The 60,948-nt window shown below is 47.6% G+C and overlaps 1 protein-coding gene across 2 annotated transcripts; it reads right to left on the reverse strand.

Annotated features, from left to right (window-relative positions):
- Positions 1–10,052: 10,052 nt before the first annotated feature.
- Btbd16 (BTB domain containing 16) lies at positions 10,053–59,954 on the reverse strand. 2 transcript variants are annotated; one of them, XM_059265686.1, is made up of 15 exons: positions 59,886–59,954; positions 57,054–57,202; positions 51,592–51,665; positions 49,891–50,034; positions 46,048–46,137; positions 44,528–44,642; positions 37,454–37,523; positions 35,243–35,373; positions 26,175–26,294; positions 19,308–19,399; positions 15,554–15,636; positions 14,188–14,265; positions 13,141–13,239; positions 11,335–11,523; positions 10,053–10,205 (listed from the first exon to the last, which is right to left on the reverse strand). In XM_059265686.1, exons 1-15 carry the CDS (start codon positions 59,901–59,903, stop codon positions 10,137–10,139), a joined length of 1,521 nt encoding a protein of 506 aa, XP_059121669.1. In that variant the 5' UTR covers positions 59,904–59,954; the 3' UTR covers positions 10,053–10,136. The 2 variants fall into 2 exon arrangements, with proteins under 2 accessions (XP_059121669.1, XP_059121661.1); XM_059265678.1 differs by having other exon boundaries at positions 57,054–57,205; positions 59,886–59,952.
- Between the last annotated feature and the right edge of the window lie 994 nt (positions 59,955–60,948).

The raw sequence follows: 60,948 nt of genomic DNA on the forward strand, positions 1-60,948 counted from the left end.
TGTGAGTTACAAGTTCAGTGAAATTCTGTCTCAAGTAAGAGAAGGTGCTGGTGCCTGAGGACCAGCATCTGAGGTTGCCCTTTGGCCTTGGAATCGGGGGAGGGGGGCAGAGAGTGAGAGCACTCAAGCTGTTTTTCATATAAGGCAACAGCTGTGGATTGCAGGAGTCGGGACACAGGTGTCTTTGAAGCCATTATTCTTCCTACAACCTCCCCCTGCCCCCATCCATCCTTCACTATCCTCACAGTGGCTCTGTGAGGAGCTGAGAGGTTAGGCAACTTGCCAAAAGTCACCCAGCCAGAAAGTGGTGAGGAAGCGAGGTGGGATGCAGAGTTGCATGGTGATTCTAACTTAACAAGAGTCTAACAGAGCCAGAGGAGGCCAAGGCCCGGCCACTCTGCAAAGACCCTCCCATTCACGCCTCCTCCAGCCCCAGAGCAGCCCTTTGTGCTCCTAAGGGTTAGGAGCGGAGTATTGTCTGAGCACAAAGAGAACACCTGCAGACTGTCCCAGTTCAAGACGTGACCCACATTAGAAGAATAGGACCAAGCAGGCCACAGCTGGCTCCAATGCCCCCGCCCCGCCCCCCACCTTTACGACACTCCAAAGGTTGCTGGCCCAGTGTCTCACATGTGGCTTGGTCAATGATTTTCTCAATTAGCCCAGAAGTGCATAACCTTTGTATTACCTAGGGAGATGCTCGGTGTCCTGGGGACCCTCAGTCTTGATCCAACAGCAAGAAAAAAAAAAAAAAAAAAAGAACAAAAAATGGTTTTGTCTCTTTGGCTCCGTGCCAGACCCCTCCCCCAAGGCTATTAAGTCAACATTGACTTGTTTTAAATAAGGCACTGTTAATTCAATATTTAAATGGCATTGGATGGGGCGGACAGGCATTATGCATTTTCTCAAGGACGTGTGGACAAGCAGTCAAACCTGCCAGGAATAAAGCACGCTCAAGCCACACTAAGATATCCAGTGACTCACAGAAGCTTGCTGGGCCAGCAGGCAGGCTGAGCTGTTCAGTAATTCGAGGATTAAAGAAAAGTTAATCACTGGGCAGGAGGCTCCCTCGTGACAAGCCTTGCCCCAGCTGCCATCCCATGCAGCCTCCCGACCTGGCTTCTTGTGGTAGTTTCCACTTTTCTCCTGCCCAAGTGTGCCCTGGAACGAACCAGACACTGTTGGTTGGGTGAGAAATAGGTCAGGGGAAAATGTGGGTCTGGGTGGAAAACCAGGAAATCTGTGAAGAGAAATAAAGCTGGAGGCCACGTTTGCTTTACTGAGGGTCAGTTCTGACAATGGCTGGATTGGCCTCTTTAAAAGCAACAGGTGAGGGGCCGACCCCAGGGGAGCAGGGCTTCTGGAGACAATGAACCAGGAAGGCTCCTCACTACAGGTGGGAAAAGGATGGTCACACTGGTTTTAGAGACTGATTTCACATGACAGAGTGAAAGGTTGCACACCTATGGACCTATCGTCTCATATTAAAATATTTAAGATATTCCTATTTTGGGAGTCACATTTACACACTTTAAAAGCTGTCCAATTCATAAATTCCAAAGGTATTACCATGGGAAGGTTGTTTTTGTTTTGTTTTGGTTTTTTGGTTTTTTTAGACAGGGTCTTACTGTGCATCCCTTGTTGTCCTTTAGCTCTGGCCTCAAACTCATAGAAATCCACCTACCTTCGCCTCCCAAGTGCTGGGGTTAAAGATATGTACCACTGTGCCCAGCCATAACAACTTGTGTGTGTGTGTGTGTGTGAGAGAGAGAGGGGGGGGGGGAGAGAGAGAAAGAGAGAGCGAGAGAGAGAGAGAGAGAGAGAGAGAGAGAGAGAGAGAGAGAGTCTCTGTGTAGTCCTGGCTGTCCTAGAACTCACTTTGTAGACCAGGCTGTCCTCAAACTCACATAGATCTGCCCACCTCTGCCTCCCGAGTGCTGGGATTAAAGGGGTGTGCCACTGTGCTCAGCCCCCATATACATTCTTACAGTGGATTTACTTAATGACAAGAGTGTGTCTCTGCTAGCTCTTGCTGGGCATACCTAGTAAAGCACCCTCCAAAACTTAGAGACTTACAACAGTGACTTTTTATGACTCTGAGCGGTCAGCCTGAGAGATCCTTCGCAGGGTCCCCCCCTGGCATCTTCACCAGACTGCATCCCCGGGAGGGTGCTGGCCTGGAAGGCTCTAGCAGGCAGTTTGTGCTGGTGGTTGGGCTGAAGCATGTGGTTCTCCTTCACATGGCTCTCAAGTGTCCAGCAGGCACTTTGTGAACACAGGGTTTCCAGAGGACATGAACAGGAGCTGCACGGCTCCTGTTCTCAATTTTTCAATTCATGTGCTGATGCTTTTGTTACATTCTGCTGGCCAAGTGGAGCCCCAGGTGCAGGCCAGACTCAAGAGGGCGTAGAAATGGAATCTCTCCATCGATGGGTGGAGCTAGAGAACCAAGGTGTAGATCCAAGGTTGTATGACTCACTGAGGCCATTATCACCATGATCTGTCACAGGACTGGACATCCTAAACCCTTTTCTTTCCTCTTTTTTTTCACCCCCTTTTCTTCTCAAACAAGGTCTCATGTAGCCCAAGCTGGCCTCAAACTCACTGTGTAGCCATGGATGACTTTGAATTTCTGACCCTCTTGTCTCTACCTCCCCAGTGTTGGGATTACTGGCATTCATGACAGCGTGGGTTTATATGACTCTGGAGATGGAATCTAGGGCTTCATGCCTGCTAGGCATGCACTCTACCAACTCAGCCCCAGGCCCTAATCCCTTTTCTAACATGTACTTAGGCCCAAAAAAGGCAGTCAGCCACTGTCTTTCCAGAATATTTAACTTTATATGAGCAAGGAAATCACTTCTGGAACAGTCTGCACAATGTGATGGGGGATGGGGAGGTGTCTGTCCCCTGAATGGCCACAGTGACCTGGCTAAGACCAAAGCAAGCTAAAGGGTTATACAGGGAAGTAGATAGATCCTACTCAGCTTTGGATAGAGCAAGTCCTGGGCCCCGGGACGTCATTCCTGCCCAAACTCTCCCCCTCTTCTAGGGTTGCCATAAAAACTCCTTGATGTTGCTTGACCTTCATGATCCCTCCAGGACTTTTACTGAATGGCCATCCAGAAAGACAGTTCACTGCCGCAGCATGTTAGAAAAGAGTACACACGTCATCAGGGTAGACACACACTTAAAAGAGAAATCAAAATTGAATGCAGGTAACTGCCCTCCAGAATCCTTAAAGTCCCAATATTCACATCTCCACCATCCTCCAGGATCCTTAAAGTTCATCATCCATATCTCTACCATCCTCCAGGATCCTTAAAGTCCCATCATCCATATCTTCATCATCCTCCAGGATCTTTAAATCCCATCATCCTCCAGGATCCTTAAATCCCATCATCCATTTCTCCATCATCCTCCAGGATCCTTAAAGTCCCATCATCCATATCTCTACCATTAGGATCATTACAGTCCCATCACCCATCCTGCTGCTGGCTCTGACAGCCCTGGCCACCCAGAAAGAGTCTGTGAGTTTGGAAGGTACCAGGTTTCCCTGCATGGGCTATCATCTGGACTAGACTCTTTTGAGCTCCCAATTTCCTTCTCTTGGTTCTCGCTTCAGCTTTATGTTTAGGATTTGGACATGACAGGACTCACCCACTCGAGTGCACAGATCAGTGGCGGTCAGCACGCTCATAGAGCTGGGCAACTGTCATCACGCTCGGTTGTAGAATACTTCCCTTACCTCCAACAGAAACCTGTATCTGTTGACTCTTCTTCCTAATCTCCCTCCCCTCCTCTCCTCAGCCCTAAGAAACTCTAACTGGCTTTCTGTCAAGAGAAGTTCCACCTCTTAACATTTTCTTTTTGTTTGATTGGTTTCTTGTTGGTGGACTTTTGAGATAGGGTCTTACCTAGCTCAAGCTGGCCTCAAACTTGTTATATTGCTAAGGCTGATCTTGAACTCACGATCTCCCTGCCTCTCAAGAACTGGGATTATGGGTGAGTACCACCATGCCCAGCTCTGGACATTTTCCCATGAAAGAACTCACACCAGATGTGGGCTTGGTGACTACTTCTTTTACTCAGTATGCTATTTTCAGAGTTCATCCGTGTACTGGGCACAGGTCTTCTATTCCTTTACTTGTGCTAGGGATTAAGCCAGAGAGAGCCCTGAACATACTAAGCACTTTCTCCACCCCTGAGTTATACACCCCGATCTGAATAATAGTTCATTATATGGCTTGCCCACATTTCATCTTTCTACTCACTTATGGATGGATATGTAGGCTTTTCCATCTTTGGGAACTTACAAATAATATTGCTACGGACATTCATGTGCAAGCTTCTCTGTGGACATGTGTTTTAGTTTCCCATGGGTGTGTATCTAGGTCCTTCTAGGAGAAACCATCGCTTTACATTTCATATCATATTTCTACTTTATATATTTCCACTGGCAGTACACAAGGATTTGAGTTCCCTACATCCTCCCATAAGCTTATTCTACTTCTCACTCCTATTTCTGACCTTGGGTTAAGCACCCCCTCCCTGGGGAGGGCCCTCCTTTGGACCCCCGCCCCCAGGCTCTAGGCCTGCTTTAAAGTTTCAAAGGGCTGCCCTCTCATTGGTACACACAGCCATATCCTCAATGCCATCACAACCTTCCTAACTGTCCTTTCCAGACACTGGGCTCCATAATGGCAGCAGCTGTGGAGTTTGTTTGTTTGCTGTTTTCTTTTTCTTTTCTTTTCTTTTTTTCTTTTTTTTTTTTTTTTTTTTTTTTTTTTTTTTTTTTGAGACAGGGTTTCTCTGTGTAGTTTTGGTGCCTGTCTCGCTCTGTAGAACCAGGCTGGCCTCGAACTCACAGAGATCCACCTGGCTCTGACTCCGGAGTGCTGAGATTAAAGGCATGCGCCACCACCACCACCACCACCACCACCACCACCACCACCATCACCACCGCCCGGCTGCGACTTCGACTTTTGTTCACCTTTGCAAGCCTAACTCTTAGCCTGGCTGCAACTCATATATCTGGAGTCAAGGATCAGGAGCACAAAGGTTACGTGAGTCAGAATCATGAGAAGCATCAATGTTGCCTTCTCTCCTGTTCCTGCCCTGCACCCAACGCGGCAGCCATTAGCTATGTGTGACTGGTTACTGAACATGACTGCTAAGCAACATTCCATCCTGTTTTATTTTGATGAATTTAAAATATACATACATGCAAATAGAAAGAGCAAGGTACCAGTGGTATTGCAATCCAGACAGAGCTCAGCTTCCTTGGCCTGGAGTATGGCTTCTCCTGGTTCCTGAGAGATGGCCTTCACCACACCACACAGTTCAGCTGAGGTTTTGAGGTGGCCCAAACTGAGCCTGAGACATGGCTGGTTCCACTTGTACAGGGAAGCAGAGGGTCTTGAGCCCTGAAGAGTGTGGCATCAGGGATGCTGGTCCATGTTCCAGAGTGAGCACAGTGCTGTCGCTCCATTGACTTCCACCAATGGCTGTCTAAACTTACAGCAGTAAATGGCAGAAAAGTCAAAACCCAGTTTCTTTGTTGCCCTAGTCATGCTCCAAGCACTCAGCGGCTGCATGTAATGCGTGGCTACCGCATTGGGCAGGACAGACATACGGTATTTTCATCTGCATAGGAAGCTCTGTTGGCTAGCCCTGCTTTGGGGGCTTCCTCGGGAGTTGGGGGGGGGTTGGGTTGTTCTCTTTTCCTAGAAGCTCCTCCACTGTCAGCTGGCAGGACTCAGGTCCAAGCACCAAAATCTCACATCCTATATCCATTCTGCGGGAGAAGTGGGGCCGGTCTGGCCCTCCTCACTGCCCTCCACAGTCCACTCATCCTCTGAGAGCTCATATGCCCGGCACTTCCCTCCCCAACCTAGGTTTACAAGGGCTTCCTCTCTCCTCCTGGTACTGCAAGACACAAGGGTCTGCAGGACACAAAACCTCTGAAAAGAGGAGAGAGAGTTAGGTGTGGTGGTGTAATCCTGTAGTGCCTGTAATCCTGAGGCAAGAGGGTTGTGAGTTCCAGGCTAGCCTGGGCTACATAGTAAGATGCTGTCTCCAAAAGGAGGTAGGCAAGCCTGGAGTGGTAGTGCACACCTTTAATTCTAGCACCTAGCACTCAGGAGGCAGAGGCAGGTGGAGCTAAGTTTGAGGCCTGCCAGAGAAATCGTGCTGCTGTCTCCTTCTCCTCCTCCCCTTCCTCCTCCTTCTTCCCCCCACCCCATGCATGTGTGTTCTCTACATTTATTTATTTATTTATTTAAGCATTTAGACAAGGTCTCAATATATATAGCTCTGGAATTCACTATGTAGACCAGGATGACCTCGATTTGAACTCACAGAGATCTGCCTATTTCTACCTCCCAAGTTCTGGGATTAAAGGTAATGTACCACCCAGTTCTACATTATTTTTCTGAGACAGCATCTTTCACTGATTGGCCAGTAAGCTTCAGGATTTCCCACCTTGGCCTCCCCAGCAGTGGTGGGGTGTCCACCACCACATCTGGCTTTGTTTGTGGTTCTGAGGATTCAAACCCAAGTCCCATTCTTGTGTGGCAAGCGCCTTATCCACTGAGGCATCTTCCTAAGCCACAGTTCATTCTTGTTCTGACAAGTCCATGGTAAAGTAAGCCAGTGTACACTTCCCCATCTCCACCACTCCTGCTTCACGGGCTCAGCCGCTCCTCTACTCTCTAAAATCACCACCTGTGACTGCCCCCTGAGAGACCCCAGGGAGCCACTGGTCCAACCATCTCCTTCTGCATCAGGCCCCAAGAAGGATGCACCCAAGCCTACATGGCATCCGGCTCAACCTTCAACAAGCACAAAATGACTGCAAGCAGCGTGTGAGCCACAGGAACCAAGTTTATCAAGTGTTCACATGTTCAGGGGCTTGATAAAGTCACTACACTTAGTTTAGTACCACCAGCACCAGCATCACCAGCGCCAGCATCAGATTCGATTCTGAGGCCAAGAGTTTAGCTGACTTGCCTAAGGCCACAAAGCTAGTTAGAGGCGGGGCTGGGACCCAAATCTAGGTCAGCTGGAACCTGAAAGTCACTATGCATCCAGTGAATCTGAAAGCAACTTCCGAGGACCAATCTTTCCCTCTGTAGGGCCTGGGATGAGGTGAATGCTGAGAGAAGCGAGCAGAGAGTTGGTTTCAAAAGCAGCACGTAGGATGCAACACTGCCCAGTGCCCGTGCCCACTGTTTTGGGCATTGTAACCATGGGTCAGAGAATCAGAGTCATGTATGAAGTTTCCCCTCATAAGATGAGCTTGTGAGAGTCTCTTGAGAATTTTTTTTGTCTCAAGACTTGTACTTTCCAAGTTCAGAGACTGTACGGTTGGACCCCTTGCCTCTCACCCCAGATGTGCTAGTTTTCATTTTCAACCATGAAGCAAGGAGGAGCCAGGGCTGCAAGGTGCGAGCTCTAGTTTAATTCTGCTGCTACCACCCAACGCAAGTGTGTAGAGGAAAGGGTGTATTTGACTTACCTGCTGGGCACGTCATTGAGGGAAGTCAGGGCAGGAACTCCAGGGAGACCTTGAAACCAAACCTGTAGAGGGATGCTGCCTGCTGGCTCATTCACGAGCTCATGCTTAGCTAACTTCTTAATACAACCCAGGACTGTCTGCCCAGGGAATGGTATGGCTCACAGTGAGTGGGCGGGCCCCTTCTACATCGACTAGCAAGAAGATGCAGCCCCACAGACACGCACATTGGCCAATCTGATCTGGGCAATCCTCAGTTGAGACTCCCTTCTCAGATGACTCTAGACTGTGTCAAGTTGACAGTTAATGTTAACTAGGACAATGAGTTTTTCTAGATTGCCAGTTTCAGCCACTGGAACTCTGGCTCCCAAGTTCGAGGTCAGCTGTGCCCTCTGGTGGACAGGAGTAGATTCTCAGAATTAGAGCAAATGGTTCTTCCATGGGGGATCTAATTTATGGAGACTGTATTGATATTGTATTAGATGACGATTTTTTTTCTTCTTTTCTCCCAGGGTGGTAAAACAGATTCCTACGCCTGTAGTTTTGTGGGGCCTGGGAGCGCTGGGAAGAAAGACCAATGTGTGTGTGTGGCACAATGAGGATCCTCACGGAGGAATAGAAGCTTCTAGATTGCAATCCTTTCTAGCATCACCCACAGACCTCATGTACCATGCATGCACAACCCATTTTGAATGAAAAAAAAAAAGGCAACCTCAAAGAGACCCAAAAACTACGCCAGAGGGTCTTCCTGTCAATCTCCTCTGTGATGGTGGTCACCTCCCTTCTGCGTTTTTTCTCTCATTATTCTTCAGCAACCTGTTTCTAAGCAACCCTGGTTTCCTAAGGAGTGAAACAACCATGCTTGTCTGGTAAACTGCGCCTCTAGGCAACTGTGGTCAGATCTCTAAGACGTGCTGTTGGATGAAAGTGTGCGGCCGCCAAGGAGGCCTGTGATGGTGACTATGGGTGCTCACCCTGACAGGATCTAGGATCAACTATGAGACAGGTCTCTGGGTGTCTTCCACGACTTTCTAAATTAGGTTAACTCAGGTGGGAAGACACACCCTAACTGTGGGTATCATCATCCATGGGCTGGGGTCCCAGACTGCAGAGGAAGGAGAAAGTGACTGAACACCGGCGTCCGTCTGTTTCCTGACTGCAGAGGTGAGGCCGGCTGCCTCAAGCTCCTGATGTCGTGACTCGCCTGCACGATGGCCTGCACCCTTGAACTGTGAGCCCACACAGCCCCTTCTCATTTCCTGTCAGGCATTTGAGTACAGCAACAAGAAAAGTAGCTAGTGCAATGGCCGAGGCATGTTTCTATTTGTAAACTAGTCAGACTCCATGGCCAAACTAGTTGGTGGTGTTGGAAGTCTGGGCCGTGTTTGCTGGGGTGAGGGAGCCTAGAAGAGGCAGGCTGGGGCATGCAAGACCTGACCATTATGGTTTTGTCTTATTTATTTATTTATTTATTTATTTATTTATTTATTTATTTAAGGCAGGCTGTCCCAGAACTTGCTTGTAGACCGGGCTGGCCTCGATCGAATTCACAGAGTTGGGATTAAAGGCGTGCACCACCACTGCCCTGCTCCATTGTTTTTTGATATGAGCACTGGTCATATTTGTGTCCACCTCACAATGGTTCATCCATCTATATCCTAGTGGATTCTTTTTCCATTGGTTTTGAGTTTTCAGAACAGTGCATTTGTCCAGGTTACTGAGCATTTATAGGGCTATGATACCCCATAGTCTTTGTGCCTGAGTGAGTGACTCACTGATCCTCACCTTAATCTGAATTATGAAGGCCATGTTTTCCAATATTCACCCCCACTGTGCCATAGATATTTCCAACACTATCAGACTCTTGCTGTGTAGCCTGGAGGTAATAGCTACCCCAGTTTCTCTCCTCTCTTGTCTCCCCAGCTCCCATTACTACTTCTCACGGACTGGACCTGAATGGGAACAACTGTAGAAGCGTGGGACACAGGAGGGAGGGGACAGACCTGGCAGGAGGCTCTCAAAGTCTGGCTCTTTATCTCTGATTCTTCCCCCAGCTCTACCTTCCACATTCCCACCACCCTTCCAGCCTCCTGAGAGTTTCTGTTGGGAAGAAAACTCCCTCAACTGTGTGTCATCCCTCAGCAGCCGTCAGAATGAATGTACCCCCTCGTTCTTTGCACAATACCCTCAACTCTCCACATTCTCAAAGATGATAGGAAGCACAGAGAGGTGGACACACCTGAAGGTGACTCTTTATACAATTCTCTCTCTCTTAGGAAAGGGTTTAACTTCTAACCCAGAGGGGACAGGATGTCTCCCAGGACTGCAGGACATTGTATGAGACTATTAGTAGCTACTGAGGCTCTTAGTCGTACAGCTGCAAGATTAGTCTGCCAACAGCCCGAGTGAACTTGGACATGACTTTTCCCCAATCCTATCTTTGGATGAAAAGAGAAACAGATTACCACTAACCTATGATGTGAGAGCTTGAACAGAGGACGCGGTGGAGCTAAGCAGCAGACAGCTGAGCCCTGGGTTCCCCTCATTAATGTCCTTTTATTTCCTCTTATGTAGACAGGTTGGTCAGGGCAGGAGATTCTACAGATTCCTCTGAAAACTGTCAAGATGCTGGGAAAACGAATGCAAAGCTGGCATAGATTGGGATGCCCATGGTTTGGATTTTCAAGGTCTGAGATAAGAAACAAAAGAAACAAATGAGACTTTCAGGATGAGGCTGAGGTACCAAAGACAGCTGCGTAGTTCCTGGTTCCCAGCGCTGGCTCCACAGAGAGTATAAATACACAACATTTTAGACATCGTTTAGACACAGCGAAGTATACAAATCTGTGAGAGCTGTCCCGAGGCCACACCTGTGCTGTCACCTGATCAAAGGGAAGCACACTGCCAGCCTAGCCTCTCCCCACCCCCCACAGAGACTGTGCTGACTCCAGCCCTCCCCAGGGTCTGGACTGAGAATGACTCTGGTGTGGGGAACAGCCCCATACCCAATAGAATACCAGCATGAGCCCCGACCGCAAACCCACAACCAAAGAACCCCCTTCTGGTTCTCTGGCTATTTGGGGACTGTGGCCACCAAAAGCCAGGTAGGTACTAAGTCTGCTTAGATGTTGGTGCCACCCTAGGGTTGACTGGGCTCTGCGCTCCTGGGTTAGCCTTCGGAAAGATATCAGAGGAACTGATGAGCTGTGACACCTCACATCTATACACAAATACCTAATGACATTTACAAGATGGGTCTACTGTGCCCCTGATTTGATTTGTTAGAGTCAACCAAAACTACTGGTTGTGCTTTTTTGTTTTAGAAGGTTTTCCCTTGGTATCATTAGGAACGTGATCATCCTTAGGAAACTTGTTGGAGCCCACTAGGTTTCCTAGTGGCTGTACCCAACAGGACTGCATAAGAGGTTGAATGGGCCACGGTCCTGGGTACCAGGTGTTTGTAAGGGTCTAACTAGCAAAGGGGGAGGTCTTTTGCTCTACCCCTTGGCCTTGTTATAAATAGCCCTTTGGAATACAGTTCTGGGCCCGTTTGGGTAAGGATCCAGGGTCACTCGAGTCTATCCTGTGTTTTCTCTGTTTCTTTACTCTCTATTATTAACTAACTCTCTTATCCCTCATTCCTCAAGAGTTCCTGGGGTAAATTAGCATGGGGGCTGGTCTCCCACAGAAACTGAAAACGATCCCCTGATAGGGCGCTGGTGGCTTGAAGATAGGGATGCCCATCCAGGGGCGAGGGAGGGAAGGAGCAAAAAGGAAACAGAAGGGAGAGAGAAAAGCCAGACAAGGGGGACGCTCACGTGGCTTTTGCAGCCTGGCTTGACAAACCCAAACTTCTGCGTGATCTGGTTTGTCCTGAACTCCTGCCATCTGCCATCCACCATCGTCTGGGCTCTGATCTCATACTTCACCAGGCGCTCTGTTCTCAGGCTGATGGCACTGTGCTCGCAGACGGGTGAGGGGCACTCCAAGTCGGTGTGTCTTATTCTCTGCAGAGAGAGTGGCCCAACCAATGTGACCAGGTGACCAGCCTAGTGACCAGGGTGACCAGAGCTAGCTAACAGTTCCTGACACCCAGCCTTCCTGTTTCATTCTATACAGATAGTATGAGGCCATTTCTCCAAACGGCCACCGCTGGAACACTGTGACGTCGGAGACCTCTCCATATGCAAACCACTTTCAGTGGACTAGGGCTTGGCCGTCAAGTCAAGCTTCCTTATTGCTGTGCTGGGATAAAGCTCCAACAGTGTATACGCAAAGGCCAATGATGCTGTTACATAATCCATCCCTTCCATTCAGTTAGGAAGGTGCCTGAGGGCCTGGTGACCAAGATTGGAGGGCCCAGGCAGAGAAGGGACTTGCTATGGGGACACATTAGAAGGTAGTGGCCAAACTGGGACTCAGATTTCATCATTTGGTCATTTATTCATTCATTCATCTATCCTCTTATTCACTCACTTAAAGTTTCTAGGTATGGAGACTGACAGCAAAAAATAGAAAGCCAAGTGAGAGCTTGACGTTTAGAGAAGAGAGATTTCTAAGCAAATCCTAAACGGAATACAGCAGTCCTTCACCACAGTACCCATCATTGTCACTACCCTGTCTGCTAAATATGTGCAGTACTGGACTAGGAGCACAGCTCAACAGTACAGCACATGCTTAGAATGCACACGTGTAATCGAAAGTTTCTCGGATCCCACGCCTGCCGCCGCCCCCCTCCCATCCCCCAGCCACTTCTAAAATAATCATTCAGAGGCTTAATACTAATTATCAACTGTGTGGCCTATGGCAGGCTTCTTGCTAGCTAGCTCTTATAACTTAACCCTTTTCTATTCATCTATAAGTTGCCATGTAGCCATGGCTTACCAGTACTTCCACATCTTGCTTCTCCTGGCGGTGGCTGGTGTCTCTCTCCAGACTCCACTTTTCTCTTTCCTGTCTCTCTCCTTAGATTTCCCACCTGCCTCTAAGCTGCCTTGCCATAGGCCAAAGCAGCTTATTGATTAACCAATGGGAACAACATATATTCACAATGTACAGAAAGACCTGCCCCAGTACACAAGGCCTTGAATTCCATCCCTAACTACCAATTTCAGATAAAACATATACAATGCTTTCTATGCCAATCTGTTGCAGGCCCTTTGCACAATTACACATTAATACTCTGAGGTCTGTCCTGCTCTTGTCTTCAGATGCCCTGCTGTGTCACTCTAGACAGACTCATTCCCTCTCCTACTTGTGGGCACTACCTGTCACTTCTTCAAAGTATGACCGTGGGCAAAAAGAAAACATCAGCTATTATGTACAAACTGACAATGATTTGACTCCCAGGACAGACAAGTTGAATCCTGACTTTGTCAAGAGGCCACATGACATGAAAGGGAAGTCACTCAGAGTTGACAGTCTCATGTACTGCCAGTACCGACCTCCCCAGCTGCTTGTGAAAATCACATGGCATCACATCCATGAGTGTGAACAGTGCTTTCGGACACGGCCTGTGTGAAGGATGAACTAACAATTCCTCAATTCTGTTTCATCCCGTATGAACGGGCTGGCCCTGAGTGGCTGCTTCAGAGGTGTGCCTTCCCTGTGCTCCTGCTTCTTACCTGCATAGAAAAACTGTAAGAGGTCGCATCATGTCTGATTCCCTTTATCTCAAAGAAGTATCCATATATAGAAATCCTTTCCGAGTAAGTGGTATATTCCTACATTGGGAAAGAGAAGCGACAAAGTGAGAGGGGAAAGTATTCAAACACAAGAGGATGCAGGAAAACCAGAGGGACACACTCAGAAACTGCCACTGCTCAGAAACAGCTACCAACTTCTTCCAATATTCCTAATCATTACTTTGCATGATTCTTTGGGGGAGAAATAACGAGTTCAGTATGGTCTGAAACGACCCGGGGGCTGCAGTGACTCTTGTTCCAATGTGATGGGCCTGTGAGACATGCCATACTATTCTGCAAAAAGATCTACTTTGGTGGGTCGCTGCAACCAGGTACTGAATCCATCTCTCAGATGATAGATTTAGATCCCAAGTCCCTGAAACATGAGTTCTTTTAAGATCTGTGCTAATTACCTTAAATAAGTCATACAGCAGCATTAAATATATATGTAGTAAATTAAAAATATAATAAATATATATAGCAACAAGCCCAAGACAGAGCACAGCCACCCACCCCAGATCCTGTCCTATGACTGAGCACTGAGATGCCTCACACTGGAGCTCCTTGGCCACCCGTGGTTTGATTGGAATCCACTGAAACAGCTCCGTGAATGAGGCAGGTCTTGAAATTTGGACTGGAGACTTGCTGAGCCCTTGTGTTTGAAAGTGTGTGGTGGTGGTGGTGGGGTTGTGATTAGCCCATGATTTCCCCAGATGTTTCCTGCTTTTAGGAAGAACACTCTCAACTCCCAGGAAATCTCTTCCATCCTGGGAAAAGCAGGGACCATTGGTCACCCTAGTGGGAAAATTTGGGCCACACACATCAGATTGCTGACTGGTTTGTTCCTGCCCTCTGTTTTATCGATTTCCTAGGAGTTTGATAGCTCTACTACCAGAGGTCAGAGTGGTCATGGGTGGCCCCATAGAGCTCCTTCGCTCAGCATAGAAGGGATATCTCTTCCCCTTGGTTGGGTCAAGTTTTCAGTACCTGCCTAAAGAGCAGCCCAAACCTCAGGGCTTGTGTAGAAAGATCTTTCAGGTGGATCATGTTGCCCCCGTTCTCCAGCTGAAAGGGAAATGCACACAGCTTACCTGATGCATGGTAATGTACCCCTTATCATTTCCCATCCACCCACTCCTGGATCTCCAGGCCCCATGGCTTTGTCTTCAGACATTTACTGAAAACCTACTATATCCAAGCACTGTTCCTAGTGTTTCCAGAGCATGTAGAGAGGAGAGGAAAATGGCTAAGCAGTGTGATCAGGGGAATAAAAGATGCCCATCAATAGCATCATCATGGGAATGATCATGGTCACAAATTCAAGAGTGAGCAGGACTCTTGTGTGACATTCTATAGAGAAGATTGGAACGTGGGGTGTGGATCTCAGGAGCCTGAGCTTACAGCCAAGGGTAAAAAGAAGGATTGGGCTGGGTCAGGGGGTGGGAAGATGGAGCTGGGAACTTTCTCAATGTCAGTCTCTCTGGCCACCTTTAGAGAAGAGTTTAAATTCTATCCTAGAGAAGCAAGAGCTCTCCGTGGAGCAGCCCTCTAATGCACAGGGAGAAGGGCACTTGGAGGGCTGGTTCCAACATCACAATAAGTACTTGTGGAGCTGGCTGAATTTTAACTCGTGACTCATGCATCTTCAGAACTCAAACACTGCCCCGCTTCATCTCTGAAAATGTTCCATTGGAAATGTACAAGAAGCCGGGCAGTTTGTATGGACAATCCACAAAGCAGACACGTGGAAAAATACTCGCGTTTGCCAGTCATAAAAGAAATGCATATTTAAAGATGAAACGCCATTGTTCCCTCCTCAATTAACAAAAGTGGTCTGAAATTTAAATGCTCTATGCTGCCAAGTATGTGGACAGCGGGGGTGAGTTCATTTGGTCCCAACATTTATTAATATGCACCAGGAACAAAACTGTACATATGCTATAGTGCTAGCATTTCTACTGTGGAAAATCTCCTACAAGCAAATAATTCAAAGTACAGAAAAATACTATTATGTGAAAATGTGATCCCTATATAAAGGCAGTAAAGACAATGAACTATTGACTGTGGCTATTGTCTTTGGGAGATGGTCTGAGGGGATTTCTTTTCTCTGTAGTTTGAACAGTTTTAATAATAAGCACATTTATATTTGTGTGTACTAGGGCCAGGGTTTGGAGGAAGGTGTGACCAAAACTCTTCAACCCTGGCTAAATTTCCAGATCACAGGCCATGTGGGACCTCGCCCTCTTCTCTTCCCCTGGAGGAGGCTCCAGATAGGCCTCAGAGACCCAGAGATTTCAAATGAGGAAGATATCTCCAGAAAAGGCAAAGCTGCTTCCTTGAGAAGCCGACTCACTGCGTGATAATGGTTGGCTGTAACCCGGACCAGCCAGGACTCAGGGAAGAAATTAATGTGCCTTAACTCCTCCAGATCCTTGCCTTAGAGAGACACAAAGGGAAGTGGTTACAGGCTTGTCCAGAACACAACTTCAAACATCTGACTTACAGAAGGAAAAGCGGAGCCATCAGGCAAGCAGAAAGGGCTAGTTTCCCTTGAATATTTGTTGATAAATGGGAGGCCAGTAGCTAAGAATCACTATGGCTGTATACGTACTCCAAATTTATTCCTTTTTGGGGGGAGGGGGTGCGAGACAGGGTTTCTCTGTGTAACAGTCCTGGCTGTTCTGGAACTCACTCTGTAGACCAGGCTGGCCTCAAACTCACTGAAATCTGCCTGCCTCTGCCTCTGGAGTGCTGGGATGGAAAGTGTGCGCCACTACCACTTCCCCATCCCAAATTTATTCTTAAAAGAAAAAAAAAAAAACCTTACAGTATCAAGGAGATAGCCCAGTGGGCAGAGTTCTTGCCACGCAAGTGTAAGGATTGGAGTTCTGGGTGGACACCTGTAGACCCAGAGCTGGAGGTAGACAGGAGATAGATCCCTGGAGCAAGCTGGCTAGCTACGCCAGCCCAATTAGTGAGAGACTCTGCCTCAATATATACGATGGAGAATGATGAGGAAGACACTTGATGTCAAATTCTACATGAACACACAAATGCACATGCTTGCATGCTTACACATATATGGACATGGACACACACACACACAGACTTATACAAAGAAACTTCAAAAGGAGTAAAATAATCACTCCAATTATTGACTCTGGCTGTTGTCTTTGGGTGATGGTCTGAGAGAGACAGACTGGAGAGCAATTTCAATTTAATAAGAAATGTCTTGTACTATATACTGTTTATTAAAGTTTCAGTTAGCCAGATGTGGTGGCTCATGCCCTTAAGGCCAGCACTTGAGAAGCAGAGGCAGGAGGATGTCTGTGGGTTTGAGGCTAACCTGGTATACACAGTGAGCTCCAGGCTGGCCAGGGCTACATAGTGAGACCCTGTATCAAACAGACAAACACAAAACCAAATAATTCCAGCATTTAAGTTATGTTATTTTTAAAGAAACAGTCTCAACAACCCTGCCAGAACACATCACTGCCCAACGAGCCTTCATCGGTTCTCAGGAAACTCGTGAACAGAGAAAGCGGACATCAAAGCCTCTGAGTCCGGCCAGGCAGGGCCTTTCCCTTTGAACAGTTCACCAAGGTTTTTCCACCCTCTTGACATTATTATCAACAAACATTACAGAGGAAAAGGGGAGCAGCGACTTGGGCTGTGCACTGATCCTATTCAAATCTGCTTCTGGCAGGGCTGGCGAGATGGCTCAGTGGTTCAGTGTTCCTACCGCTCTCGTAGAGGACCTGAGCTCAGTCCCAGCACCTACAACAGGTAGCTCATGACCACTGTAGCTCTAGCTCCAGGGGACTCCGTGTCCTCTTTTGGCTTCTGCGGGCAATTTCACCCTCTATCCCATACAATCAAAAATAATAAATCTTTTATTTATTTATTTTTTAATCTGCTTCTGACCAGACATGGTGGCGCACACCTGTAATCCCAGCACTTGTAAGGTGGAAACAAAAGAATCAGAAGTTTGAGGCCAGTCATAACAAGTTCAAAGCCATCCTGGGTGACACGAGACTCTGTCTCAGAAAACAAAAGAACAACCATCAGTGAGATGCCTCGGAGAAAAGGGTGCTTGCTGACGAGCCTGATGGCCTGAGTTCAAATCCTCGGGACTCGTAAGATAGAGAGCGAGCGTCGACTCCTGTGAGCTGTCCTCTGATCTGTTTCTGTTTTTATTTTCCCCGGAGTCCCTAACATGTCCATAAATTACAGAACACATCATCCCCCAGTTCAAGCATTCCAGCGTCCTGGCTGCAGTCCTGTCTGGCCAGGGGCTGGGGTTAAAATGATGTTGTCAGTGTCACAAGAGCATCTAGAAGCAGCTTGCCCTGAGCTCCCTGACTCCATCAGGCACTCCCAAGTTTTCAGCTATTACCGCATCCCACAGATCTGGGAAGGTCTTTGAAATAGTTCTCAAAAGTCCTTCCGGAGGCAGCTATGTCTCACAGAGTGGCCCTCCTGAGCTGCCCGGAACATACAGACAATAGTTTCCTCCTCTTTCCACATCATGTCACCTTTCCTCCACCCAGAGCATGAGGAACAGGCAACAAAAGAAGTCCCAGCTTAGAACGTAGACCTGGCACTTTAGGGTTCATTGGACAATGCCTCTCAAATGTATTCAGATGAAAAAAATGTGCCCCGGGTGCATGCCGTGAAGGAAACATCGAGTTGGTTTGTGGGAAACTGTCCCGGTGTGTGTCATAAGGGGGAATTGAAAGCATTACCCCAAGCCTGTTGTACCACATCAGGTCAGCCAATTAGAAAGCCAATAAACGGCAGTGAACTCTTCTGGTCTCATGCTCTGCTCCGTATTCACCGCAGGAGGGGACAGGAAATGAAGTTGAGGTTAATATGCTTAGCCTGAGCATGTTAGAAACCAGAGACGAAGTGGCTCACAGATGGCTGGAGAGGAGAGAGCCAGGCCGGGCTACGCTTTGCAACAAAGTTGGAGCAGAAGTGACCAAGGACTTCTAAAGAACTGCAGTCTAGCTGATAAAGAAGGGGGGCCACACTGCAGACTCCAGGAAGCCCGGCCGCATTTCCTTATCTAGAGAAGACCGTAAAGCATTTCACCTGCTGGGACAAATGGTTCCAGCAGGTGAAATGCTTAAGAGAGAGCCAGTTTCTCTCCCAAACTGCCAAACAAATGAAGTGACCTAGAAGCTGATCCCATGCAGCAGCAGGTGATTCAATTAGATGCCAAGAGAACAGCCTCGGGCTATGGGTGTATTATCCAGCTCAGGAGGTAGAGGGCTTGCTAGCATGAATAACTCGACAGGGTCAGATCCCCAGCACCACATAAATGGAGTGTAGGGAAACATATAATCCTAGTACTTGGGAGGTGGAGACAGGTGGATCACTAGTTCAAAGTCATCCTCGACGACATACTGAGTTTGAGGCTGGCCTGGGTATATGATACTCTGTCTCAAGAAAAAAGGAAAGAGACGGGGGGTGGGGGGCTTTGGGTGGTGACACAGGCCTGTAATCCCAGAACTCAGGAGGCTAAGGCAGGAATCATCACAAGTGTGAAGCCAGCCTTGGCTGTCAACCTGACACACTTGGGAAAAGGGACCCTCAGTTGAAGACTTGCCTCCATCAGATCGATATGTGGGCATGTCCGTGGGGCATTTTCTTGATTGCTAATTGATGTAGGAGGACCCGGCCCACTGTGGGCGGTGCCGTCGCTAGGCAGGTGGACCCAAGCCGCATAAGAAAGCTAGTAGAATGTGAACCTGGGAATAAGCAGGTAAGCGACTTTCCCCAATGGTCCCCTTCTCCCCTTCTGTCCTGACTTCTCTCACTAATAGACCTGGAAGCGGAAGCCAAATATACCTTTCCTTCCTAATTTGCTTTTGGTCATGATGTTTATCACAACAACAGAAAGCAAACAATGATAGCCCTTTCTACCCATCATGCTATTCATGGAACTTCTCGGTTAGCCCCCATTTTACAGCTGGGGTTCCTGAGACGGAAGTCATACATCTCGGAAGTGACAACTCCAGGGAGCATTCCTGTAGCAACATCTGCTGGGGGTTCATCCCAAACAGCCTTCCCATGCATGCAGCCACATGGGTGGTGACACTTACCACTGGTGATGCCGTGCAGACGCAGACAAAGGAAGAGTGGCGTCCAGCTCTGCCCGGTATCCTGTTCCAGAAAGCAGCACTTCTTGGGAAAGCTTGGAAGAGAAGAATAGGAAGCCTTCAGAAAACTCCTCTCTGGAAGGAGTGAGCTGCTGAAAGCCATGACCTAGAGACCCAGCAGGGCTAGACAAGGCAGAAGTACGGACGCAGGGACCACTTAGATAATACGAAGAGATGAGTGGTTACGTTCCCCTCTACCTCTGAGCCACAGGCTCACAGGCTCACAGGCTACTTGAGAGGCCGAGGCAGGAGGATGGCAAACCATACATGGACTACAGAGTGAATTCGGGTGTGCATGCCTAGAACATACATATTAAATGAATGACAGCATCCTATGTCATTCACAGGGGATTTCTCTACATTTCTCCTTTGAGTTTTACAAATCTGTGGAACAGACAAGGTAAGTTCTGTCAGCTCCATCTTACAGAAAGCTGAGACTTGGCTAGGCTTTAAACCCCAGAACTGAACATCTGACTCCTTCACAGATGCTGCCCTTGCACTAAAAACCAAAAAGGCTCTGGTAGTAGCCTTTGCTGGTAGAATTAGGAAGAACCTGAGAGCCAACTCTGGATCCCTGGTTTCACTACCAGTTCTGTGATGGCCAGTGTCATTGCTAGTGCTGATTAACAGCAACACAGGCTGAAGGTCAGGAATGGGTAGAGAAGGTCAGATTCCCAAGGGAAAGATGTTCCCATGGAGGCTCACACCTACCACCCTTGACACAGGGTAATCAGTGAGCTGCCGCTTAAATACAGTCAGATGCAGCCACAGAGGGAAAGGCCAGGCCTAGGGGAAGCGTGTCTTCCTCAAACACAGAAGCCCATGAGGTTCCCATTTTGCTACATTGCTTGGAGTGGGAAGGCTACTGGAGGAGACCCAGAGCCGTGGCCCTCCCTTTGGGAAGCACTTGGGCAGAAGGACTGTCAGCCAGGCCCTCTCTGGACAACCATCCTGTCTCAGAGAAATGGGGAAGAGCTTTGAGACAAGCACTTGAACTCCATAACCCTGGGAAAGTGGTGAGGACACAAACAGTTAGGGCCAGTCTGAGAGGTTACGGTCAGCTCATCAACCAACCAATCTGGGGGCCTGGAGTCAGGCACACCATAGTCCTCTCCTGGCCTGGACACCCATCAGTCATGTGACTGAGCCTGTCTGAGCTTAATTCTCCTCTGTGGAGACAAGAGCCACATGTGTCTCCTATGGTGGATGGAAGAAACCGAGGTGACAGTGATTGGGAAGTACCAGGCACAGTTGCTGGAACCCAGCAAAGTCTTCTGTGCCTTATAAGTCCTCCCAGGGCTCAGGCATGTTGGGAACATGGAGTTGCTCCTGGTGACATTCATCATCATTGTTATCCAAACTCACAGAGATCCACCTACCTGGTGGCCTCTGATTTTCTAAATTCTCAAAGGGCCTGAGGGGTGTGACCCACACTCTGGAACCAATCCACCTCACTCTTCTCCTATGGCTTGGTGACATCCTCTGACTATGCCACCACACAGGTCTAGCCCAGCACCTTTCTACCTGTCTTGATGGTGACAGCAAACTTCCATCTGATGTCACACAACAGGAGCAGGTGGGCTGCCTGGCTGGGGACCTCCTGCCTGGCTGTGCTAATGGATTCCAGGTCTTGTACAGCTTGTCTGCCCAGCCACAGTGCTCTGTCTGTGCATAGACCTCATGGATGGCTCAGTACTTTTCAGGAGCAAACTGTCTACAGTTCTTCAACCCTCAAGGATTGGACCCCTCAGGGAAGACAGTTCCTGGAAACTCTAACACAAACTGGTCACCTCTGGGTCCTGCTTTCAAGGTGTACTCTCCCCAGACCTCCTGAAAGGTGGTGCTGGAGGCAAATCCCCTTCTGAGGCCACAGACTGCAATTTTAAAGACCATTCCAGCCACAATTTTCTCACTTCCTTCTTCCCACCATCTGCTGGGGGCAGTGTCCCTTCCTGATGGTAAGTGTGAGGCTCACAGCTCTACTGGCCCTGCATTTCACACCTGAGCCATGAGGTCCAGGCCTGAGCATTCTGACATGCGCTGCACGGTAGAGGAATCTGATGTGACACCTGGGTGTATTAGTTACTTGTTTGTTGCCTGACGGAAGCATCTGAAGGGAGAAAAGGTGGTTTTTTTGTTTTATTTTGATTTTTTTCCCCTCACAGCTTCAGAGGGATTTCAGTCCCTCATAGACGAGAAGGCATGGTGGAACCACTCTCTGTGGGCAGGAATCTGTGGTAGAGGCATCTCACATCCTGGTAGGCCAGGAAGCCGAGAACACAGGCTGGAACCAGGGTCAGGCGTGACCTTCATAGGTCAGGTACCTCTGCTAGTCAGGACCCACCTCTTAAAGGTTCTACAGCCCTCAGGAGAGCACCACAAAAAAACAAGCCAGAGTCACAGGCCTGTAACTCAGGCTACCTGAGAGGCTGAGGCAGGAGAATGACAAACCATACAAGGACTACAGAGTGAGTTCTGGCCAGTCCGAGTAACTTAATGAGACATTATCTCCAAATTAAAAGTTAAAAAAAAGGGCTGAGATTACGGCACAGTGTTCTGGTGCACACCAAGCATACATGTGACACTATGTCCCATGTGCATGTGCGCACGCGTGACACACACACACACACACACACACACACACACACACACACGCCACACACTGGGGACCGAGTATTTAAAACATGAGCCTGTAGGGCGTTTCAGATCCAAACTATAGCACCACAGACACCAGGAACTACAGTTTCTGCTCCTTCAGGAACCAGATCAGTCAAGTCTATAGAGAACAGAGGCGAGGAAGGAGAGGGCTTAGGCTAAGGAACATAAAGTTTCAGTTTGCCAAGGCAACAAAGTTCTGAAGATGGTTCATGATGCCACTAAAGTGTAGACAGAAGAAAGTTGAAAACGGTAAATTGTATGGCGAGTACATTTGACCACAATTAAAAAAAAAGATTTAAGGTTTCAGAATTATTTCACTTATTTGAGAAATATTTGAACCCCTCATACACATAAATAAAATTTATATATATATATATATATATATATATATATATATATATATATATAAATTTTTTTTTCTAGACTGGGTTTCTCTGGGTAGCCCTGGCTATCCTGGAACTCACTATATAGACTAGGCTGCCTCTGCCTCCCAAGTGGTTAGATTAAAGGTGTGAGCCGCCGCCACCACCACCCAGCAATAAATAATATTTTAAATGGACTTGAAGTTTCCTACCTTGTTCATGATCAAGTATATGGGTTTTACCAGCTGTTTGCTTAGTTTCTGTCAACTTGACACAAACTAGACTCACCGAGGAAGAGAGAACTTCAGGAGAGGAAATCACCTCCATCAGATTGGCCTGTAGGCACATCTGTGGGATGTTTTCTTGATTAGCAGTTGATGTGAGAGCACCCAGGACACTGTGGGCAGTGCCACCCCTGGGTAAGTGGTCCTGGGTGGTGTGAGAAAGCAATCCAGACAAGCCAAGCTAGTAAGCAGAGTTCCATCATGGTCTCTGCAATGGCTTCCTTCCAGGACAGCCTATACCTGGAAGCTAAATCAACCCTTCTCTCTTCAGGTTTCTTTGGGTCTGCGTTTTACCACGGCAACAGGAAAGCAAAGGAATGTAGCAGCTTTCCTGAATTCTTCAGTAGGTGGGATGGAATGGGAGCTTTTCCTCAGTGGAGAAAAGCATTAGCTTTGTTTCCATATTCTTTCCTATAAGGAGATGTTAAGATTCATTCTGGACAGCCTGGACAGCTTGTCTGCTTTTCCAAAATAATCACTTGGAAGAAACAGCCTGTAAGGTGCCAAGGTATGTGTGTCTGTCTGTCTGTGTGCTCATGTGTGGGTGTATAAAAGTATGTGAGCACATGTGTATGCAGGTGTGTGTGTTGCATGTGTGTGTTGCATGTGTGTGTGTTCACATGTGTGCTTGTGTAGGAGCACAGGCTCCCTTCCTACACTGGTGTACATAGCAATAAAAGCACCCGGCTGAATCGAGAGACCTCCCGTCAGTGTACCAGGCACATGGGACACATTCAGGAAGTATTTGGTGAGTGAATGAAACATTTTGTAAAGGTCCATGAGAGAAAGAAAATGGAGCAGAAATGGCTCAGACATAAATATCTACATTTGCTTCTAGCATCTCTTCAGATGAGGCTGGAACAGGTGAGAAGGGAGCTATGTGACTGTGGTAGTTAGTTACTATTCCTAACCTCCTTAAGGATGCCTAGCCTTCCAGACTGCTCCTGCAGCTGTAGCTCGGCCTCCTGGTAGGCTGCACATCCTTGCTGTCTAGTATTTATGCAGCTTGTCTCACTGTGGCCACATTTGAACAGTCTCACATAGGAGGTCCCCATAATGTGCAGTCCTCAGTGTCCACTCTATTTCTTCTCAAGAAGAAGGCTTAAGTTCACTGTCATTCAAATGATTTCACCAGTATGTTCACTGTCCCAGTAGGAGACGCTATCCTCACTGCTAAGGTTGGGCCAATGAGATGACTTCAATACAGGCGAATATCAGTCCCAAGGAAAATTGAAGGAGCTAGGGTTTGGGGCGATGTTGAGCGGCTAGAAGTTTGAGGTTCGGGGTCAAATGTGAGTCAGTATGCTGAGAAGTGTCTATGTGCACTACACACTGGGAAGAAGGCCCATGGGCCAGCTCCATGAAGCCCATCCTTGGTGGAGGGGCCCACATTTCAACTCCCTTCTAGCACATTTTCCTCACACCTTAACCACAGCTCCAATGAGTCACTACATGATAGCTCATTCCCTATCTCCCTGTGCAAAGACAAGAGCTGACCTGCAGCCAAGTGGTAATTTTCCCTGGTGGGCATGACTCAGTGGAAAGAGTGTCTCTGGGATATTAAAAGAGGGGGGAGGTGGGACTAAAACATTTGGGTTCCAAGCAAATTATATAGAAACCGAGCACAGCACACACAATTCTGCCACGAATAATGCTTTCCCCAAATAACAAGACAAGAAAAGAGCAGGCTTTGCAGTTAGCACGGTGCCCAGATGTTCCAGGAATGGATGAGATGTTTCAGAACAATCCAGATGAAACTTGGCTCAAATAGGTCAATTTGCTCATTAATATGTGAAACCATACTTATCTGCTAAGTTCCCATGTGCAAAGAACATGCCTCATCGCGCCAAGAGGTCCCAATTCCTGTTCCTACAGGAACATGGACCAGAGAAGAAAGCAAGGTTGCCCGTGGCTTCCTTTCTGGAACAGACTCTTTACAGCTAGTTGGGATAGTCTTTGGCTGCAGGGTCACCACACTCACCCATGTCTTGGATGATACGGATGTGATTTCACATTTAATATAGAAGTGTTATGGTTTGCTCTTAAATACTCCCCCTGCGCTCATGTGGTAGACTTGGTTGCTAGGGATGGAGAAGGCTTCAAGTTTGGGCCTCATGGGAAGAAATGAGACCTCCAGTGCTGCTCTAGGTGGGATATTACGACCCTAATCCTTTCTTTCTTTTTGCTTCCTGGTCACCATGAAGTGAGCAGCTTTGCACCCCCTATCATGTTCGGTGTCAACACAAGCCCGAAGGTCACAGAGCCAGTCGACCACGCATTGAAACCCTTGCCCCTGAGCCAGAAGAGACCTTAACTCAGGGAAATGGCTCAGCGGGTAAAGCACAAGCATGAGGACCCGAGTTTGGATCCTGAGAACCCATGAGAAGCCAGGTGTAGTAGTAGCACATGTGCCTGTAACCCAGGGCTCCTGTGGTGAGGTAGGAGACAGAGACAGGAGAATCCCCAGAAGTCCGATGGCCAGCTAACCCGTTGCATCTAACAGTAAACAAGAGACTGTGTCTCAAACAGGGTGGAAAGTGAAGACCAACACCCAAGGCTGGCCTTGATGTGTGTTCTGTGGCATACACATCTCTGCACTCACACATAAACCTGTGTGCACACACACATCCTCCACACACACCACACCCATGTGTGCTTGTGCATGTTTGTACACACACACACACACACACACACTACACATACATACACGTGAGAGAAAGAGAGATATTAAAACAAACGAGAGCCTTTCAGAATTGTGCAGATAAACAGAGGTAATGAATAGGAAGTTTTCTTGGCAGTGCCCAGTAAGATACTCTCAAAGGACGCTCAGTATTATCAATCTAATTATTAGTTTTTACTTGAATGTTGAGATACACTAATTTTTAGATCATTTAAGTTTAGAGACTAGATTCATGCTAGGAAACTTCTGCACATTCAAATGCTATTCATTTTTCCAGAAAACCCAGAATTTTATATGCTATCTAAAAAAATATAAACGAAAACATCTGGCCTGATGTTTTAAGGTCAGTGTAGTATGGTCATTTTCCTGAATGATTACCTTCTGTATCATGGTTGTGACTGGGCACACCAGTTCCCCAAGCGTGCGGCTATCTCATAGCCAAACAACTGTGTGCGAGCGACTCTTCTAAGTGGTTTGAAGCATCCTGTCACCACAGGCTTCACCCTATGCTCTCCAGATGATGCTAATGAAAATTATACTACTGACCTTTTTTTCCCTCACAGTATTTTAAGCAAAATAGATAGCCATAGGGATAGCTCAGTGAGTAAAAGTGCTTGCCACCAAGCCTGACGACAACCTGAGCTTGGGCCCCAGGGACTCACACAGTGGAAGGAGAGAACTGACTTCTACACGTCGTCCTCTGACCTCCCTGTGCATTTGGTGGCATGCACACCCATACCATAAATAAGTAAATGATTCTTCAATTAATTAAAATGCTTTAAACCAAGATACACACAATTTATTGATCAACGTTAAGGTGCATTACCTGCTAAAAAATGCCAGCATGGTCTCGTGGATTGGAATCATCTGGACCTTGCCGTTCAGCTGCAGGTAAACCCACATGAGTAAGGTTTTCAGGAGATGGAACTCACTGAAGGTGAACAAGCTGGTCAAAATGACAGATGGAGAAGAAATGTTAGGACTAGGAGGAAAAAGCCACTTGTATGAAAAAGAAAAGGTAAAAATAAGTCTGGGGGTGGGGCACAGCCAGCCGGAGTCTGTAAGTGGCCTCAGACAATGAGATGCTGAGTAACTTGTTTAGGGTGACTCAGCTCAGCTGAGGGAGAACTAGGAACCTGAGGCTGGGCCCTGAGCCCTCAGCCACCTGCCATGCCGTTACTGACGTGATGTTCTCATTTGGGGAGCTCTCACTAAATGCTGTATTTTCAAGTCATTATAGGTTCTACTGTAATCCCCTAGCACAAGCCTATGAAACTGAGATAGACGTGCCGGGCTTTGATAGCTGTTGAAGTTGGTCCTAGCCTCGTGTTTATTTAGCATTTCAATTTGTGTTCATTGTGGCTCTTTGCATTTATTTTAATTTTGATACATTGCACACAGATACTTGATAAGTTAGGTTATTCAGTCAGCCATTATCCCTTCTTGCCTGCTAAATTTTGCAGCCAAAGAGAGAGTCTCATTGGCCTCACTGGACCTTGGTCTGGCTCGAGGCTGAAGTGAATAACTTATCTCAGGTTACACTGTTCTGGGCTCAGACCCATGCCTGGGTCTGGAACCTCTGGGATAGGGCTGTGATCTCTCAGCTGTGAAAGGGCAATCCTAGCCACTTCTCAGAATGGCAGTGGTGAAGACCAGAGGAGAGGACTCACTGTGTAAGTGTCCAGCTGTTGCTGTAACTGTCATAGGGCAGCTTAAGGGGACACACATTCATCATGGTTCTCTGGAGGTCAGAAGCACGAAATGGAGCTCACTGGGCTCTGATCACGGTGTGAACAGGATCAGTTAGTCCTTCCTGGAGGCTCTAGGGAGAGTTTTCTCCAGCCTGGCTTGGCACCTGGAAAGCTCTGTCATCCCCTGGCTTTGGCCCCTTCTTTGGCCGAGTCAGCAACGCAGCATCTTCTGATGGCCTCTGCCTCCGACTCTTCCCTTTCACACATGGTAAGAGCCTTCCTGTGACACGCTGGGCTGGCCCCATGCCCCAGGGTAGCCTTGATTTTTGAAGTCAGCCAGTTAGCGTTTTTTTCATTCTACCTGCAACCCCAACTCACCTTTGTCATGTCAGAGTTCAGAGGTTCTAGGGATTATGTGGGCATCCTTGGGGCCAGTACCGTGCTGACCACACACAGATAAAGTACTTCGGACACTGCCCAGCACAGGACAATGTGCTCAGCCGTGGCAGGCCTTACTCGAAGTGGCAGGGATGGCTCCTGGCTCCAGAGGCCATGCTGTGGCCACAGCAGCAAGAATCCACAATGTCACATGGTGTGGTGACACATGCCTTTAATCTCAGCACTTGGGAGGCACAGGCAGGTGGATCTCTGTGAGTTTGAGGCCAGCCTGGTCTACAGAGTGAGTTCCATGACAGCCAGGGCGACACAGTGAAAGCCCACCGCATCCAAAGCCAATGCAGCCCTCTCTAAGGCCACAGGCTTCTGCTGGCTCGACTAGCAAAGGAACAGTTTCAGCACTTCTTACACCCACTGATATTTCTGGTGTCAGACCCTGGGCACAGCTCCTGGCTGTAAAACATGTCATAGCCTCTTCATTCCTCACCTCAAGGGGTCATCGTAGGTGGAAACCGGGCCAAATCGTGTCTCTAAAGAGCAATGCAAATACAACCCTCCCACCTCCCACTCTATTTCTGGACACCGTATAATTGCTTCATTCCTTGTGTTTGTCTCCAGGCCACCTACAGGTGCACTGTCTTGAGTCTGGCCAGACAGAACCAAGTTGGTCACTGTCTGGGCCACAGCAGCAAGACAGGAAAGGGAGGTGCTTCTTAGAGGCAGATGCCACGTCCCCATAGAGAATTTAGGCAGCTGGGTCAGGGGGGCTGACTGTGTGGCTTCTAGAGGAGATGCTACACATGTGGCCTTCAAGTCTAGAAAGTTTCTTGAGACCTTTCCACGTCAGAAGTAACAAGAGGGATGATCCGACTCCATCACTCAGGTCCTGGCTTTTATTACGACATTTGCTGAAGGTGAGGTCTCTGCATTTAGGACAACATCAGTCTCTAAAAGCATTTCCAGGCATATCCAAGCTGCAGCCCTGCATGCCACATGGACCCCAGGAGAGTGATAGATACATCGTGATATAAAATCATAAATGTATTGAAAGCATCGTGAGATTTTGTTTTTGTCTGTTTTTTTTTCTTTTGTAACTTCATTACACGCTCCTTGAACATTGTAGATGACAATGCTGTCTCAATGTCAGCTGCACGTGACGTGGCAGCGTTAACCCCTGCAGGAAGTAACCGCAAGGAGAACATTGGCACACACTTTGAATTAATCCAAGAGCTTTGGAGACTTCAGTGCAGATGGAACTCAGGCTTCTACCCAGCACTATGCATTTTCTCTGGTATTTGCTTGCAGCCACCTCGATGTGACCAATACTTGTTCTTTAGGAGAAAATCGTCATCATGCACAAGACACTGTCTTCTTATTCTGTTTTTCAAGAAAAATTGCTGTGCATAAACAATAAACCTCCTTTCTGAACACTGACCATGGAGAAAGCCATGCCCACGTGAACAGGCTACGAACAAGGACATCCATTACTGCTCTGTGTGTCATAGCAAAAAGACTAAATAAAATAAAAGGCCTTTAGAAGAGGAATGAAAAGAGATGGTTGTGGATTTGTTCCATAGAACCCTGCACAGAACTCAGAATTAGAAAATCTGATTGAATACATCAGCATGGGTTGGGAAGGAGCACAGAGCCTGGCCTCAGTGAGTAGGTCATGGTACCGCCCTACCGCCACAAGGACGCTGATTTGCAAGACAATATAACCTGTTGTTCTGGATGTACAAGTATGCAGATAGAGTTCACACACATGACTGGGGGTCCCTACAAGCACCTACCAGCCATTCCCTTGTTTTTAGGAATGGTCTAGCACTGGAGGGAAGAGGTGAATTGCTTTGTTGGTAATATTCTGTTGTTACTGTTTGTTTTGTTTTTTTGAGACAGGGTCTCACTACGTAATTTTGGCTGGCCTAGAGCTTACTATGTAGACAAGGCGAGCTTCAAACTCATAGAGATCTGCCTATCTCTGGTCCTGAGTACTGGGATTAAAGGTGTGTGTGTCACCACTCCTGGCCTGGTATTTTCTTGCTTGCTTTTCTTTCTTTTGTTTTTCAAGACAAAGTTTTCCGATGTAGCCTTGGCTGTCCTAGAACTCACTCGGTAGACCAGTCTGGCCTGGAACTCAGAGATCTGCCTGCCTCTGTCTCCCAAGTGCTGGTATTAAAGGTGTGCACCACCACTGCTCAGCAATTTATTTCTTAATTTATGACAAAATGTTACTATTTATTCATTTAAAGCAGTGAATTATTGTTTTCTGTATAAAAATTTGTCCAGTAAAATGGGCCAGAGAGATGTTTGAGTAGGTAAAGGTGCTTGTCACCAAGCCTGATGACCTAAATTCAACCCCTGGGACCCATGGTAAAAGAAGAAAACTGATTCCCACAGGTTGTCCTCTGACTTCCGTACATGCACCAGGACATGTGCATGCACACATTCATGCATGAGTGTGTGTGTGTGTGTGTGTGTGTGTGTGTGTATGTGTGTGTGTGTATGTGTGTGTGTGTGTGTGCATTCCATGGGGTATGTGAGTATAAGTACACATGTGTTCTGATCTATGTGAAGCCAGAGAACAGGTATGGGTGCTCAGCTCTCACCTTCCAACTTGTTGAGGCGTTAGCTCCCTTGTTTCTGCTGCAGCCTGTACCCCAGGCTAGCCCTTGAGCTTTTAGGCCTCCACCACCCATCTCATAGTTGGAGTGCTGGGATTAGAGGTGTGCACTACCACATCCAGCTTTTTACTTGGGCTCTGGGGATGGAACCCAGGCCATCAGGCTTGCACAGCAAACACTTTATACCTGCTAGGTCACCTCACTGTGTCTTTTGTTTAGGGAATTCCCAGGATTCTGAGCTTCCCTGGGCCACAGATAGGAAGCAGGGCATCTTGGAAGGCGGCTAGGCTCACCGCTATACCACCAACGGAGAGGAAGCAGAGGATCATGGGAAGAGAGAAACTGGACCTCCTGTTGTAGGTACCCTTCTGTGTAGATGGGAACAGGATTGTCCTTGGGGCTTCCAGGAACATAGAACTTGGAACGAGGCTTTCATAAATTAGGGTTCGTAGAACAAGGCTCACCTGGTGGTGACCTCTACAAGGAAAATGAACGGAGAACCACATTCTAGGCAAACAAATTAAGCCCAGAGGCCCAGGAGGTCAGGAAAACAGTGTATATTTGTATATAGTTTGCAAAATGGAAAATAAAACCAAAAAAAGATGAGGTCAAGGTCCAGGGACTTTTAGAGAGGAAATGCTGGACAGCCCAGAGGTAGAGGCTTCTGCTGAGAAAGGCTATTGATTCTTGTGCCTTTCTCACAGGCTGGGATAAAGTGACAGTGGGTAGCCAGCAGGTCAGCTGAGTGGGGCCTGGAAATGCTCTACACCCGGCTGTGTGTGTGTGTGTGTGTGTGTGTGTGTGTGTGTGTGTGTGTGTGTGCATTCCATGCTTCCTGCTCTGGGCTCACACAACCTCTCAGGACACATAGCCCAGGCCTGGTTTACCTCTTTCTGAGAGGCTTCACTCCCATGATGAATAGGAGAGGGTGTCATGTTGGAGGCAGGATGTGGGCCCAGGAGTCCGCAGAGGCCCTGCCCAGCTCTCCATCAGCTGTCTGCTCTAAGAGGTGGTGACTTCTGTCGTGCCAGGTTGGGGGTGCTGAAAGGGTGAACACACAGTGCAGCACTTGGTGAACGGGCTCGGTTACTGGAGGAGGTGTCCCCTCTTGATTAGAGGTGGACAGTGGTGGTGCCAACCCTTCTCAACGAATGCCCTGACAAGAGACCCTCTGGCCTGGCTACATTCCTTTCTTATTTCCTTTATATGTACATGCATGTGTGTGTAGAGGCCAGAAATTGATACTAACTGTTTTCCTCAATCACTCTCTGCCTCATTTTCTGAGAGGGCCTCTCACTGGCCTGGCGCTCACTGACTGAACTAGGCTGGATGACCGCTGGGCTCCTGGGATCTGTCTGACTCTACCTTCCCAGCATGGGATTGCAGATGGCAGCTGCTGTGAGGCCAGTGGCCACTCAAGACCGAGCTCAGCTTAAGAGGAAGTGAGGAGTCTGGGCTGCCTGAGTCTTTGTCCACTTCAGGCTGTGTGAGCTGAGGATGTAGGCCCTTAGGCAGGAAACCCCGGCCTAGCCGCACAGGTGCCTCCTGCACAGAGCCAGAAGGACAGGACCCAGTTTCCACCTCACGTCTGCCAGGCTGGCGAGTCTAGACATTTGACACGTAATGCTCTGGAACTATTTTCCTGCCTGGTGAGCATGTTGTCAGGCCTGGGTCATCACCGATGTTCTGGCTGTGGTCAGATGTTTTTTTTTTTCCCCTCTCTTTTTCAGTGAAATGTTACCACTGTAGGACAGCTCAGCCTTTCCAAGGGAGGGATGGGTGGTGTTATGTAATGTCTAAGGACGCCATGTTTACACGTTCTTCAATTTCCTGACCTTTGCTGTGTTGGAGGGTGGAGTGGAGGGTGGTGGGTACAAGAGTAAGAAAAACAAAGGGAACCAGAGCCGAGTGTCTGGGGTCCACCAGTGCCCTGCGGCTCTTGAACTGGCTTCTGGGATCTTCCTAGATAATGGTGTCCCTCAATACCAGGACTCTGCCTTGCTGCCCTCCTTCCTCTGCTCATTTGAGGGCATTGGGTGTCACTTAGTAAATCTAAATTGTAGAATAGGTTAATGATCCAGCATGGAGCAACACACACACACACACACAGGCCAATTGAGGGAATCAAGTGTCCTCTTCTTCTATTGCCGTCTGCCTTATCCCTTTGAGGCAGGGTCTCTCCCTGACCCTGAAGCTCACATTTTTCTTCTAGCCTGGCAGCCAGCAAGCCCTAGCAATCCCCCCATCTCTACTACTCCCCAACACTGGGGTTATGGGCATGCATGGGACCATGCTCAGTTTGTTATGGGGTGCTGGGATCTGAACTCAAGTCCTCATGGTTATACAAAAGGCATTTTTACGCATGGCACCATCTCTGTGACCCTTTTATACAGAATTTCTAAAAATCAAGATACTTTCTACCACATAAGCACAACAAACATTCGTGGTTTTTAATTTTACTACTAATATTTCTTTAAAGTAGAATATGATTCCCACCTTTGAAAGTCACCCAAAGGGAACATGTCTTTAGAAAATGTCCGTGAGTACCAAGAGCCGTCTAAAAAGAGACTTGATGTTCTAGGTGCCTTTCTGATGCTGTGATATAACACTGTGACCAAAAACAACTCAGGAAAGGAAAGGGCTTATTTCAGTTGACACTTCTAGGGCACAGTCCATCCGCGAGGCAAGTGAGGACAGGAACTCAAGCATAAACTGAAGCAGAAACCATGGAGGAACACTGCTTATTCTCTCTCTCATTCTCTCTCTCATTCTCTCTCTCTCATTCTCTCTCTCTCATTCTCTCTCTCCTTCTCTCTCTCCTTCTCTCTCCCTCCCTCTCCCTCTCCGTCTCCCTCTCCCTCTCCGTCTCCCTCACTCTCCCTCAACTCTGGTTCATGCCCAGCTAGCTTTCTTATACAGGCCAGGTCCATTTGCCTAGGGATGGTACCACAGGGGCTGGGCTCTCCCACATCAATCAAGACACTTGCCACAGACATGGCCATAGGCCAGTCTATCCTGTGTAGTTCCTCAGTTGAGGTCCCCTGTTCCCAGGTGACTCTAGGTCATGTCAAGTTGACAATAAAAATTAACCAGCATACTTGACAACTGAGTATAATATGTGGTCTTGAACTAAACTTTGAATCAGAGGGAGAGGAAATAATATTACTGGGTCAGTGATATCCAAATATCATGCAAATGGCAAGCTTCCTGAAGATAACTGCCTTGTCATCATATGTTTTAAAAATCCTCTTTCTTGAGGCTGGGGGGATGGCTCACAGGTTAAGAGTGCTTGGCTGCTCTTCCAGAGGTCCTGAGTTCAATTCCCAGCAACCACATGGTGGCTCATAACCATCTATAACTGTAGTCCCATAGGTCCAATGCCCTCTTCTGGTATGCAAATGTACATGCAGACAAAAATACCCCTATTTATAAAATACATAAATAGAGAAATCTTTAAAAAAAATCTCTTTCTTAGGAAATCATCTCTGATGGCATTTGGGGTGAAGGAGCACTTGTACATAGCTTACTCCAGTTCAGAGGTAGGTGTGTGTGTGTGTGTGTGTGTGTGTGTGTGCAACTAATGAGGCAAACAGAGCAAGGACAGAACTCTAGTGTGGGTAACTCAGAGCAAAGGGTGTACCTGGGACAGTGGTTTGACTGAGTTTTTCTGCTCTGTGATGGTGTAAAAAACCATCCACATTCAGTAGAAAGCAAGGTTCAAATCCTGATCATTTTCTCGAAGAGTGATAGGTGTGGTGTGGTCCTTTCTCATGATGTTGGGTGACCATCCTGGTATGGCAGTCCTATCAGCCACGAGATCACAACAGTGAACGCTGGTGGCCATATGGCTGGGCTGTGAGGTCAGGGAAATTAGAGGCATCCCAGTGCATCTTCACCGTGGGCTGTGCTTAGCTGAAGACAGCTGTAGTCAGAGGTAAACCATCACAAACTGAGGAGCCAATGTTCTTTCTACTATTCTTGTTTCTCCTGAAGTTTGAAATTTTCAAATAAAATGTTTACAAGAGGAATTGAAAACAGTCCTTTCATCTTGGCAATTTCATTTCTAGAAGTATAACACAAGGAAATAATCTGAGATGAAGAAAAATACGCACTGAAGGCCAGTTACTAAGATGCCAATGTTGGTAAAACATCAGGAATAGGCTAAAAGCCAAGAACTGGCCATGGCTCCATCAATGGCCAGAGAAAGAAGGAGACAGAGCTTGACAGGACAGGACAGGGATTTCAGGCAGCAGGAAGCGTGCACAGTGTGGCTACACCTCTGCAGAGTCCGAGGAAGGTCCCTGTGTGGCTGTGTCAGACCAGAAGATGGTGGAACTAGATTTACTTTGTAGAGATCAAAGCCAGAGCAAGATCCACATTAGAGGTGTCTCATTAGAGGGCCTTGCCACGGGCCATGATGATGGAGGCCTGGCCTTGGGGTAACACTGGCACGCTGGAGTGCTCAATCTGGAAACAGAATTGGCCTCCTGGTCAAAGTGAGGTCAAAGCGGTGTCCAGAGGACTGCCAAGGTTCTACTGTGTTCTGAGGACATTGAGCCTGGAGAGGGGTGTGCAGCAAGAGCTGTGGGCTCTGAAAGTTGGGGTATTTGCCTTTGACAGAGAGGCCAAACAGGCAGTTGGATATCCAGGTTTAGAAATAGTCAGTAAAGGAGTAAGGACTAGAGACAAAATCTTGTTTGGGGTGAGAAATTTTTCTTCTCTTTTTCTGCCTTTCCTTGTTTTCCGTAATTAATGTAAAAGAATATTGTCAAACTTTTTTCTTTTCTTTTCTTTTCTTTTCCTTTCTTTCTTTCTTTCTTTCTTTCTTTCTTTCTTTCTTTCTTTCTTTCTTTCTTTCTCTTTCTTTTTCTTTTTCTTTTTCTTTTTCTTTTAAATAATGACCTAAGTAACAGTTCTTTGCTTTTCTGGCCTCGGCAGGTAAGGAGACAGCTGACAGCAGCATATCTTACCTAGAAGGAGCATAAAGGACCTGACCCCACATGTGATACCCCGAGCTTCAGCTCCCATCCAAGGCCTAATTGGAGAGTGGAGAATTGGGAACTAAAGGTCGAGTCCACAGCGACGTAGGTGTGCCCACTACTGGCATATCTTCTCCCTGCCCCCAACCCCACCCTAGCCCCTGTTTCTTCCCACACCCTCCCTGGAGGCAGCACACCAGCTCTGACCTGGGAGACTTCAGCACCTTGTGCAGCAGATGCTGAGGGATGTGTCGGAGGTGGATCTGTGTCCCGACTAGAGGCACCAAGTTCATTGCCAGCCACTTCTCGCAGGAGACAATGAGCTGCTCTTCCATGTACTGAGGAGGCAAAAGAGAAAGCGGTTGGATAAAGCATGGCTGGTTCTCAGCCCCCTCTGCTGGCTTGTGGTGACATTGCATGCAGATGTGTTCCATTTTCATACAAACTACACTGGGGTCAGCACAGGGGGCGGGGTGGGGAGTATGGTGGGGGAAGGTGGAGAGTGTGGAGGGGTGGAGTGGTGGAGGGTATTCACAGAGTATTGAACCTCGCTGATTTAAACCACCCCTATGAGATCGGCTCCCAGTTATCCCTATGTCACCAGTGGAGAAACTGAGGTTCCACGGTGCCTTCTCTTTCTGTAATCACAGAGTAACTGGTCCAGCTACTGTTCAGGCTTCCTGAGCAGAGGCTTGTATGCTGAAGGCCCTGGGCTGCCTTCAATGACCCACTGCAAGTCTGGGGAGGAATAAGCCATGTAGAGCTCAGAGGCTGCTCCAACATACATTTTAGAAGAAAGAATTAAAAGACAGGACCTGCAGGGGAGGTGGGCACACGGTCTCACCCAGGAAGCTATTGGCCATTGATAGCTGCTGGAGAGAGTATTTTTAAATCTGCGGCCCCTAGCAAGTCAACCAGGCTCCGAGAGCATAAGGCCAGCACAACTGTACTCAGTGGGTTGTAAGCAAATCACAGACAGAGGACGCACATTGTGGTGGTTAGGGAAAAGGAAAGGCTGTGGGAGGAGATGGGGGATGGGTTGAATATGATTAAAATACACTGTACAAAACTGTCAAAGATCTAACAAAAAAAAGAGGTGGGGGGGGCGGCGGGGAATGTGAAAATGACTGCTAGAATCAGGGAGATCTTGGAAGGATCTTGGTTGATCTTGTGTGTCCTAAAGGACCTTGCGTGTCCTGAGGACATGGGCTGAGAGGGTCTTGGCAGACCTTGCATGTCCTAAAGGACATGGGCTGAGAGGGTCTTGGTAGACCTTGCATATCCTGAGGACATGGGTTGAGAGGGTCTTGGTAGATCTTGCATATCCTGAGGACATGAGTTTTCCTGGACTAAAGACTTGCTGAGAAATGATAACCAGAATGCAAGGGTGTCACCAAGAGTGACACTTTCTAGTCCCATGGAGTGACTCTGGGAACCAGATGGTTCTTTGACAAACACTGACGTCTTTCTTAAGATATAGTATCACAACATGTTGGCTATGTGGGAACTGTTGCCCTGACGTCTCATAGTGAGCCACTAGTTAGTGAGTGGGAACTTCAGGGCAGGGGTTAGAATTAGGAGATAAGGCTTGGGAATCAGCACTGGCCTTCAGCAGTTAGTACCCTGAGTAGTTTGCATCCCTCCTCAGGTCCATTGTCCTCTGATAACAAGAGCTGCATTGCATTACTGTTCCCAACACTGACACACTGATTGGACCCAGGTGGGACGAGAGCTCATAGTCCCATCTATGTTCCAGAAGGTATTTGCTGCCTTGGTGAGAAAAGTCATGCTAGAAACTGTTCTCAGATCCCAAGATTAAGGTTTTTCAAGCTATTTTCTTGTTCATGCATCTTTAAAAAATTATTTTTTTTTTACACTCTAAAGTTAAGTATTTCTACTTTTGAGTAGGTGCTTTTGAGTAGACATATTGGAGTTAGGCCTGCTGTGGGATGTTCTGTATGGCAAATGTGTTGCTAATTAGTCAATAAATAAAACACTGATTGGCCATTGGCTAGGCAGGAAGTGTAGGCGGGACAAGGAGGAGAATAAAGCTGGGAAGTGGAAGGCTGAGTCAGAGAGACACTGCCAGCCGCCACGATGAGAAACAGCATGTGTAGATGCCGGTAAGCCACGAGCCACATGGCAAGGTATAGATTTATAGAAATGGATTAATTTAAGATATAAGAACAGTTAGCAAGAAGTCTGCCACGGCCATACAATTTGTAACCAATATAAGTCTCTGTGTTTACTTGGTCGGGTTTGAGCGGCTGTGGGACTGGCAGGTGAGAGAGATTTGCCCTGACCGTGGCCAGGCAGGAAAACTTTAGCTACATAGGCCCAGTGGATGACATCCAGGAGCTGGGTGCTTTTGAAACCCTGGCACCCCAGGGCCCACATACTCCACCCAGCTAGTCTCACCTTGCAGCCAGCCAGATAGAAGTTCTTGACGGTGCACGGTGTGAGTCTGGACAACATCATGTTGACACACCTGTGGAGAGAGAGCTGCTGATACTGATGACTCCCACATGCCCTCAGAGAAGGTGGGGACAGAGACTTTGGTTCAGCGCTAGGGTGGCGGCAGAGACCTCTCACTGGGAAGGGAGCCCTTATTTTAGGAATTTGAACAAAACCATCAGGCCTGTTATAAGAGCTCTGGGCTAAGGGAGGGAGGTGAGGCCGGAAGGAGCTCAGGCTCTTCAGAGGGCAACTGAGCAGCCTCTTCAGCAGAGAGTAGCACCATGGCCTAGAGCCAGAGAAGTTTACCAAGATGGCCTCTGGGTGCCCTCCTGCCCAAGGTATTTTCTTCCTGACACACTGCTAGCTGGCTTCAAACGTTATTCCTTTCTGTCCACTAACAAGTTCCAACAGTAACTTTCTGATGAATATCTCAGTTCTTTCTCATAACTAGGCCTGGTTCCCACTGATTAATTCCTCACCAAAATTCTGTTTACTGATCACATACCATGTGCCTGACACTGGCCCAGGACTTTGATGTGCAAGGAACAAAGCTAACAGCCAATGGGAAGACACACACTGCTAAGTACACACTTGAACAGATATCATGCTGTTACAATTGGTTAGGGGTTAGGACAGACACACCCAAACTGCAGCCCAACACATTTGTAGATGATGTCATGTCTCAGTGTCAAAAGGTTGGACACCCTTGGTACCATGGGAATGCAGAAAAGAAGGAATCTGATTGTGCTTAAATCTGAAAAGCAATCAGAAACCCAAAGAGTGGAATTTCAGACCTGAAATAGCAGGACAAAGAAGTGCCTGGGGCGGGGATTGAGAGGCCAGCATCCCGAGAGAAGGAAAAGGATGTGGGAAGGTCAGTGGCAGGAGTGTCTGCAGACAGTGGAGGAAAAGCAAGGATGACGAGATGACATGCAGAGAGAGAGAGAGAAGGGTGACCGAAGTGAGCTGGAGGTCGGGAGCCGTAGAAGGGTGACGTGCCACATAGAAGGTGGCATCTCAGAAGTATCTGTCACTTAACCTTCTTATCTGATGTTAGGTCATAGGTCACTTTCAGGCATGAGGCATGCTCACCTTACCAAGGAGGGCACAGACAGCAAGCTGACACAGAGCTGTCAGGACATCATGTGGGCTCATTATCACCCTGTGGTCATGATAAAATCAGCTGAGATTCACTTAAGGCTAAGTGGTGACTCTTGCACTTATTGATTACATTTATGTGCATGTGTGTGTAGGTGTGTGTGTGTGTGTGTGTGTCTGTGTAGGTGTGTGTGTGTATGGGTGTATAGGTGTGTGAAGGCCAAGGCATACATGTGGGATTAAGAGGACAACTTACAGGAGTCAGCTCCCTCCTTCCATCTTGGGGCTTCCTAGGAATCAAACTCAGGTTCTTGGGTTTGGTGGTATGTGTCTTTCCACTCCGAGCCATCTCATTGGCCCCACATGTTCTAAATGTATCCATCACTGAAGCCAGAGTGGCCAGTGAGCAGGGGGCTCCCCAACCCCCATCCCTCTAGAGAACTGCTTTTACTGACTTCTATTTTGCTGTGGCATCTTTGCCGATGTGAAAAAGAACAGAGACTCACTGTCCGTTTCCTCTTTGGCTATCACTGAGGACACTGAAGATACCCACAACTGCTGTGCATCTCCAAAGAGATTTGTTTCTCTAGATTTTTAGGTAATTCTAATCTCCATCTCATGTAACCCATCAAGTTTCCCCTGGTCTTAGCTGCTAGAACATTCAGAACTGAATATGTGGTGTACCTATGCTATGGTAGACAAGTCTTTGTTTTTCTTTCTCCCTAAAAAAAAGTAAAAATAAATTAAGGTGTCCAGTTGCTTTTATTTTGTGTACTGATTTTAAAGCCTGCACTAGAACAAGGTAAGAAATAACCAGTGAATGAATAAATAACCTGGCCATGACCAAGTTTCCCTCCACCCTTGTGTTCTAGGATGGCCTCGTTGCTGCCAGGAGACTTGCCCCAGCAGGGCTAGGCTTGAGGACAGGAGAACCCTGTGCTGAGCTGATTCTAGGCCTACATTAATCTTGTTATCGAACTTATGAGTCACAGCCTGAGTCCCAAGCCAGGTGCAGCCAAACAGCCTCAATAAGCCAATTAAAATTGCCAAATTAAAAGTAGAAAGCAGAAAAAAGGAGATTTATTCTCGCTAATAAGTTCTGCTAATAAATAAATTTGTATTTATTTATGTGGGCACATTAGCAAAGAGAGATGAGATCCAATAGCCTCACCACCTCACATCTGTCTTTGGGGCTCTGGTGTGAGATTAAAGTTTAACTAGAAGACTCTGCCCACCATGGATCCATCACTGTCTGGCCTTCAGTCTCATCCTGTATGGTTGTTTAACAAGTAGTCAGAACTGTGTGGAATCTTTTTTCTGGGCCACAAGTTACCCCTCCAGCTGGCACCTTTTCCTTTTCTTAGCATGAGATTCCTGGGGAAATTTTCATTTCTCTGTGGTCCATTGTTTCAGTAGTCTGACAGATCAAGAGACACAAATGTCTTTTTAGAATATCTTCATTTCTGCCAGGGCCTATCAGGATTCCCTACTTTCTGTTTTAACACTGCTGGTTCATAAGATTGCAAAGCCCATCAGTTCTCATCTTCATGTCTCTTGGGTCTCTTTTCTCCCCGAACCTAGCTCAGATCCTAGCTCTTCCTTAGTACCAGCCTCCCACAGTGCCCAAAGAACTATGCCCACACCACAAAGGGGTTCCTGCTTAACCATTCTTCATGTTTCATGTCTCCCCCTCTGATTACTGTAAACCAAGTAGAGGAAGTTGCTGATGTGACCTCTGAGGTCCTGTATGACCTGGGCTCATCCTAAACTCCTGATTCACCTTTCGCTTCCTCTTCTGCTCCAGCCAACCTGAGTCATGCTGTCACGGCACTGATCTCATCTGTGATCCCAGCCTAGGTACCAATGCAAACATCAATGAGAGGACTTATGCAATACCACCAAGTGACACATGTGTGCACAGATTCCATCTGTGAAAGACCTCCAGGATGTGTGATTCAGACTCAAGTAGCTGTCAGGGTTGATTTCTCGTAAACCAGGACCTCAGCTGAGATACTCCTCAGGGTCTCATCTGATGCCTGAAGTTACAGTGCAGTAAGAGTGACCCAGGGGCCCTGTTGTCCTACTATACGAGCATATATGCATGCACACATACTCACGCACACCACACTCGTGACTAGCACACCCCTATCAATTGTACCACCGGCTTCTCAAACACAGGCTCGATTGTGTGGCAGGCCTGCCTGGCCTCTGACCTAGAATACGAAGCCCACTGGTATCATCTGAAGAATCTGGGGCAGGCCCCATGTGCCCAGGGTCATGAGCAGGTCAAGAGGCTTGGCTTGTTATGACCATAGTTCTTCCTGTTCTGGTACTCAAAACAAGGGAGGAGGCAGGAGAATAGAGACCTCCTCTTCTTGGCTCATTCATGGATGAGCCAAGAACATGATGCTAAGAGTCATATAGGGCTTCCAGTATCAGAAGACCATGATGCTAACAGTCATACAGGGCTTCCAGAATCAGAGGAACATGACACTAACAGTCATACAGGGCTTCCAGTATCAGAGGAACGTGATGCTAACAATCATATAGGGCTTCCAGTATCAGAGGTGGTGAGTGGAGACTGAAGGTGGCTAGAAGCCCACTTCAAGAGGAAAGCCACCCTCTCAGTATGTGGGCCCAGGAAACAGCTGCTCAGAAATGATGTGAGTGGCAAGCTGCGCTTCCGCAGGTATTACAATAACCGGCTGAGCCATCAGTTCTCAACCTGTGGGCCGTGACCCCTTGGTGTCACATATCAGATATCCTGAATATTAGATATTTACATTATGATTCATAACAGTGGCAAATTACAGTTATGAAGTAGCAATGAGATAATTTTATAGTCGGGGGTCATCACAACATGAGACACTGTATTAAAGGGTCACAGCATTAGGAAGGTTGAGAATCACTGAACTGGGCTGAGCTGAAGTGGGTGTCAGCTACAACATAAGGAAGATGGGACTCGCCCATCCATCATCGCCTACATAGTCAAGGCCAGCTTCCTTAGACAACTGCAAGACACCACACAAACTGACTCTGACTTCAGCTATTCGTCTCCCATCATGAGCAGCTACGCAGCTCTGCAAGTCTGGCCACGTGGACACACTGGAAGACTTTCTCAGACCCCAGACCCCTCTCAACGTGTCCCCTGAAGACTAGTCCAGACCTCTGCACACCTGAAGAGTCCCTGGCTTTGGGGGCATCTGTATCCCCAATTGGCCTCTGAGAAGCTCCAGGGGGAGTACCTGAACTGAGCCACCCTCAGGGACCCCAAGGAATGGGCTGATACTTCAGAAACATGTAGTGTTGAATCTGAATGTGTAGCCTCTAAAATTAATGAGTGAGATCCTTCCAGATTCCCCAGGAGAAAGCCATCTCTGCCCTCTCCAGAACAGCTGGTGTCTTCTGATGGCTTGGGTGGGATATTCATTCACTTATACAAACTGAGGCTTGCCAAGGAGCTGTGGTAGATCCTTGCAATCCAAGCACTCAGGAGGTTGAGGCTGGAGGATTGCTAGTTCAAGGCCAGCCTAGGCTACACAGTATGGCCTTGTCAGCTACAACCCAAACTAAAAACTCCCTGAGGCCTGGGGAGGTTAAATGAGCCAGGCAGACCATCTAAGTCTTTGTACCAAATTGCATCACAATTGCATAGGAAGTCAGACAATCACACAACTCCACTCCATGCCTGTCTTCAGGACCAAACGGATTCAGTAGGTATACATCCCTGCAACTTGGAGAAGGAACAGGAGAGTCTAGAAAGACAAATCCCCCCCAAAGGGATTCCATGTGGTGCACATACCCTTTCAGAAGCGCCAGCACAAAGGAACTTCAAGAGATGCTAAAAGGAGGATTTCAGAGAAGTGTCTTTGCTTATCACAGGCACAAATTGTGCTTGAAGTTAATCTTACCCAGCCTGGGAGGATTTGGGAGTTGTTGACTTCACTCCACCCTGCTTGACTCATTTCCTGTGTTGTGGGGACTTTTGAGCCATAGGCTTGCAAGCCCAGCCACTTGCCCATCTGTCCCTCTGCACCCCAGAGAAGCCCAAGAAACAGTTCTGGAAGGAGCAGAGGAGTGAATGAGGGCTGAATAAGCAAAACCTCCCCTGACCAGCACCCTAGAAGGGGTTAGGACCTCACAGAAGCAAGTGACAACATGGCTACCTCACCCAAGCCAAACGAGACAGTGTGGTGAATAATTGTAGGTTTGGAGTCCTGGCCGCTCTACTTGGAAGTGAGTTTTGTGTCTCTCAGGCCCAGCCTCCTCACCAGGAGAGCTAGATCAGGAACACTGCCAGCTCTCAGGGCTGCTTGTGGGGAGGACAGTAGTAGGGAGAAGGAGCTGGGCTCTGCAGAAAGCTGAGAACCATGACTGACCATGGCCAACACGCCATCTCCAGGCTTTGGGGCCCGAGTTCCCTAGTCCCCAGCAAATCCCAGGCAGTGGTGAGGGGATGATGATGAGCCACAGTTTATGACACAAACCACTGTGGCATGTGGCAAACGGGCAGCTTACTACAGAACTAAACAGGGCCTTCACCTCTCACTCATACAGTTGCTTTGAAGTCTGCAAAAAAAGGGCCCTTTTGGTAACTGGGGGCTGGTGACCAAGCCCCATTCGGCTACATCACTCAAGGCTGAGATGTGTCCTCGGGTTCTCATGAGATACAAGCTCCAGGGCCCAGGTGACTTCAGAATGCAGAAGCTTTAACATTGGACTTAATTAATTCTCCTGGTCCTCCTCAAGCTCCATGAGCCCACCTACTGGGCAGCTAGACCAATCAGCAGCCCAGCCACGAAGGCCACGCCCCAAAGCAGACACTGGGATCATGGCCACATCTGATCTTTGCATTTATAAAAATGAATTTTAAATTACATCAATCAACTTTGTGGGTGAGAGAGGAATGTACAGGCCACTGCACACATGTGGAGGTCAGAGGACATCTTGAGGGAGTTAGTTCTCTACTTCCACCATGTGCGTCTTGGTGATCCAATTTAGGTCACCAGGCTGTGGCAAGTGCCTCTAGCATCTGGGCTACTCACTGGCCTGATCTTTGCATTTTTCCCCTTCAAAAAGATTTACCGTGACTATATGCAACATTCTCAACAACTGAAAAAAATATTTTTAAGAATAACACAAAGCCTTATCTGAGGTGAGAGGTCTGAGGACAGGCAGAAGTAAGGAAGCCAACTGAGGTGTGTGTGTACTTCATGGAGGTTTTTTATTCCCAAATGAACCCAGGTAAAATCGATAGGAGAAGCCGGGCGGTGGTGGCGCACGCCTTTAATCCCAGCACTTGGGAGGCAGAGGCAGGCAGAGCTCTGTGAGTTCGAGGCCAGCCTGGTTTCCAAAGCGAGTTCCAGGAAAGGCGCAAAGCTACACAGAGAAACCCTGTCTCGAAAAAACCAAAAAAAAAAAAAAAAAAAAAAAAAAAATCAATAGGAGAGCCAGGTTTGAGGGAAGTCACTTTGCATACCTGCATAAACTCTCCCCATGGTAGGGTCTCCCCACTTGTAATGTACTCCTGTGAATCAAGAACTGCTTGGCTGACTTGCACAAAAATAATGGGGGCTGCCATAAACACTTCATGCATCAGGGTGAGTTTCATGATGTCCCTTTCTGGGTTCTAAGTCATGCTTGGTACAAAGGGAACTCCAAGGAAGAGGAATGTGTCACGAAATGAGCTTCAAAGAATACTCCCAGTTGGGCTGGAGAGATGGCTCAGAGATTAAGAACACTGGCTGTTCTTCCAGGGGTCCTGAGTTAAATTCCCAGCAACCACATGGTGGCTCACAACCATCTATAATAAGATCTGGATACAGGCACACATGAAGACAGAACACTGTATACATAATAAATAAATAAATCTTTAAAAAATAAAAAAAGAATACTCCAAGTTTGCACAGGCTGGCCTATCCCTCCCATCATCCTTACTTTTGAAACAGGCGGTTGAACTGGAGGATGTGAGCAGAAGCCAGCACGCCCAGCACATTGTCCACATTCATCTCCACCTCGTTCATGTAGAGGTTCTTCAGGGCCAGGGCGAAGGCTGGGGGAGCAGCAGCAGAGGGAAAGCCATTAGTGTGGGATTTGTGTGCCCACCCAGGGGTCTCACTACTCCTGTAGCCGGGCGTGGGTGTAGATGCTTGGAGGAAAGGTGAGCGCTGACTTGGGTGCAGACTACCTTGGCAGATGTCCACCTGGACCCGCAGCTTCCTAGGGACAGCTGATCTCCACTATAAGGATCCTCCTTTGAACCTGTCCTTGGAGTCTGGAGCCAACATGTCCCCCAGCACATCTCCCCTAACCTGGGGTCTATGACCCCTCCAGGAATGTGTCTTTTTGAATCTGTGGAGAATGTTACGTACAGGCTGGTGCACTTTTTCTCTAGGTCCATGCCATGGAGCTTAATGATGGGTTTCCCTTGGAGTCTGAGAACTTCAGAAGAGGCCAGGCACTTCCGGGAAGAAATCAGGATAATTCAGTGATTTAGGAACCAGACTGTCTGGCTAGAGGTCAGATGGACTTGGCCTCCTGGAAATGCAACATGACCAGGACGGTATGGCTATGCTGTTGCAGTGTACTGTGAGGACCATGAGCTGTCTGTGCCAGTGCCCCAGGGCACCATCTACAGTGCTCCTGACCTACCTACCTACAGACCTGTGTCATCACAGCATGTTGTGCAAGCTGTGTTCACACAGGTGACTGCTTGGGGAAGCTGAGGAAAGGTTGAAAACTCCGCAGGAACCTGCTACTGCTGCTGGAAGCCAGCCAGTGGGGACCAGTGGGGGGCAGGTCAAATGCTGTTTGGGAAGAAGGGTAGGCCCGTGGGTGTCCCTGTACTCTACAGGTGTGAGCTCAGTAGGGTGGTTTCCCCCAGGTCTGAGAAGCCTGAACATCCTTCCCTTCCTGTATCTTGTCCCCTGACCAGTGGCCACATTGATCCTTAGGAGTGATCTGCTTTCCTATATGTGTCCCAGCCTTCTTGATCCTTCTTTCTGTGGACTGTTCATCTCCCCCCCCCTCTCCTGGTGTGTGTGTGTGTGTGTGTGTGTGTGTGTGTGTGTGTGTGTGTGTGTGTGTGTAGGCCAGGGGTTGATGTTAGGTGTCTTGTCAATCACTCTCCACCCCCTTTTTTTTGAGGCTGGGTCTCTCACTGAACCTAGATCTCATCACTTTGACTCAGCTGTCTGGTCACTGATCAGGGCTTGCCCATGCCTGCCTCCCTGACCCCATCCAGCACTTGGGTTACAGATGTGCATGCATCTGGCTTTTCCTTGTGTGCAAATATCTGAACTTGGATCCTGGTGCTTACGCAGCAGGCTCGGTACTGAATTAGTAGTTTCGAGGAAGAGCATGTATCTCTTGATTGCTGTGTTTTGCTGTTCAATTTTGTCTCTGGGAGGACTGACTGTTCAGTGGCCTTCTCAAAATATGAAGACGGGTTACATTACCGACTCTGGTGACTGCCGGGTCATTGACCTTCAAGGTAATGATGATCTTCTTCACAGGGGACTTTTCTTTGATCTTCTTAGGTGCCTGAGCTAGTGAAGAGAATGCAGTGTGAAGATGGAGAATGAGGCCCGCCACCCTGCACACAGCCTGGGTCTTGGCCCATGTCATTTGCATTGTTAGTTTGATTGTTGGGTGGATGTATTTTAGCGGTGACAACTTATTTTGAAATAGTTTGAGACTCACAAGAAGCTGCAAAGTGGCACAGGAGTTCCTGGGTCGCTCTCTCCCTGCTTCCCCCAGTGATTTTTTTTTTTTGGTTTTTCGAGACAGGGTTTCTCTGTGTAGCTTTGCGCCTTTCCTGGAACTCACTTGGTAGCCCAGGCTGGCCTCGAACTCACAGAGATCCGCCTGGCTCTGCCTCCCGAGTGCTAGGATTAAAGGCGTGCGCCACCACCGCCCAGCCTCCCCCAGTGATCTTAGCATTGCCAAGACAGTGACTGAAACCCGCATTGCCTTGCCGGACTTGTTTTCTGTGTCCTGCTCTCTGCCCTCCTCTCTGCCCTTCTTCCATTCCCCCCATCCAGGCATTTTGAGGGCAAAGCAGGCCTCAACCACTGGTTTTGATGCCTGGGCTGCATGGGCAGAGCAAGTAGCAAGTGGGAACACAATTGGCTACCTGCTGCAGGATGAGTAGGTGACTGTGACATCCACATGGTGGCTCTCTTCTTTTTAAAAGTATTATTACACCGAGTGGTGGTGGTGGCGGCAGCAGCAGCAGCAGCAGCAGCAGCGGCGGCGGCGCACGCCTTTAATCTCAGTACTTGGGAGGCAGAAGCAGGCAGCTCTGTGAGTTCAAGGCCAGCCTGGTCTACAAAGTGAGTTCCAGGATAGCCAGGACTGTTTATACAGAGAAACCTTGTCTCAAAAACAAACAAGTGTTATTACATCCATACATCCATGGCACATGTATAGGTCAGTTCTCTTCTTCTACCACATGTGTCTCAAAGACCAAAATCAAACTTTTGGACAAAGGCAAGCACCTTTGCCTGCTGAGCTATCTCACAAGCCCCATACAGTGGCTCTCGATGCTTTGCCCCATGGGTTTTCGGATTGAGAACCCCTGCCACTGAGGAGTTCTGGGTGAAGGGATGGGGCAGGCCAATTCATTGTTAGCTAGTCCATGTATGTGGAGTTGTTCTAAATGGAGACTCTCAGGGCGTTTCCAAGAGCATCCTTTCTCCTTGGCACAGAGGCCAGAGCTTCGCCCTATGATCTCAGGAGCTTCCTGGCCTCTAACTTCTCCTAGGTTCTAAATTTACTAGTCTGGTTTGCTTCCCTGAATAATGTGGTACTCTCTCCCTGCCTTTCTCCTTCTCTAGGGGCCTACACACGGGTCCCCTTCTCAGAGAGGCCTTCCCTGGCTGACCCCATATGGAAGACAGCACCGTTACCCAACCACATGGCCTGTTTCTTCTCTGAAGACCAGCTTACCACAACTTGCTATTATACCATCGATCTGCTGTTACACTTACCGGGCAGGCACATTGATGGTTCACTAGCCACGCCATCCCCAGGATGTGCCATGGTCTTTCACACACTGGCCCTAAGTCAATATTAGCTGAACCGACAAAATGAATAGGTTCTAGCATCACAGAGCTCAAGATTGCATGAGATGGGAGCCAAAGAGGAAGTCGTGCTGCGGAAAAATGAGCCAACGGAAGTTCCTTTTCCTCAGCATCCCCTTACAGCCCTCTGACATTTATCTATATTCAGACTTAACATTCAGCAAATATTTATGAAGTACCCACTAAATGCCATCCTTGCCTTCCTCTGCACCCACTAAGTGCCAGGTTTTACCAAGCTCTGGATCACTTTGCTCTTGGTCTGATTGCATGGTCTCCTGTATGCATGTTCTTGCCAATTACTCACCCCTATTGCAGAAAGTGAAAGACACTACACACAAATGCCTTGCACACAGTATACACACAGGAGGGGGTGGCTAGTATTATAATGGATCATGCTGCTTACCATATTTTATCATTTGTTTTTTAGGTGTTTTACTATCCCCCTAAGATGCCTAGCACAATGCCTGGTAAAGCAGAACAGCCTGTATTTCTGAAGGAAAAGACAATATCAGCTAGGCTGGAGTGAGAGACAGACACACAGGCCCAACCTTCCCTCCAGGTTAGGTTACCAATACCCAGACAGATAGGAAGCTAACCATGCTCCTGAGGTCTGTGGAAATCAAGGTGGTTGGAGTTGTGCTTAGTAGAAGAGGCCGTCTCCTTTGGATGTCATCCTAGACAATAAACACTAGCTCCTAGTTCAGCTGCCTATCAATGTTAGGTAGAAATAGGACGAGCAGCCATGGGAAGCCTCAGGAACATACAGCTCTCCAGCACTTTCCAAAAGCCTCATCCATGCCAACTCCAGGACAGTGCACAGACATTCCCAGCAAGACCCAAGCAATGATTGTGAGATCAGTGTGCAGCCTTGGGCTGGAGGCTCTGTTTAATTCTAAAGGCACAGAGAAGGTGGTGATGGTTCCATGGGACACCCTGGAAATGCATGCCCTGGCACTTGTCCGTGTGTGTGGTTATGAGGAGGGCAGTGACATTCATGGACATGGAGTTCTCATTACTACACCTTTTCTGGTATCTGCAGCTAGACTTTGTCACTAGCAGGGATCTTGGGTTAGAGGGGCAGGACCTAGTCTTCAGGGACACTCTTCTGGACCCATGAAAGATACCACGAGCACTGCCCCCTTTTCCACCACTGGTTCTCTTCCTTTCCAGTGTACTCCCTCTCTAAGTCATCAGAGCCTCCATTGATGGCTCAGGAGGTGGTCTGACCTGAGCTCTGGGAAGATGGAGGAGTGTAGCCCTGTTCTAGAGGACATGAGGCAAATGCTTAGGAACAGAAAAGACATTACAAGAAGGGGCTCAGGTCTCCATGCTCCTGTGGGAAGTCACAGGTGGCTCGCCTATCTGACTCCATGCCAGTTCAGATGCTGTTAGGCCAGGTGGATGCTAGCAGGTAGGAGGGTGCACTCCAGGCTCAGGGAGGGGTCCTGACTGTGGACTCTGGCTGCCTGGCTGGCTGTAGAACAACCAAGCATGGCTTCCACGACCAGAAAATACAATCCCACTTTGACCAGCATGCTGGCTAGCTTTGGAGACCATGAATTTTCCATTTCACCTGCTTATGAGTCAATCTGGAATATACTCAGGCTGTTGCCCAAAGAAATTGGTCTTGTAACTGCTGAAGACATGTGGACGAGGAAAGAGGAGGGCCAAGGTGGTTAGGGTGCAAAGAGGAGAGAATAAAAGAAGTGAGCTAAATTCTTTTTGGAAGGAGATAAGTTAAGAAAAATAGAGCAGCAGGGAAGGGGACAGAAGGAGAAACACACATCGTAACCTCTAACGAGCATGAACAGGGCAAACAAGTCAGATTTCGGGACTATGCTTTCCTTCCACAAAGTTCTTCAGGAGATTCAATGTAGCTCATCTTGTCTACTCTAAGAAGTAGGTAGGCTCTGTGTCTTCAGTGGCTGGATAAGACTTGTTTGTTACAAAGTCAATAATGGGGATGCACTGAGCACTTGCTATATGCCAGGTATTGTTCTAGAACCCCACACCCATTACCTCCTCTAGGCTCCAAAGTCATGCAGCAAAAACTACCACCCCACTTCACGACTGAGGAAGCAGACTCAACTCATGGTGAGCTCACATTGAAGAGCATGATTTATCACTAATGAAGATGACCACATGCCAATCAATAACCATGTTCTTCCAGTCCTGAGGGTATCTGCAGCTCTAGTCCCAGGTCTCTCGGGAGATTACCTTTCAGAATCCTGTTCAGCTCCCTTGAGGGGTTTTTTATGTTCTGCATCAGGGCTGTCAAATAAAGCTTGGCCAAGGTCTCAGACTGAAAAATCTGAGGGTGATGGAGTTCCCACTTGAAGCCGAGGCATTCTAGAATCACGTCTGAGGAGAGAAAGTGATACTGAGTCACCCTTGGGAACACTGCTACCTGAAGATAAATAGGCTCCTCCCAATGGCCACAGTTACTCAGTAGATAGAGATAAGTGGCTTCCCAGGCCTTTGTGTAGTGTGGGGCCAAGCGCTTGCTGGCTTTGAGGGGGACCAAGTGAGCAATGTCATGGCAATCCGTGCTCTGAGGGTTGCTGACGAAGTTGTCGATTTCCAAGGCATGTAAGCTGCTCTCTAACTCAGGGGCTTGAGAACAGCTCAGAAGAACCTTTAAGGACCCTCTTCAGTGGACTCTCTTGGGGGCTTCATATTGAAGTAAAATGGCAGTGTAAAGAAAGCCTTTTCCAAACCATGGAATGCTTTATGTGGGGCTGTCTGACCTGTGTCTCTCATAGATGATTTAGAAGAGACCTTGATCAGAGGGCAGGTGAATGATGCCAGGTGAGGCATGAGGGGGGTGGGTGAGAGGACTCTGCATGACTTAACTCTTACTGTTAGTGCAGAGCTGGGGGAGAGGCTGGTGAAAGGGACCATTGTTCTAAACCAGACATGACCTAGAAGGCCACTTGCTGCTTCTTGGCTTTGCCATTATTTTGACTGTGTGACTTGGGGCACCTGTCTCTCCTTCTTGATATTGTCATTCACCAACTTAAGATATTGTTTCATGTTGGAGTTCAGAAACTGAGTTTACATCTCAAATCTTGGATGACCTCAGGTAGTTTGGTTATGCTGGGTTAGGGGGGAAAAAGTCCCGTATATGTAGGGTGATTATAGGAAGGAACAGAATTATAGATCCAGCATGCTCCTTCTCTGGTTATCAATCTCAACTTCTAAGATGGCCATTACACAGCAGATATCACTAATCAGTCCTGGTGTTCTCTCTCCTCACCATGAGAAGGTCTCAGACTGCTTCTCTAGATCCATTAGGGTTGGCAGATGAGAAGGAATTACTAGGTTTCCCTTGGAAAAAAGGCTGCCTCTGACCTCAAGCAACTGTTCTGTGGAGTTGAACCTCAAACAGCTCCCTTAAGAGGCTGGCTTTGGAGTAGGTGTGCGGCTCAGTGATAGAGGGCATGCCTGGCACAGATGAGGGCCTAGGTTCAGTCCCCAGCATAACAAAAGATGGAAAAAAAAAACCACTACAGTTACCTTTCTACTTTCCGTACCTGGGTCGATGGACCTTTTTCCTATTCTGATTTATGCTCCTATCACAGAAAAGTCCCTTGGGACAAGTGTCAAGCTGGGTGTCAATCATGACTCTTTAAATCCCAAAGGGGCAAAAATCCAGCTGTCTATTCCTGAATGCTATGTGTAGACTCTTCTAAAGGCTACTTATTGTCATCAGTGTGTTTGTCTTTATTACGTCACATGTATACATGTGTGAGGAGCATGGATCCACTCCTCACAATAGAAGAGTGTTTACAGGCACCTGTTTCCTGTTAGACTCCGTGGTGCATGAGAATTGTGGTTCATGCTGGTTCTGTTCCACAGGGAACATAGTAGGGCCATGAAGTCAGCATAGTTCTGGTTGAATCCACGGTGACCACTCACCTGCTTCCCCGCTTTGGGTGCCACTGTTTGAGATACTCTCAGAGAGAAGCTTTTGGAATTTTGAAATGAGTAATCTTGAGAGAAAACACAAACAGAAGATCCAGAGGTTAATAATAAATCAAATTTTTGCTAACTATAACACTTATGAGAGGTGTGGGATACGGGATCTATATGTCTTAACTAGTAAGAGCCAAGAGTTGGAGAAAGAAGAGCAACATTCCCAAACCTTAAATGTCTGCACCCAATAGGACCCAAAGGGCCATGTAGCTCCATCTAGCTACTTTTGGTTTTGCCATTACCTTGGCTGTGTGACCTGGGTTACCCGTTTCCTCTTCCTGATATGATTATTGCTATTCAACTTTATGATAGTGTTTCATAGCAAGGTTCAGAAACTGGGCCACAACCCATCCTACTGTATACTTTACTAAAACATCAGTCCTTACATCATCCATCTCCATAGCAGCCATCCCTACATCATCTATCCTTATAGGATCTATCCCCACAACATACATCATTCCAGTATCCCTACATCATCTATCCTTACAGCATCCATCTCTACAACATACATCATTCCTGTATCCCTACATCATCCATCTTTACAGCATCTATCCCTAAATCAGCACCTTATCACATCTCTCTCTCTTTGTGAGAGTTTTCTCAACTCTTGACATGATTGATCCCAAACACTGATCCCTGTTCCTGCTAGTGAGTATGACCTATCAAGGAGATATTCAAGACTACCCTGCCTGTGGAATGACTTCCTTTGGAAAGTCTCTAGAACTTTAAACTCTAAAATGACATACAGTAGGTACTCAATAAATATCTGATGATATCTGATGGAGAGGAGCATAAAGTATTTTTTTTTTTTTGGTTTTTCAAGACAGAGTTTCACTGTGCAGCTTTACACCTTTCCTGGAACTCACTCTGTACCCCAGGCTGGCCTCGAACTCACAGAGAACCACCTGGCTCTGCCTCCCGAGTGCTGGGATTAAAGGTGTGTGCCACCACTGCCCGGCTGAGTATTCTTTTCTAGGACATTAACTGCCAATCTCAGGACAGCTGAAAATTAAGCTTACAGTCTACTCCAAACCCTACCCTGTTCCTCTACCCTGGTTCCTGTCTTAGGACATGGACCCCCAGGTACCCAAGCCAGCCAACTGGGCATCGTCACATCTGTCTCCATTTGATAAAATGCTCTCTTCTACCTGTTCATGCGCAGGTAGAAGATTGCCCTCATTGCTCAACCTTTGTCCAGGCTACTTCTCGTCTGCCCAGTCATTGCCAGTGTCCCGGCCTCTATCGAATCCTTTTCTTGTCTCACCCCACACAACATTCAGAGCTGGTCTTGTCTCTCCTATTCGGGATCCACCCTTGTATCCCCATAGACCACTGGCAAAGCTACAAGCTCCTGCCTCACTATAACCTTGTGCCTCCTGCTCTGGCCACAGCCTTTTCTGGCTTCCTGAGTGCAGCCCCCACACACTCACAGGCCCCCTTCCTGTGCCGTGGGCTTTCCGGCTTCTCTCCAGGGGCTCTTATTAATTCTCTAGGAAAATCTTCATTGTTGCTTTCTCTGGGCCATAGATCCTCAAGACTGTCCCACTAAAACTTCTGCAATGTCTTCTGGTTGCCTGTCTACTCCTGAGTCCTTTACACAACACCAGGGTGTCTGTTTACTGCTGAGGCCCTGGCGCAAGTCACCGTACAAGTGTTGGGTCAATGCCCGCTCAGTCTATGAGTGTAAATAGCAACAGTGATAATGCTTTTCACAGACACTGTGTACTCTACATGCAGAGTGTGGAAATAAACTAAAACGAGTCACATATTCAGTTAGAAGATGATCATCCCAAGAAAGCCAATCATCCAAGGGACACTTGTAGACCACATCTGGTCTGTGTATCCCAGGGTCCACTTGGGAATGCTGTTTTCCAGTGATTCAGAAGCCCTCATGAGCCAGGTGCATGGAGGCGGTTTGGGCAGGAGCCTTTTTCCAGAATAATAGTGACAGCATGCCACCCTTTCCAGGACAGAGATGGTTGCGAATGACTCAAGCCCAGGAAGGCACTAGGAGCCTGAGCTGTTTACTCAGCATGAGTGATGGACTGGACCCTCATATCCTCCCTCAGTCACTTAGGTGACATGTCTGAGAAGAGCTGGGCAGGGTTAAGAGTTCAGACCATCACCTTAAATGGGACCGGTGGGTTTTGGAAACTCCAGGGCACTGTCCATGAGCTCAGCCCGCCTCACAAACATCCCCATTGCCAGCTGAGCCAGGAGATGCCAGATGACAAAATGGCCACACTGCCTCTCCTTGGGTGTGACCACTGTTTACTATACAGGCTTTGGAGACCTCAAGAGCAGGCTCATTTGAGGATCATTGTAGAATCTATGGTATAAACATCTCTTTACTCACCAGGAGGAAAAATGCCCTGTGAAGATGTGCTAGGGGGCAGTGGGAATGTGTTCATAGGCTGGCCCTTGTTCCCCTTAAGTGGTGGCCCATGATGAGGAAAGAGAAAAGGGAATTCGAGAAGTTTCTCAGAGAAGTATAGGTCTCCTGCAACAAGCCACACATGGGAATGCGGGCTTGATACTTAGTGTCGGGGACCCCAATCTGACTAACTGGGAAGAATTACACAGACCTGGGTCCCAGTCCCTCCATTTTCTTCCACATGACCTTGGGACCTGCCTCTTGGTCTCAGAGCTTTCCCCTATAAAACGAAGATGGCTGGGCAGGGTAGAAGAGTGGACGTCTGAGGGGCCTACCACTAAGTCTACACTTGACTGGTGGGTGTTCTTTTGTTTCCTCTGTAACTCAGGTCCTATGTCCCTAATCTCCCTCTCCCTGAACTGTACTCTGATAAAATAGCCAGGGGTCTCCTGTTGACATCCTCACCTCTTTGCATGACCTTCCCGTCCTTGATACGGACTTGGCGCTGTAGGCAGGATGAAAGGGCAACACCAACCAGAGTCACCAGCCAGGGATCAGGAAGGGCTCTAGGCTCATTGCCCAGCATGTCTGGATCTGTAGTGGGTGGGCCCTTCCTTTAAGTCTTGGCTGGGCAGCACCTCCCCTATGCTGCCTCTTTGGGTAAGTGACAGTATGCATCTACATATGCCAGAACCCCCCAAGACAGCTTAACTTGTTTTTGAGTGTGTCTGTTCAAAGTTTTCCATGAATAATGTCATATAAGAGAACATATTCAATTTGTATATAAGAATTTAGGGCTTGCCGGGCAGTGGTGGCGCACGCCCTTAACCCCAGCACTCGGGAGGCAGAGCCAGGCGGATCTCTGAGAGTTCGAGGCCAGCCTGGGCTACAGAGTGAGTGCCAGGAAAGGTGCAAAGCTACACAGAGAAACTCTGTTGCTGTGGGATGTTCTGTATGGCAAATGTGTTGCTGATTGGTCAATAAAACACTGATTGGCTGTTGGCTAGGCAGAAAGTATAGGCGGGACAAGGAGGAGAATAAAGCTGGGAAGTGGAAGGCTGAGTCAGAGAGACACTGCCAGCTGCCACGATGAGAAACAGCATGTGAAGATGCTGGTAAGCCACGAGCCATGTGGCAAGGTATAGATTTATAGAAATGGATTAATTTAAGCTGTAAGAAAAGTTAGCAAGAAGCCTGCCACGGCCATACAGTTTGTAACCAATATAAGTCTCTGTGTTTACTTGGTCGGGTCTGAGTGGCTGTGGGACTGGCAGGTGAGAGAGATTTGTCCTGACTGTGGGCAAGGCAGGAAAACTTAAGCTACACCTTGTCTCAAAAAAACCAAAAAAAAAAAAAAAAAAAAAAAAGAAAGAAAGAAAGAAAAAAACAATTTAGGGCTGTACGAAAGGAGTCGATACTCCCGTGTCTCTCGCCATCCACAGAGCTCTGCACAGCATCTCTAAGTGAGCAGCCTCAGAGTCCCCCACACCCTGGAAACCCACAGACACAACAAGCAGGGCTGGCCAGCTGGATGGCACCCAGGGCACTGACCTGTCCAAGGCACAGCTACAGACCCAAAATAAACGGGAGCTGGGAGCCGAGTGGCCCTTGATGCAATATGTTTACTACGGTTGGATCTGGCTCCTGTCAAAGTTGACAGTGACCCCATGTGGCACAAGCCACAATTACAACACAAGAGGCAGGGCCAGCACTTTACTGATGAGGTAGGAGCTGTGTGTGCTTTAGGGGACACACATGTGCTACACAATACAATTCCAGACACTCACACGCACACTGGCCTTGGAATGTGACAGCAGAAAGTCTCCTGGCATCTAAAGGTGCACATTATTAGGAATACTTCCTTTATTGCCTGAATTAAATGTTGTCTATCAACATAAAAAAATAAGTAAACAGAAAAACAAATAGAACCTTTAAGGCACTTTCCAAGAGTTTTTCACTACAGATTCCCACTACAAAGACAGAATTGCAATCCCCATGTTTGTGAAAGAAAATCCATTTCCCCCCCCCCCCCCATTGTGGCAGACTCCACCAAGAAAAATCGTACAATTTATTCAGAGTCTACTATTTGTAAGAATAATACTCCGCTGGGCAGTGGTGGCACACACCTTTAATCCCAGCACTCAGGAGGTAGAGGCAGGTGGATCTCTGTGAGTTCAAGGCTAGCCTGTGCTACAGAGTGAGTTCTAGGAAAGGCTCCATAGCCACACAGAGAAACCCTGTCTCAAAAAAACCAAAAAAAAAAAAGAATAATACTAAATATTTCTAATACATAGCCTGTTGTAATGCACCAGATTTAACCATCCATTCAAGTTTCCAAAGGAGTTTCCATCATGACCATTTCACAGATGAAGAAAGTGAGGCTCAGTGAGGTTTAGCCACAAGGTAAAGGTCATATTTAACCAGTCACTCAGCAAACATGGAACCAGCAGATCTTCCATGCCAGGTACTGTGCTAGGGGCAGCCTTTGCTTAGGCAGTCTTAACCATGAGCACGAGACAGGCCTACTGGTTCAGAGATTAGCGGTATCAGGCCAGGGCAAAAGCACCCAGAAGTGGAGGGTCCTTCTGCAATAAGTTCCTTTGCTGTGTCCTCAGGACAGGCACAACTCACAACTTGGAGAAGTGATGGTCTAGCCTGATGCTAACACTACTTACTAAGAGAGGGAAGGGGAAGGGTGGCCTGGGTAGAAACGGGAATTCATGAGAATTCATATCAAAACACTTAGGCATGGTGCTTTTTCAAGAGATCATTTGCCCCTGGATGATGAATTTAGAATCTGCTGAGGGTCCAAAGCTCATATATAAAGGAAAAGCTGCTTTTTTATCACTATCAACAGACCTTGTCAGAGCAAGAAGTCACTTCAGACCCTGTCCATGCCTATGTATGATCTTCTAGTGAAGCTTCCTTATAGACAAACCTGGACCATCTAGCCAGCGTGGTCTAGTCATCAAGTACCTCCCCTTTCTTTCTGGGCTGCCATTCCCTGCCATGGGCCTTCAATCCTTCCTACCTGTCTGGGTTCTTCAGAGCATCGTCAAGGTCTATGTTCAAAACATTGCACATCTGGGAGAGTGCCAGCAGGTCTCCACAGAAATGCTCTTGGGGAAACCGCCACCGGTTGGTTCCACCGACAATCCGGCGCTCCAGCCGAATCCTGCGCTGCTTGATCAAAGAGAGAAGGGTCTTTAAGTTTACGCAAATGCCAGCTTTCCTAGACTGTACAGCACAAAGAAAATCAATGCAAACTTTAAACTACTGCTGAATTCTCGGACCTGGCTAGCCTCCGTCACGGGGCGTCTAGTCAAGATCAGGGTGCCGTGTTCTGTGCTTCAAACTACAAAGCACTTTGGAATTTGGGGTCTGGAACAAGAGCTTCCCAGGACAAAAAGGCCAATTGTTTTTTATAGGTAGCTAAGAATCCACAACTAAGCATATTACTGTACTTCAAGTACTGTTCTTTGAGTACTTAGCCTAACATCAATCAGAGAGATACTATGAATAGAGAGTTTTCTTTTTGGTAAAATACACAACACAAAATTCAAAAAAAATTTATTTATTTATGGTGTACAGTTCAGTGGCATTTAGTATGTTTATAATCTTGTGCAACCATCACCCTTATCTAGCTCCAGAACATCTTCATCACTCACCAAAGGACCCTGTATCCATCAGGCTCCCCATCCATCACCGTCTCCCCACAGCAGGTGACCACTAAGCTGTTTTCTGACTATAGTTTTGCTCACTCTGGATAGTGCAAGTGTAGAATCTCACAGTGTCTGCCTCCTTTCAGTGGCCAGGTTTCCGAGATTCATCTACGTTATCAGCACTTCCTTTCTTTTCAAGGCTCCATGACATGGCATTGTGTGACTCTACCACAATCTGCATCGTTCCATCAGTTGACGACCTTTGAGTTGCCCCTGACTCAGCTGTTAGGAATCGTGCAGCTAAGAACATTTCTACAGTTTCCTTAACAGAAGAGAACACTAGGAATCCAACTCTCAGACTCACGATTCAGACACACTTAGCAAGAAAATGGATCCCACCACGAGGGATCCATGGGAATGGAAGCTGTCAATCCTAAGCCACCCAGGCATCAAGGGAATAGTGAAAATGTGGGATGTGGGATCTGAGTCTAATTCCGGTATTGCCACTTATTGATGGACAACTTTGGGCAGGTCACCTTACCTTTTGAGCCCCTCAGACATCGTTTAAATTGGGGATTAGCTTAAATGGGAATGGGGACAAAGATGATGATAGTGGTGATAATTGTGATAATGATGGCAATATTAGTGGTGGTATGTGTGGTGGTGATGGTGATAATCATTATGGTGATGGTACTGATGGCAGTTGTGGTGAAAGAGATGATGGTAATGATGATTGAAGTGGTATGTTAATAGTTATGGTACTGATGACAATATCAGGGATGGTAGTGATTTAGGTAGTCATGGTGATATTGATTGCAGTAATGCTCGTGGTGAGGTGTTGGTGCTGGTGATGTTGGTATGATATTCGTAATGGTGGTGGTGGCAGTGACAATAACATGTGACAAAGATGGTGATCATGATGATACCACCTTAGTTTGGGAGTTGAGGATAAAATGAAACCGTTTGGAAAATGTGTCTTAGCACAATGCCCAGTGAGGTGACTGTAAGCTGTGGGCTGAGTTTAGCTGTGGTCCTGCTGTAGTGAGGCAGCAGCATGGATGGGCTCAGCCGTGGGGCTGCTCTCTAGTTGCTGGACAGTGCTCCCTGGACTCGCCTGTGTGAGCGTGTGAGCATCAGTGTACATGTGTGGTGCCTGGGAGCACGAGCATGTGTGCATAGTCAGAGGCTGACCGTGGATATTTTCTTCATCATCCTTTGCTTTAGTTTCTGAGTGAAGAGTCTCTGACTGAATCCAGAGCTCATCAGTTCAGTGAGAACAGCTTTCTAGCAAGTCCCAGGATTCTCCTGTCTTTTCCCACCCCCAGCACAGAGGGTGGTGGGGGTGCTCAACCTATATCATACTCAGGTTTTCTAAGGGTTCTGGGGATCAAACTCAAGTCATCAGTCTCACTTTATTGACTGAGCAATGTGAACAAAAGTTTCCCTAGAGAGAAACTAGGCCTGATGTTAAAATTTCTTTTTTTTTTTTTTAAAAGATTTATTTATTTATTATTTATACAGCATGTGTGCCTGCAGGCCAGAAGAGGGCACCAGATCTCATTACAGATGGTTGTGAGCCACCATATGGTTGCTGGGAATTGAACTCAGGACCTCTGGAAGAGCAGCCAGTGCTCTTAACCTCTGAGCCATCTCTCCAGTCCCCGATGTTAAAATTTCTATCAGGTGGATTCATTGATGACAACCTCAATAACTGTGGAGAGGTTGGAATGATGCAGGTCCAGTGCCTCATTACAATTGAACTTGGGCTAGCTTCAGTCCCCTTACTAGCCATTCCTTGCCTGCTTCTGTGTCTGACACATCCTTGTGACTATCAGGTGACACATTTTGCAATGTATTAACAGCCTAAAAATCTCAAAATGTCATCAGTTAACACACACACACACTGGTAGCAGATTTCCCCAGGTTGCTGTGACCTTACCTACCTGGTGGCAGCATACTTGACAATGTATTGATTTATAATTTTCTGTGTTCTGTTAATATAAAATGTCGTGAAGCTGTTACCATGTCAGAAAACGGACTTCAGAGTAACCTAAATCTGTTTCCTGAGCCAAGGTCATCTGTATTTGGCTCCAGAATAAACTATCCCTTATCCCCATCGAGGGGAGGATTGCGGTTTTTGCATCAACAACCATCTCCCCAGCCCTACCATTACCTGCCTTCTGGTGAAAGGATCCACTTACCGGATTCAACATTTTCATGAATGATAGTGGAAATGACACGAAAGGAAAGAGATGAGCGCCTGGAAGACAAAAGAGCTAAAGCTGAACGTTTCAACACGCCCCTGAAGCATCTCATCAGACTATTGTACCAGAGACTGATCCAAAGAATCTCTATTTACCACAAAAAGAATAATGAGAAAGCCTCAAGTGTGGGTCATGTATCAAAGCAAGACGGTATCTAGGCTTTCTGTTGTTAGCTCGCTCTGTGTTGGATGTGGGGCTCATACTACCCAAGAGCTCCAGCCTGGAGCTACATCCCCATGCCTGGGTTCTAAAAGGCACATCTGTGGATAGATCTACGCTATCATGTTGGAAAAGCAGCTCAGCTGGGGCGGCACAGATGATGACGTCTCACGTTGTCAAGAGGATGAAGATCAACGGATGGATGGCTGCAGGCAGGGTGAGCATGGAATTCTTTATTTGGACCAGGAGACAAAGGGAGAACTTTACCAATTAGTTCCCAACAACAGGTAGAACCTGGACTGTACTGGAGCCCAGTGGATTTATGATTACCTTGGCTTAAAGGCCATGAAAGAGGACTGGCAGAACGTGCATTCTTCTGTGGTTCTGAATGCAGTTAGGGCAATTTGGTTACAAGCAACAGGAACCTATCTGATTAATGGGATGCCAAAAATAATAATAATAATTGTAGGAACAGGAGGGTAGGATTGCCTGAAAGATGCTCACGGGAGGAGGACACTCACAGACTCCCAGAAGGACCAGGAACTTCTACAGGGACTGAGGTACAAGTACCAAGCCTGTTTTTGTCAGAGGTTCCCATGGGGATGAATCAGTTCCCCACACCCTGTCTCTATGAGGTTCTGAACAAATTCTTTTTTAAAAAATACATTTTATTTTAACTTTTTAATTTTAATTTTATTTTATGTGCATTGATGTGAGGTTGTTGGATCCTCTGGAACTGGAGTTACAGACAGTTGTGAGCTGTCATATGGGTGCTGGGAATTGAACCTGGGTCCTCTGGAAGAGCAGTCATCTGGAGCCATCTCTCCAGCCCCTCTATTTT

Source organism: Peromyscus eremicus, chromosome 1, assembly GCF_949786415.1.
Source record: "Peromyscus eremicus chromosome 1, PerEre_H2_v1, whole genome shotgun sequence".
In the NCBI taxonomy this organism is placed as follows: Eukaryota; Metazoa; Chordata; class Mammalia; order Rodentia; family Cricetidae; genus Peromyscus; species Peromyscus eremicus.

Bases quoted from the DNA above. Each gene is read 5' to 3' on its own strand.
- Btbd16 (XM_059265678.1), bottom strand. The intron at 13,240-14,187 runs GTACTGAAAACT...TTCCCAATGTAG, and splicing joins TTGGGCTGCTCTTTAGGCAG to GAATATACCACTTACTCGGA. The intron at 11,524-13,140 runs GTAAGAAGCAGG...CTCTCTCTGCAG, and splicing joins CTTACAGTTTTTCTATGCAG to AGAATAAGACACACCGACTT.